The following is a 72,089-nucleotide window of genomic DNA, read 5'->3' as shown; positions in this document are numbered from 1 at the left end:
CCTTGTTTGACGTGGTTTGAGGCCTCAAATAAGTTCATATTGGAGTTTAAGACATGTTGGTATAGTTGGTTAAGGTCTCGAATGGCTCGGAAGAGTTTCGGACAGGGTTCGGATCGAATTTGGACTTGTTAAAGCTACTGGAAATTTGACTACTGGTGTGATCGCTTATGCGGAAACTTCATTGCAGAAGCGACCCGGAAAGGACTTGGGCTTGGCTGGACAGGCATCGCAGAAGTGGAAGACTCCACGCTTCTGCGGCTTCACAGAAGCGTCACAATGGTCGCAGAAGCGACTCCTTGCGCAGAAGTGGACACTGGCCTCACATCTGCGATTCCCACAGAAGCGCAAATGCTCCCATAGATGCGAGGGTCGACTGGGAAGTGCACTTCGCATATGCGCATTTACGGTCACAGAAGCGATCCTGCAGATGCGAAAAACATGTCCGCAAATGCGAGAAAACATGGACAGAACATATATTCGGGGGTTTGGTCATTTTCTTCATTTTTGGATTTTTGGATCACAGTTTTGGACGATTCTGGAGGGAGTTTTCAGAAGTTCCTCTTGGGTAAGTGTTCTATATCTGAAAGTGATTATATTTCATAAATCCATGGTTATATCCATCGTTAATTTCGTATTTAAATGGGAGAAATCAAGATTTTTGCAAAACTTTTCAAAAACGTAAATTCAAGATTTGGAGGACGAATTGTTATTGGAATTCGATAAAATTGGTATGGTTGAAATCGTATCGTAATGGGTGTTCAGATTTTGTGGAAATTCTGCCGGGTTCCAAGATGCGGGCCTCGCGTTCACTTTTGGTTGACTTTTTAATGTGAAATTTTAAGTCGAGATTTTATTATCTGAAATTATTTTTGATGGATTTTAATGAAGTTATACAATTAATTTGGATAGATTTGAGTTTTTCGGAGGTCAATTCAAGCAAGAAGGCTATTTTGGAATATCAGCATAACTTCAAAAAGGTAAGTATCTTGCCTAACTTTGAGTAGGGGAATTACCCCTTAGGCATTGTGTCATATGTGCCATTTGTAGAATGTGAAAGCCGTATACGCGAGGTGACGAGTATGTACTCGGGCTTATATGTGTATATTTTATTGGTTTAAAGTCGTAGGAATTTTTAAGTATAAAATTAGAAATTTCTGGCACTTATAAAATCCTTATTTGTCATGCAATGTTCTTTGTTTGTCTAATTTGTTTTATATGATAATTTGGTGTGATTACTACTTTGATTTTATGTGAATTGCATGTGCATGTTGAGTTGACATCTCATGAAAATAATTACATTATGGATTTTTCATCTGCTAAGAATTTATTAAATAAGTTTAAATTGAGACGTTAATATATTTATCAGACATTTGGATTTAAGAAGTGGTCACTTTTGCTGAGTTATTTTTTCCATCTTTGCAGTTGTATATTTACTTTTGGGACTACGATGCAATTCCTCGGGAGATCTCCATGTTTGTATATTTACTTTTGGAACTATGCGGCGATTCCTAGGGAGATCCCCCTGTTTGCATATTTACTTTTGGGACTATGAGGTGGTTCGTCAGGAGATCTCCCTGTTTGCATATTTAATTTTGGTACTACGAGGCGGTTCCTCGGGGAGATCCCCCTGTTGCGTATTTATTTTTGGGACTACGAGGCGGTACCTCGGGAGCGCCCCAGTTGTTTACCTCTATTTTTTGTGTTGTTATCTTTCTATAATTTCTCATTTGTTCGCTTCTTAGTCATTCCATTATATTATTTTGTCTTCTGCCACGTGAGTTGTCCGTGCGGTTCTGATAGAGTTATTGGCACGAGATGCCGTAAAAATATGAAAGTAGTCCATGACCCGTAATTTTTATGATTATGAAATGAGGTGTCACATGGTGACTTTTTTTTAAAGGAATATATTTGAAAGTTTTTATTTTTTAGAATTATATTCAAAAGCTTTTTCTTGACAGGAATTTGTATTCGAAAGATTTTGTTTGAAGGAATTTTATTCGAAATATTTTATTTGAAAGAATTATATTATAAAGATTTCTATTTGAAAACCTTATAGATGAAGGATGTATATTTTGAAGGACTTGATTAATTAATTGTGCTTGTGTCCATTATTCGTTTGGGCAATATTTATGGTGTTCTTGTTGCCTTGCTGTTTATATCACTAGTTGATTATTATTGCTATTACTGCTATTTTTCAGTACTATTGTGTACTGCCATATTGCAAATGTTATTTGACTAGTGAGTGTCTTGACTGTATCTCGTCACTACTCCACCGAGGTTAGTCTTGATACTTACTGGGTACCGACTATGGTTAATCATACTACACTTCTACATATTTTTACGTAGAGCCAGGTATTGGAGATATCGGACTCGGACAGAGTTAATGTGTTGATCGCAAGGATTCACGGTAGAGTTGCTTTGCCATCGCAGTCCCTTGGAGTCTTTCCATATTATTGTACTATAACTTCTTATTCTAACAGTATTGTATATTCAATATTGCATGTATTCAGTTAGAGTTCGTAACCCAGTATTACCAGTCTTGGGAGGTTGTTATAATTATTTTCGATGTTGGTTTCGACACTTGTATAAAATTATATACTTAAAAAAAGGCTCGAAATGTAATTGTAATAGGCTTACCTAGTCTTAGAGACTAGGTGCCATCATGACGCCTGTGGTGGGATTTTTGGGTCGTGACAATTGCAAGGTAAGCTATTCCCACCTTTTGTGAGTTAGATACTTTGATTATGTACGGATTTTTTAATGAGAATTAGTAGAAATTTGGAATTTTGGAAGAAAACCTAGAAATTGATATTTTTGAATTTTTACCACGAAATTGGACATGGAATTTGAAATAAGTTATATATTTTAGTTCGTGGGGTTATGGGTAGAGTTTATCTCACGACCCAAAATCACACATGTCGTGATGGTGCCTATCTCAGTACTAGGCAAGCCGACACCATCAATAACCCACATTTTTCTTTTAAGTTTGAAAGCATAATAATTAGAATTTAATAAAAGACCTCACAATTACAGATACAAATACACTCCCAAAACCCGGTGTCACTGAGTACACGACCATCTATACATTACAAGTATAGAAAGGAAAATACGGTCTATAATAGCCTGAGACCAAATACAATAAACAAGGAGATAGGGATGGAGAGACAAGGTCTGCAAAACACGGAAGATAACTCTAAATCTTCGAAAAATGAACTGTGCGAAAGAATCAACACCCACTGTGTCCGGGATCACCTGGATCTGCACACGAAGTGCAGGGTGTAGTATGAGTACAACCAACTCAGTAAGTAACAATAATAAATGAAGAACTGAAAGTGGTGACGAGCTTCACAACTAAGTCCAAATACAGTAATTTCCAACATAAAAGGGTAGGCATGCTTTCAAGTTCAACATTTAAAATTCCACAGTAACTTCATATCAAATTTGACTGAAACATAAATAATGTCTTTCCGAAATTTCCAAAAACAGTGATATATGACATCTGAAATGCAGCAATAATGAAATCAATGCATCCTCTCGGAGTAACAGTCACACAGTCCTCCCATTCACTCCAACCTCACAGTCACTCATTCCTCACAATCACTCATTCCTCACAATCACTAATTCCTCTCAATCACTCAACACTTGGCACTCGTACTCGCACTCGGCACTCGCACTCAGTAGGTACCTGCGCTCACTAGGGGTGTGTACAGACTCCTGAGGGGCTCCTTCAACCCAAGCGCTATAGCAAGCCAATCATGGCATAAATCAATGTAACATGTTGTGGCGTGCAGCCCGATCCCATAAATATCCTCAGAATTAGGCCCTCGGCCTTACTCAGTCATCAACCTCTCTAGTCTCTCGGGCTCTCAAAAATCATGATAAGCAGTCCAACAACAATGATATGATGCATCAATAATGAATAAGAGAGACTGAGATGTAATATGCGAGTAAAAATCGTGACTAAGTATGAAACAAAAATTTAGCAGATAATTCAACATGTACACGACCTCTATGGGTCCCAACACTGTCAGCACATAGTTTAAACATGATTTATAGATCAATTTCTCTAAATACATGGAAAAATGTACGTCTATCAACAAATTATTCAACTACGCAGTTCCATGAAATTGACCAAGTCACAATTCTTACGGTGCACGTCCACACGCCCGTCACCTCGCATGTGCATCACCTCAAAACCAGTCCAATAACACATAATCAGCAGTTTCATACCCTCAAGACCAAATTTAGAACTTTTACTTACCTCAAACCGTGTAATTCTTTATTCTAGAATGCCTTTGCCTCGCGAATCAGCCTCCAAGCGCCTCAAATCTAGCCACAAATAATATGATTCAGTCAATAAAAATTATAGAAATTAATTCCATATGAAAATATAAATTTTCTATTAAAATCCGAAATTTTACCCAAAAATCGTTCGTGGGGTCCACATCTCGAAACCCGACAAAATTTATAAAATCTGAAAGCCCATTCAACCACGAGTCTAACCATACCAATATTACCCAATTCCGACATCAACTCGACCCTCAAAACTTTAAATTAAACCAAGAGGGCTTTCTAAAATTTTCAACTTAATTCACCTATTAAATGATGGAATCGAAGGCATAATCATGGAAATTAACCAAAACTAAATAGGATCACTTACCCCAAACACTCACGCAAGAATCTCTCCAAAAATCTCCTTCTACCGAGCTTCAGATATGCCTGCATCGCGATCACGGAACATACCTCGCGATCGCGAAACACAACTATGCTGCCCCACAAATTAACCATATGCGAACACAAAATCCTCTACGCGAACGCGATGTTCTGACCCTCTGACTTACACGATCGCGAATGACTTCACGCGTTCGCAATGAACAAAATGTGTGATCTTAGCTCCTATCTCACTTCCTCATCGTGAACACGGCCTAGCCCACGCATTCGCGATGCTCTGCTCCTCTAAGCTACGCGATCGCAGCCCTCTACACACGAACGCGTAGAAAAAATTCCATCAGTGACCTATTTAGACTACGCAATCGCGGACTTGCCCACGCGATCGCGTATAAGGAAACCAGATCAGCCAAAAACAAAACCAGTAAACTCAACTTCAATAGTCTCCCAACTTCAATTCTTGATCCGTTTACTACCCGAAACTCGCCCGAGGCTCCCGGGACCTCAACCAAACATACCATCAAGTCCCAAAAACTTAGTCGAACCCTCAAATCACCTCAAACAATGCTAAAACCATGAATCATACCCCAATTCAAGCCTAATGAAACTAAGAACTTTCAATTTGTACTTTTAACGCTGAAACCTATCAAATCAAGTCTGATTGACCCCAAATTTTGCACACAAGTCATAAATTACATAACAGACCTATTTCAATTTTTAGAATCGGATTCCGACCCCGTTATCAAAACGTCAACCCCCCGGTCAAACTTTCGAAAAATACAACTTTCGCCATTGCAAGCATAATTCCACTGCAAACCTACAAATCACAATCCGGACACGCTCCTAAGTCCAAAATCACCCAAGGGAGCTAATGGAACCATCAAAATTCAAATCTGGGGTCATTTACACATAAGTCAATACGCGGCCAACTTTTCCAACTTAAGTTTTCAATTATGAGACTAAGTATTTCAATTCATTCCGAAATCCTTCCGGACCCGAACTGACTAACCCGGTAAGTCATAAAACAGATGTAAAACATAAATTAAACAGTAAATGGGGGACCATGATTATAATACTCAAAGAGATCGGCCGGGTCGTTACAATTTAACTTCAAAAATATTCAGAATCTGGGCATGTGGGCCCGAGGGTTGTCTTTGTGGCTTTTTGAGCGGAGTTGGAAATCATTATAAATTATTAAATTATATGTATTAGTGTATATTTTGATTGAGTTGCACATTATTTAACTAGTTTCAGATCGTTTGGCTTGAATTGAAGAGTTAGAGAGGCGTTGTAGTCGGTTTTGGAACTTCGGACGTAAGTCTCATGTTTAACCTTGTGAGTGGAAAACTACCCTAGGTGATATTCATTGTTATGTGCAACTAGTTGTGGGTGCTACGCAATCACGAGGTGATGAGAGTCTATACGTAGCTAAAGCATGTTTATGTTCGGGTAGACTTAGGACTTCATTATGTAATAATTGAATTATTTGAACTCGTTTTGCTGGCTTAATTAATTAAAGTTATAACTAAATTTGATTTAGAAATAAATATATGTATACTAGGTTGAGCCTTAACACTTTGAGTTGTGGGCGAGTTATTTGAGAAACGGTAAAGATTATATTCGTTCTATGCTCATGTAGTGTATTGTAAACATGTGTCTCGTAATTCAGTGACTTCCTTCCTTTATTGTGAAGCGGGCCGAACGCCTCAGTAGTATATATATGCATCTATAGTTCGTGCCGCACGACCCTCAGAAGTGTACACATTATTCTGGATCAGGCCGAACGACCTCGGCAGAATAGTGCGTTATATTGCTAGCAGTCCGAATATTCACGAGATAAACCTTCCACTGATACCCAACATTTAATGGTATTCCTTATTTATTTGGTAGTGACACTTGGCATTTTTTAAGCTATTAAGGTAGATGGAAAGATCGAGAAATTTATACTTTAAAAGAAATAATTAGAAAATTATGAAATTACATATTTACTCCACTATTGTTGTGCACTTCATATCTGTTATGAATTATCATGTTATTTATTTGGACCTATAGTAAGTGTCAACGTCAACCCCTCAATACTACTTCTCCGGGGTTAGGCTAGATACTTACTGGGTACGCATTGATTTACGTACCCATGCTGCACTTCTACAATAAATGTGCAGGATCTGACAGGTTTATTTGGTGATCATCTTGGCACATAGGCGCATCAATTAAGGAGACTTTGTGTGAGCTGCAATCCAGGCTGCGCATCGTAGTCCACCGAGTCTCCATCGTACTATTTATTTTATCCTGTCTTATTTACATTCTGGACAGATGTTGTATTGTTGTTGTACTTCTTATAAAATACTCATGCACTTGTGACTTTGGATTTTGGGGCTTCTTTCGGGTTGTTCATTATTGTAATTCATGTAAATATTATCATTTACCCTATAGATTCTATTTTATACTATTTAATTAAGGAAAATTATGATTTCAAAATACTAAAATGAGTAATTAAATTGGTAAATCACTATTGGCTTTTTTACGGCGGCGTTAGGCGCCATCACGACCTATAGTGGATTTTGGGTCGTGATAGCTTGATATCAGAGCGTTAGGTTCACTTAGGTCTCATGAGTCATGAGAAAGTCTAGTAGAGTCTTGCGGATTGGTACGGAGATATCTGTACTTATCTTCGAGAGGCTATAGGGTTGTTAGGAGTACTTCCCTTCTTGATTTTCTCATCGTACGGTTTGATTCCATCGAGGCTTATGCCTTTATTTCCTTCCTACTCAATCTCACGCGGCGTGGGGTGCTTGTTGTCAATTGGGCATCGAGGAGTTTTATTGGTACTGCAGACGTGCTGTAGGATGGTTTTCCTTGCGTGTTCGGGCGGGCTATTATTGTCACCTTGCGGAAGGATGTTCTATCATTTCGGCTCAGTATTTCTATTTCCTACGGTTTTGAGGCTTTGCACAGGTTGTTATGATGTACATGAATATTATTGCACCGTGTTTGTGTAATGGTAGAGTGTTTAATTATGGATAGGCATCAGTGAATAACTCGAAAGAAGGAGTTCTCAGTGCATGATTTAGAGGTTCAGCATTTAATTCCACCAAAGGAAAGGCAAATCAGACTATGGATGTTTAGGTTTTAGTTGATGGAGTAACGAGTCTTAGTATCTTTGAACGTGGTGGAATTTTCATTGTGATGCGGTGTTGTCATCCTTGTTTGAACGCATTATGGTTCACCAGTGTTATGATCTTCCTTGATTTTGCCTTCGGGGCAGGTATTGTGAAATGGTGCCTGAGGGGCGATTGTCATAGATAGCAGTGTGTAGCGGTTCAGAATTGAATTTATATTTCTAATGTTGATGGCTCGAGAAAGATGATCTTCTAGGAGGTTTAGAGTTGGTAGCAATTCACTAGTTCCAGTGCATATGGATTTGATTTGAGGCAACATTTGGGCAGCAAAGTATGAGGAAGGACATGGTGGGAGGTGTCTCGTGGAGGATGAATTACTAGCAGACCAAGTATGAAAAGCGGAGGTCGAGAAGTTGCTTAAAAGAGATGGTTTGACCGAAGTGGGAGTGGCATAGTAGCATATGAATTTTGGGGACTATAAGAAATCATAGCTACGACGACATTTATTTAGCGACATATATAATAAATGTTGCAAAAAAACTAATTCTTTTGAGATTTTTTAAGAAATGACATAAATAAGCGACATTTAATAATAAATGACAAAACTATTGAGACTTTTGTAGTGATTAAGCGTCACAATATTAGTCGATATTTAGTGACATTCTTTATAAGTAATGTTTAATCTAGAACTAAACACTATTACGAAGGTTGTCTTCTCTAAGAACCCTACCAATCTCTCCCCTTTCCTCAACCCCAATTAGGCGTCCCCCGTTTTATGTTCACTAAACCGCGGAGCTCGCCATGTGGTGCAGAGAATTGAAAGGGAAAACTACATGGGTGTTAGATTGTCCTAGAATTCTAAACATGACAGAAGGTCACCAAAATTTAGGCCGCCTTTTATACATAATCGACTGGCATATTTAATCTATTCTCTGTAATTCTCAAATATCTGGTCGAAGATATTAAGATTTTGGTAAGTATTTTTTTGTTCTAATCTGTTGTTCACTGGATTGAATTTTTGGTTAACTGCATTTAAAGGTTTTGCTACCTTTTCTTTTATTTCCGTCGTATTCTATTCATATCAATTGTTTGAGCAAATGCCTTAGAGGATTAAATAAAATTTAATGGACTAGCTTTGTGTTATTAACATGAGGTTAAAGTTTTTACTTCCTTTGATTCATCTTTTCATGTTGAACTGATTTTGTACTGGTAGTGATGAGATTATTAACATTATCTTGCTGTTCAATTATTCTTACTACTATAGAACCTTGAATCCATTTACTAGTACATACGACATTCATCAAACGACGCAAAAAGGTAATGAAGTAAATTATAGGAATATCTTTGCTTCAACTAGATAGTTTATTTGATTATTTGTTACTGACAAACTATTCTATATTGAGCCAATGAAATGGCACTCTGTATTGTTTTCCTATAAAAGAGAAAACAACTAAATATTAAATTGATTTGAAATGTCTGATAAGATATGGATTACTAGTTTAATCTTGATCTTGGTATTTTTGACATGTTAAAACTTTTTTAACGTGTTGAACCTTTTTCGCTGCTGAATCATGTGATGTTGGTTCCTACATACGAATATTATATAGTAACTTGTCTTGTGTTAGAATTATTGTGGTTGTGCTTGATGGCGACTCTAATCCAAACAACACGATAAATTAGATTGGAAAAGAATCTAGTCTGTGATGGTTGACTGGAAAAGAAGCTTGTAGATACTTGTTTATGAAGGGAAGGTAAATGACCATTATGATTATGTGTTTGATAATTTAGATTGTGGATGGTGTAGGGTATCTTGTGAATATCAGCTTTATTGACAATTTATGTTGGATAAGGAACATTGACATTGATGTTAGGACTGAAATTGATCAATCATTCTGTTGAATTCAAGAGTAGAGAAGGAATTAGTAAGCCTGTACAATGATACTAGAGATTGCTAGTTCCTTTTCTGCACTGTTACGAGTTTTGGGTTCAAAAATCTTGAGCTTTCTGCAAAATTATTATTATTTGCTTCAAGTTGATTAAAAATTCTATTTTGTCAAGGTGATCTTGATATCGTTTCTTTCTACATATGATATCTTAACACTGGAGAATAATATTTTTATGTTATTTCTCTTTGATTTTGCTTATAGAAAGTATTATCCACCATTCTCAGGACAATAAAATATGGCAATTAGGAAAAGATTGCAAAAGATATTCACCTAACGGCTGGTTGAGAAGGGTACATCATTTGTGAAACACTTCCTACAGTTGTATGTAACTCCATCTCTATTAGTGGAATGATATTTTCCATAAGCTAATGATGCCAAATTGATTTAGTTCTCTTAAGCTTCTACTATTGAATGTGGGTTTATGTTTTCTTGCAGATAGTAGTAGTCGCATGACCCCTGTATTTCTTTAAGATATTATATGAGGTAGAATCGCATTGTTCTTTTTGCTACTCAGTAGTTTTACTAAATCAGTTTAGTAATGGTTCTTTTCTTTTTCAATTTCAGTTCTTAGAAGAAGAGAGTAATGTGAGAGCAACTAATTCAGAGGAATCCTGGACATGAGAAAAACATGTACACTAAATCTAAAACTATGACCGACGATGATTGTTTTGGGACTTTCAAGGGAAAGTTTTTGTAATTGAATGTGTAAATATGTGTTTGATTCAAATTGTTTATACTGTACTGGGAATTAAAGTATTGGAATGAGCATTGATGTTACTTAGAATACATTATTGTTAATTAATTATTTTCTTTTAATATTTAGCCATGACTAGTAATTGTTTTCACATTCATATTAAAAGTCAAAAACTATGAAATAAATTCACGACATATATATATATATATATATATATATATATATATATATATATATATATATATATATATATATATATATATATATATATATATATATATATATGTCGCAAACACGATAGGTTAAGAACTCAAATTATTGACATTTTATAATGCCATAACTAAGTGTCACAAAATTTTTGACGATATTAATTTAAATATCGGAAAAGAAAAACGACATTGAAATTTTCGATATTTCATTTAAATGTAAAATAAATATCGGTAAGTGATTTTGTGACACTTATGTGACTTGCGCCGACAGTTATAAAATGTCATCATATGTCATATTTCTTGTAGTGGTAGGACAGTCATGTAGCTTGAGGAAGATTATAGCGAATTGGGAGGCATGGTAGAAAGTGACTAGGTCCATGGATTATAATTGGAAAGGTGGTTACTGTACGGAGAAAGATTGAATATGGCAGAAAGGATTTTTCTTGAAATAAAGAGGGGTGTGAAGATTTGATTATCATTTCGGATGCAACATGGCTTTGAGTTTGGAAGGTATTGTTAAACTGCCAGTTGATATCAATGGGGAAGGAACTGACTTGTACAACTGGTTGACGAGCATGGGCCCAGGAGGGTTTTACTAATTTCGTGGTAGTTGTACACAGTGCAGCGTCATTTGGAAGATGTGGGTATGGAATTCCATAGGTGGGCTTTTTCCTGTGGACAGGTCTGCGGTTGTATGATTTTGATGAAGTTTCTAGAAAGAGTTCTACTTACTATCCAGCGGGAGGTCGAATAGGCAATTGTGGCTGATAATTCAGGATATTTTATGAAAATTTTAACAGGAGGTTTCGAGAATTTGGCGGGTTAACGGTGCGAGATCATGGTAATTCAGAAGGAGGAATCCTTGTGAGTTCTACATTATGTGTTGGTAGCTTAAAGCTAAGTGGGGGATCCCCACCGTCTACGATTGAATCACGTGGTCGTCTGCTGGTGCGGTTTTTGGTTATCGGTGTATTGGTGGGTTATTATTACTAAGAAAATAAAAGCATCAAGTCGAGCAAGAAACTTGATGAATGTGTGCTATTACTTCACCTTATCGATTGAGGTGCGGGTTTTGGGAAGACTCAGAGATTATGCTTCTTGTGGATGTAATGTACAAGGAAAAGAATTCAATCGATTGCTTCTTTGAGAAGGTGTTCATGTACCAGCAACACACTAGAGTTTGGCTTATATTTGGGACCAAGTCAGAGTGGGTGGCCCTCAACAGTGGTTCTAATGGGTTTGTTATGTGGCTGGAGACCGGGGTTTTGCATCAAAGTGTGAGGAATACTTGGGGAGTTTTCTATGCTATCATCGGGTCTGCGGGGCAGTACTGGAAAAATGGGAGAATCAGTTTCGGATTCGCGGAAGGTCTTTCAGGATGGGTGTACCAGTTGGAGATGCTATTGTGCGCATGAGGAAGGTATGAGATAGTTCATGGGTATTGAGGCGATGTGGTCTCGTGAAGTGGATCACTCGGGAGGAGTATTGTTGAGTTTCGTTATGATTCCTGAATGGAGCTGCTATTATTTCTAAGGCAAGTCAAGAGTGAATTGGAAAAAGTTGGACGGTTATAATGGTTGAATCAGCATGATTGTGGAAATGATCAAATCCTTCAGCGTGTGGAGCTATACATATGGTTTGTGGTTGAACGTGCAGGCTTGACAGATACCACAACTTGATTGATTTGGGAGGTATTTTATTCTATTGGCATCGTTATGGTAGATGGATTTCCGGAAGATTCATGGCAGTTTAGACCACGACTTAGGGTTTGTATTTTCTGCGGTTCGGGAATTCAGTTGTGTATTGCATTGGTTCTTCTGAAGCGGGCTAAGTGAAAAGTCTTCTAACCAATGAAGTGTTTATTCTACTGGTAATTCAAGGATTATGATGAATTCTGGTATTCTCGCGTAGCGTCATGATAGGTGCAGTGAGTGGCAAGGGAATTTTAAAATTGAGGATCAAGGTTGTGGTTCGGTGTTTTCAAAAATGTCACGAGCTCGGATGGGCATAGGAGAATTCAGATGTTAAGAGTAAACGGGCATTTTCTTTAGTGTCACCTGAGGATGGTGTTTTGTGGAAGAGGCATTGCGTATTGAATTACGAATTATAGTTTGCCTTACAGAATTAGTACGGTTGGTGGTATGGAGGCGCAGAGTTTGCCACCTGGTGCGGAAGCAAGCCGTCTTAGTTGTGCTTGGGTTTTGAGGTCTCGAGATGCAGGTCATTTATTTCACCTTAGTTGTGCTTGGGTTTTGTAGCGTATGGCGCTATCCGTCTCCCTAGGATTGGTATTATGCACTTGGCGTGCTTGTGGTCGATATTCGGTTATTTCGTAAGTACAAACGTTACGACTTGATGTGTCTGTTTTCTTCTTGGTTGTTATGTGCAGATCGGGTGGCACACCGCCACGGGTATGTTGTTTGAATGTGGTGGCACACCTCCACGGGCATGTTATGTGGATCGGGTTGCACACCCCAACAATGTCATATTGGATCGGGTTGCATGCCTCAACAGCGAGATGTTAAGCATAGTTCCTTACAGTCATTTTGTCTGTCTTGTTTTTTTTCATCCTTGAGATAGGTTCACAACATCTATTTGCCAGTTTTATTCCTTACGCGGGCTAGATAACTCCCTATCAGAGTTCGTTCTTCCTTATGAGTCATATTCGAGTGGTGGCTTGTTGGCGTTTTGATGGTGTTGCATAAGGTCTTAGGAGGTACTTGAGATGGCTTATTACCTGAGCACATTGTACCGGGTGAGACGAGGTTATTGGACCTGAAATTAGTGCAATGAGATTTATATAAGGTATATTAAAAAAGAAAATTAGGTAATGCTTCTTGTCCGGAGGAGAGACTCCGTGATTTATTGATTCAGCAGGTGGTTATGGGTTTTTACACGCCTCTTTCATCGTGGCGGTATTGCGAGAAATGGAACAGGGCTCACATGTGTTATGAGGCATATTGCGGGCATCAGATTAGTGAAATTTCAGATGGTGTTGTCGGAGGGTGTATTATGGGCATGTGAATTATGCAGTGCATGGTGTGATTTCAGCAAAGTTGTACGATCAGGTTTTGGTACAGTGTGTAGTGATTGATACGGTGTTCGTATGTTAGAATCAGGTTTTGTCGAGAAATTCGGAAGTTGGAATTTGGTTTTAAAGCTTGTTAGTTAAGGTTATAGGGAGGATCTTTAGTCTTGCTCGAGCTAATATTCTAAATTGGGAAGTGGTGGCACGGGCAGGTGCACGAGGTGTTAAACAGTGATTTTGGACAACTCCGGATCAGTTAATGTAGGTTTAAGTAGGGGAGTATATAACGACCCGACTAATCGTTTTGACCTCTAGTGCGTCGTTTGGCGGTTTGAGGCCTTGAGTAGCTTCACTTAAGGTATTATGACTTGTACATGTGGTCAGAATTGAATTTCATGAAGTTCGAAGTTGATTTTGAAAGAAAATTCAAAATTCGGAAGCTTTAAGTTGGAAAAATTGACTAAGGTTTGACTTTTGAGTAAATGACCTCGGAATCACGATTTGAAGGTTCCAATAAGTTCGTATGATAATTGTAGACTTAGGCGTAAGTTTGGGTTGAGTATCGGATCACCTGAAAGTATTTCTTATTTTGGAAAGTTGGCATTTTGAAAGTTTAAGAATTTCTTAAGTTTGACTTGAAGTGGAGTTTAATGCAATCGATGTCCGTTTGGGATTCCGAGCTTTGGAATAGGTTCGTATCGTGATTTTTGAATTGCACTCAAAGTTTGGCCTCATTCCGGAATGTTTTGATATGATTCGGACGCATTCGTCGAAGTTTGGAAGTTTTGAAAGTTAAAGAAGGATTTCGATCGTCGATTCGGAGTTTTGATATTGTTTGGCATGATTTGAGACCTCGACTAAGTTCGTAATGTGTTTTGGGGTGCGTTGGTATATTTGGTCAAGGTCCGGGGGAGGGGAGGGTGGATTCCGAATGGTTAAGGGATCGGATTTTGGACTTAAGGAAAAGCTGAGGATTCTGATTGCTGGTGCAACCACTTCTGCAAAAGTTTCATCGCAAAAGCGAGGCAGTGGACCGCAGAAGCGGCTAGAACGGAGCTGGGTAGAGGCCGTAAGTGCGAAGGAATTCCCGCACCTGCGAGACCGTAGAAGCGAATCCCTAGCCGCAAGTGCTACTCCGCAAAAGCGGAGTCTGGTCCGCAGATGTGAAGGCAGGAGGGCTGAAGGAGGACCACATAAGCGATATTTTTTGCAGTACCTGCGGAACCGCAGAAGCGGTCCAGTGGCCGCAGGTGCGATGAACGTTGGGCAGAGGGCTTGGTTTTATACGGGATTTTGGCCCATCTTCTTTCATTTTCACTTGGTTTGGACGATTTTTGGAGAGTTTCGAGGGGAGAGTTTCATCATCTATTGTAAGGTAAGCTATTCCCACCTATTGTGAGTTAGATACTTGGATTATGTGCGGAGTTTTACATGAGAATTAGTAGAAATTTGGGATTTTAGTAGAAAACCTAGAAATTGGTATTTTTTTTTATTTTGACCACGAAATTAGACATGGAATTTGGAATACGTTATATATTTTTGTTCGTGGTGTTATGGATAGAGTTTATTTTCGAAAAGTTTTGGAATCCTGGCAAGTGGGCCTGATGGTTGTCTTTGTTGGCTTTTTGAGCGGAGTTGGGAATCATTATAAATTGTTAAATTATATGTATTAGGGTATACTTTGATTGAGTTGCACATTGTTTAACTAGTTTCGGATCATTTGGCTTGAATTGAAGAGTTAGAGAGGCGTTGGAGCCGGTTTTGGAACTTCGGAGCGAGGTAAGTCTCACGTCTAACGTTGTGAGGGGGAAACTACCCCTAGGTGATATTCATTGTTATGTGCAACTAGCTGTGGGTACTACGTATGCACGAGGTGATGAGAGTCCGTATGTAGCTAAAGCATATTTATGCCCGGGTAGACTTAAGACTTCATTATATAATATTAAAATTATTTGAACTCATTGTACTGGCTTAATTAATTAAAGTTATAATTGAATTTGAGTTAGAAATAAATATATGTATACTAGGACGAGCCTTAACACTTTGAGTTGTGGGCGAGTTATTTGAGAAACAGTAAAGATTATATTCGTTTTGTGTTCATGTACTGTATTGTAAACACGTGTCTCGTAATTCAGTGACTTCCTTCCTTTCTTGTGGAACGGGTCGAACGCCTCGGCAGTATATAGATGCATCTATGGTTCGTGTCGCACGACCCTCGACAGTGTGCGCATTATTCTGTATCGGGCCGAACGACCTCGGCGGAATCGTGTGCTATATCGCTAACAGTCCGAATGTTCACGAGATAAACCTTCCACGGATGCCTGTCATTTTATGGTATTTCTTATTTATTTGGTATTGACACTTGGCATTTTTTAAGCTATTAAGGTAGATTGCAAGATCGAGAAATTTATACTTTAAAAGAAATAATTGGAAAATTATGAAATTACAAATTTACTCCACTATTGTTGTGCACTTCATATCTGTTATGAATTATCATGTTATTTATTTGGACCTATAATAAGTGTCGATGTCGACCCCTCGTCACTACTTCTCTAGGGTTAGGCTAGATATTTACTGGGTACGCGTTGATTTACGTACTCATGTTGCACTTCTGCACTAAATGTGCACGATCTGACAGGTTCATTTGGTGATAATCTTGGCGCGTAGGTGCATCCGTTGATGAGACTTTATGTGAGCTGCAACTCAGGCTACGTATCGCAATCCACTGAGTCTCTATCGTACTATTTATTTTCTCTTGTCTTATTTACATTCTTGACCGATATTGTTCTTAGAAAATACTCATACACTTGTGACACCGAATTTTGGGGGTTCATTCGGGTCATTTATTATTGTGATTCATGTAAATATTATCATTTACCGTGTAAAATTTATTTTATACTGTTTAATTAAGGAAAATTATGATTTCAAAATACTAAAATGAGTAATTAAATTGGTAAATCACTGTTGGCTTGTGTGACGGGGGCGTTAGGCGCCATCACGACCTATAGTGGATTTTCGGTCATGATAAATATTTCCCCATCCCTTTATACTCTCTCTCTCTCTCTCTCTCTCTCTCTCTCTCTCTCTCACACACAAACACTCACTCACTCTCTCTCTCCGCTCTCTAAATCTCGTTCTTTGTTCTTTTTCCAATTTTTCTTCCTTTGATATTCTCTACTTTTTATCTTTCCTTGTTGTATATAGTTTTAATCGACTTCATCAATGGATTTCAATCTATTTACTATAGAGTTTTAACTTAGCAATTTCCTTTTATGTTGCGCAATTGATGTTCGAATTGAAATTGTCAATAAATTTTGAAGGTGTTTGACTCTCCACCATTGACAACTATTAAATATCTTTGAAGCTTTGAATTCGAATTTGGATTTTCAAAAACTATTATTTGTTTGGATTAGGTGTTGTTGCAAATAATTGAGAATATTTTTTGGAGTTTATATGTCAATTTTGAGGGTGTTTGGTGAAGATTAGACTTGATTTTGGCAGAATTTCATATTGAAACTTGAAGAAGCAGAAGAAGAACACATGACATACAATATACTAACGAAATTGTATTATAATTGTATGTAAATTGTAGTTATGTTGTATTCTATTGTAGTTATATATATTTTTTATTTGAATGTTGTATGAAAGTTGAAAAATAGTTGTATAATGTACGAATCGTTATATAAAATTTGTATTTAAGTTATAAATACTATATTTTTCCATAAAGTTGTAGATATGTATCAAAATTGTATTAAGAGAGAACGTTTTGATTGAAATTTCATAGAGGAAGAAGAACACACCACATACAAAATATATACAAATCATATACAAAATACATACAAAAAATATATTGTATAAAATCTGTATAAAAATTGTATTTAAGATGTATGATGTTATAATTATATTTAACTGGATAAACATAATGTATGAAAGTTATAAATAAGTTGTATACTATATAATTAGTTGTATAAAATTTATTTTAGTTATTTGTTCTTATAAATATATCAAATTGTACAAGTTCATGAATTGTACGGGTATGTTTAGAATCTCTTTTTCATGCCTACATTTTGTAGCTTTGGGGCTAGGATTGATAAAAAAATTGCATAAGTTTGACTAAACAGATGTATATAGATAATCAATAAAGATAAATAGGTGACATATGTATCAATATTCAAACGATTTTCATAATAATAAATCATTAGTCTTTTACTTTCCACCACCAAGCAAGAATTTTCAAGCTTTAAATATTAAAGAACTATAGCGTTCAAGTAAAAAATGAGGACATTTCACTAAGACCGTAAAAACGGGGACATTCCGCCAAAATCATTCTCGTTGGGGACATGCCGCGCAATATTTTGATTAACCCCTCATGCTGGGCCTAGGCAATGGCGGCCCATTTACAAATCTATATAATAGCCGATCCAGCCAATCAGAACCTGGTTTGGTTACCCATTCCCTCAAACCTCGCTGCCACTTTTTCCTCTTAACACTCTTTTTGATTGAAACTTTGTTGTACCGATTGTTTTGCTGTGCTGTTCTTTGCTATTTTTTTCTGGCATTTTTTGTTGAAATTAATAGTTTAAGAATTTGCGTTACTGTTTCGTAAGTGTAGGAATGAGCTAGCTATACTATTTTGGGCTTTTGGCACATGAGTTATTTTGGACTAACTTCTTGTTATTGTAGTTGCTTTTTCTTTGTTTTTTTAAGAATAAAGAATTTTCTTGTTCTCAATCAATACTTTAGATAATGAGTTTTCTTAACATGCACCAGCTAGTTGTTTATTGGTTAGCGTCTTAGGGGTCGTTGGTAGGATGTATTAGTGAAATACATGTATTAGCTTTGGTATTTTTAATTACTTGTTTGGTAGTGTTTTTCAGTATAACACACCTTATTCAGTATTATTTTTATACATAGTCAACTATGACATTAATAATGTTATGGTTTTTAATACATGGATGAGCATGTGTAAAGACAGAATTGCCATTTCAAAACTTTTAATACACCAAACCAAGCAGTCGATAAGAATTAATCCCATCATTACTAACTAATGCACCTTATTCAGTACTATTCTTATACACCCTACCAAACGACCTCTTAGGGACCCATGTCGTGAATAATTGCTTAATTAACTAAAGTGTGTATTGAGCAACGACAATTTGGTTTTATATTAATATTGTTGGATGTGTGAACAAAGTTCATATTGGTAGCTAAAAAGAAAAAGAAGCTACATATAATGTGTGTTTGGTATGAACAAAATTCATTGGTGCTTCACTTGTAGGTTTCATACATATAAGGTGCTAGCTATACTATTCTGCACGGTTTTTTTTGACTAGCGTCTTGTTGTTGTTGTTGCTCTGTGATTATCTTTTTTAGTAAATAAACTTTCTTACTCTCGATCAATTCTTTCAATAAAGATTCACTATCTTGTTGTTTACTGGTTAGCGACCCTCTGTGGTGAAGTATGCTTTAGTAAAGTGTGTATTTGGGTAAGTGATTGTGTAGTAGTCGTGACTGTGGAAGATTAAGTGATTGCATAGTAGTCGTGACTGTGTAAGGGTATAGAGAGATGTCAGCTTGAGGCAGAGGAGACGGGTTATCTCCTGCGAGGTGTCCTAAGGTTGTGTAGTCCTTATGATGTTTTGTAGAGAGTTCGCTTGTGGAAGTTGGCTTGACTATTACAAGGGTGAATGCGAGATTTGCAGATGATGTGATGTATTAGATGGTTTGCGTTACAGGAGCTCAGGAAGGGTTTGGTTGAATCTTACTATGGTACTATGGCAGTAATAGAGTATGGCCATTGTGAGTTGTGTGTTTTGATCTATGGCTTTGAATCAAGTAGGGGAGTCTGCTATCTACAAGTTGATTGCATGATTATGTGTTGTATTATTTTCGGTTTGAGGTACACTGGTGAATCATCTATGACTGCAGGGGTTGAGAGTGAGGATGGCTCGAGTAAGGGAATTTATGGATACGGATTGTATTACACTCTATGGGTATATGGGAATCATAAAATAATTTAGTGGTTATTCGCAAAGGATGTAGTATACATGAAGTAGGAATTTGCTCGGTTGCTTAGGAGTGTGGGTTACTCTTTATTCTCTTGGGTGTTGGTGTGCTAATGGGGCACATGGCATTCAGTCCGTTTGACCGGTTTAATTGAGATTTGAGTAGAGTGGATGACTCTCGAGAATGGTTCTAATGGATTCAAGATTTATATGTAGAGATTTGGAATTTTTAAGATTTATATATGGCTAGAAACTGGGAGTTGCATTGGATGGTATCGAGACTTGTGAAATTTTTATATCATTGTGGATTATGCATTTCAGTATCAAGAAGGTTAAGGAAACAATTTTAGGTTCACATAAGGTCTCTTTAGAGTGGGTATCTAGGTTGTGGTGCTTTGGGGTGCTTAAGAGAGAAGTCAGTGGCTTATGGGCCTTAGGGCGTGGTGGTTTTATACTATGGCTTCTTGTGTGGTGAATTTTGGTTAAGGATCGTGGTGCTCCAGCAAGGAGAAGTATCAATTTGAAGGCAATTTGGAAGGGACTTGGATAAATAGGACAGCTTGGTAGTAGGATGGGTTAGCACAGCAATGGGTATGATCGGTTCTTTAGGTACTTATTGTCACGCCCCAAAACCGAGGAGCACGACCGGCGCTCAACTGAGTGAACCCGACCTAGCAAGCCTGTTAGATTTCATTCTACCCAAACTCATCCACCAATGGAGATAATACATATTTTCATTAATTAGATAAAATGGTGTTCACGTCTACAATACCAATTTATTTCCAATAGCTTCATCATTTTTAATGTCTCAAATGGACAAGTAATACAACCACAACATAACATACTTTATCTTTCCTAGTACCAATACACAATCCACACTATGTCTACGGAGCCTCTATGGATAAAGAAGAGTATAATGATAATGCCGGCAACAAGGCCCCGGCTATATCTCAAACGGAATACACAAGGTGCAAAAGATACATGACCCCGGGATGAAGTGTGGCTCACCAAGTCAGCTGGGAAGAAGGTGCACTACTATCACTGATCAATATCTCCTGTTGTGGAACCACTTGCATCCATTTAAAGATGCAGCGCCCCCGGCAAAAGGGACGTTAGTACCGTTGAATAGTACTAGTATGTATAAATAAACACCCTCTCAATAGAATGACAAATAATACAACAAGATTATCATAATATCAATGAAAGCCTTAATCAACATCAAACCTCAATTTAGGATCAAGACAATATTCAAATTAATTTCCATATCTCACATTGGGAGATTTTTAGTATCGATATACCATTGTTCACAATACCAATGCCACCGTACTTTTAGCACAGAGTCCAGTCACGACCCGATCGGCTAGGCTATATCATTAGAGAATCAACCACAATTACTATCAATACCAATACCACCATAAATTTAGTACGGAGTCCGATCACGACCCGATCGGCTAGGCTATCTCATTAGAGAATCAACCACAATTACTATCAATATCTCAATACCACCGTAAATTTAGTACGGAGTCCGATCACGACCCGATCGGCTAGGCTATCTCATTAGAGAATCAACCACAATTACTGTCAATATCAATACCACCGTAAATTTAGTACGGAATCCGATCACGATCCCGATTGGCTAGGCCATCTCATTAGAGATATCAACCACAATTACTGTCAATATCAATACCACCATAAATTTAGTACGGAGTTCGATCACGACCCGATCGGTTAGGCCATCTCATTAGAGACATCAACCACAATTACTGTTAATATCAATACCACCGTAAATTTAGTACGGAGTCCGATCACGACCCGATCGTCTAGGCCATCTCATTAAAGACATCAACCACAATTACTATCAATATCAATTTCCAGCACAATCACCAATATGTGTGCGGTATGATGTCCGATCACGACCCGATCAGCTAGGCCATCTCATTCGAGACGTCAACCCTTTTATATCAATCAATCTTATCCCAATTAAGAGGAATAATTTTATCACATCAATCTCATCCCAAATAAGGGGAATAATTTACAAAAATAACATAGGTACAAATGTATTTACCTTATCATCTTCCACATTGTATAAATCTCCACTAGTATTTTCAACCAATAATAACAACAATATTTCCTTGGCTCTTTTTGCCATTCACAAGATTCTTTATTCAAGGCACGATGGCCATATTTGTTATTCCACACTTTTATTTCTTCCCTTTCATGTACATATAATATTCTGGAAATCACAACTTTAAGTTCATTTGAAATGACCAATTTAAGCACCATAGATTTCTTTCCGAAAGTGGAGTAAAATGATTGGCAATTGATGCGCAAGTTTAAATCATCACCAAATAACACACCATTTATTCTTGACATATTTTTCCCCACAAAGGGCAATACATAATCTTCACTCACGAATATGTAAGAACTCAAAACACATTGAAAATACTCACAAAGCATAGTATTTGTTAAAACAGCCAGTTATGGCATGACTTGAGTACGAAAGCTTTTAGGCAATTCTATTTTCGAAGTCATTTTAAAACATTTGAGTCAAGACTCATTTCGTAACCTTTCTCACATCATTTCATTTCATTGGCACCATTGGCCACAAGTATAACTTTCACTCTTGCACATTGGCCACATTTTATATTCCAATTCACTTATTTCATTTCCAACCCCTTTATAGGCTATCAACAATAATACATTTCCAATCCAGACTTTAGGTACACATATGAGCAATTTCAAGTCTTGAGAATATTGAGATTTTCTCACACAATTAGTATACTAGTTCTCATCTAAAACACAACTCCAAGCCACACCATTTTAATATGCAAACCATACTATGAACATCTATCTTTCGACATAAGGCTCATTCGGAATAAACAAGTTTATGGGGAATAACCCGAAATATAGAAGTTAGGAATCTTGAGCCAATCATACTTGCTCTTACGGAAACATTATGGATATCTATTCTAAGAGAGAAAGTTTAGCCAACATACCTTGCTTTGAGCTTTCCTTAAATTACTACAACGTTCTGGAAATTCTAGCAATCCCAATCTATTTTGAGACATAACAAAATTGAACCATTATTAGGAAGATAATCATGGTCTCAGCTCATTTGAGCATTTTATCTAACAATATATGTGCAAAATGGTTACAAGATTATTCCACAAGGTTTCTTTCACTTCACAACCCAATCTTTACCCATTTGAGCTCAACAATCTCCCCATAAAACTTTTTGGTACATGAATGTATAAATAATACTCTCACACCCAAGAATCATACTCCAAATCAACCATCTTTTACCCAAATTCGAAATTGAAAACTAGGGTATATAACCTCACCTCTTAGATGAAGAACTTGAGGGATTTCTTGTTGGATTTCAAGGCATGGATAAGAGCTTGATGAACAAAGAACTTGAGCTTCTTCCTCTCTCTAGAACACTCTCACTTCTCTCTAAAAAATCAGATTTTTGCTCCAAAATGAGCTTCAAGGGTTATTTATCGAAGTTGGGTCGGGTTATAACAATAGAAGAATGGATACTCAAACAATTCCGGACCAGGCTACAGACCTGGCCTCGCCAGGCTAAAGCCTGGTCTTAGTGCGCTACAGTCCTGGCCTTAGCACGCTACAGGCCTGGTCTTACACCTGGCCTCGCGAGCTCTTTAGGGAGCTACAGGCCAGCCTTTGGGTATTTGATCATAACTTCTTGTAGGAATGTCCGAATGATGAACTGTTTAAAGCGTTAGAAACTAGACTCAAAGAGCTTTAATTTGATATATATATTTCCTCATAAGTCATTATACTTTGGTAGTCGCATACGTTTGAAGTAGGATCTTGTGCGAATTGAGACATCCTTTCCACTTAATGTATCCTACTTATTCCACACGAATTCTTTCCATTCACAAAACTCCTTAGTATGTCTCAACACACCTTAAACATATACTTTTCATTTCTAAATAATATGGTTCTATCCCATGGGTCTCCTTTAATACTCTAACACGTTATTCCCAAATACCGTTTGCGTACTTTAAAATATTAAATCGTTAGAAAAATTTTCTGGGGCTTTACACTTATGACGTGGCTAGTCTCTACAGGTGTTTCGTGGCAATGCTCTTGGGTTTTGGCAACCTGCATGGCTGGGTAGAGTTAGATAGATTCGGTTCAGATAGCTTGGTTGTGTGCAAAAGGGTTTCGAAGAGTTCTCAATGGATTTTACCACAGTTCGAGGAGTATATTTTCTATCGGCGTGAGGAATATGTTGTGCATTGGGATTTTCTCCGGGATGATATCAAATGAAAGGCTTCTAACACATCGGGTATGTATTCTTCTTGTGAATTAGAGATGATTATGAGATTCTTATACTCTTCGCAAGATGGAATGGTAGACGCGGTGTATTGCTTGGGATTTAGATTTGCATGTGCAAGGTCACAATTCAGTTTTAAAAGGGAGGTCCTGAATTCTTAGGTAGCATAGACGGTTTCAGATGACTAGGTAAATGATATTATTATTTGGTATTGCTTGATGAGAGTGTACATTTCAGAAGGGGCACTATCCATTTGAATTATGGATACTTCATTGGTATTACGGCACTCTCCTGGTTGATCGATTGCTGATATTCAAGTTTTTCTATGTGGCACGCAAGAATTTTAGAAGTATTTCTCGTGGGATAAAAGTGTATGAGAGATGTGTTAGACATCTGGCGGTGGAGTTGGGATCAGATATGGTGATTTGTGTGTTCTATGGATTTGGAGACTAGGAGTTCTCAGAAACAGATTGTTTCATGGTTGTGGATGGTGAGGTTGTGGCCAAAGCTAGCCAGATGATAGAAAGTGTTATGATTCAGTCATTGTGGACTTTCAGAGGCTATTTATCTATCTGTGGGTTACTAGAGCTGATTTGGGAGTCCATTGGTAGGCTCAATTAGGATGTGTATTCTACATCGAGCCGGATTGGTTGGCTTCATGCTGCTATTGTTGAGGAATGTGTCATTCGATTGTTATTGAGCTTATTTATATTCTGAAATAATCTGTGAGTTACTCTTCTATGCTACGACGAGTTGTGATTAGTTGGTTATATGCGAGTTGTGATTAGTTGGTTATATGCACATATGGTGCGGTTATATTGTGGCCTTATAGCGGAATTTGAGCGAGAACAGTATTGGGTATTGCTTGGTTGATGATGTATTAGTTATGTTCTTTCGGGTTTTGTGTGGCATGGTGTTATTTGCTTCTCCGTAGTTATGGTAATGCACTTTGGGTACTTGATGTCGAATTTTGCGTGGCTATTGATTTTGAGCACGGTGGCTCGAGGTGTCTCATATGGGCCAGTGTTTGGATGGGGTCACACATTGCGGCAGAGTTATGTTGATACATGATCCTTCGTGTTAGATTCGTTTGTTTTGGTTCTACAGTGTGTGATAGGTTTTTGGCATTGTGTTGGGGTGGTACCCGTCGAGCTTGCAGGACGGTTCTCTTGTTTGAGTCATTTTCGTGATTGAGTACATCTGGAATGTTGCTTATTGGTGCACGGATTGCACCGGTTGTGTCTTTAGATAGTATTTGTCACGACCCAAAATCTCAACAGTCGTGATGGCGCCTATTTCAATACTAGGCAAGCCTAAAATCGTAATAAACCACCATATTTTTAAAATTTAAAAATAAAATAATTAAATTCAGCGGAAGAAATCTCACAAATACAAGTATAACACTCCCAAAACCCGGTGTCACTGAGTACACGATCATCTAATATGAATACAATGTCTAACTTATAAAAAACACAATATGAAAGTATAGAATAGTATAATAACTGAAGGAAAGAGAGACAAAGTCAGCGGACGCCAGGCAGCTACCATGATAGTCTCCAACTGGTAAAACACTGAGGTCTAACAACCGCCGTGTTCAGAAACACCTGGATCTGCACAGAAGGTGCAGAGTATAGTATGAGTACAACCAACTCAATAAGTAACAAGACTAACCTCTGGGCTGAAAGTAGTGACAAGCTCTGCAGGTACAGTCCAGTATAAATAATAGTACAAAATGTAGGCATGCTTTCACGTTCAATAGTGAAACTCAGTACAAGTGAAATAAATCAATTCTACATGATATAAAGAATATGACAACCCAGTAGAAAGATCACTCGGTACAGTTTATGGCCAATCCAGCCTTGGGGTGTTCCAACCCGTATATATATACATATCGACTGACAGTCAGTCACTCAGTACCGTATAAGGCCAATCCAGTCTTGGGGTAATTTATCCCCAAATATAAATGATACGGACAAGATCCATGTCCAGGTAAATTCATTACAATACAAATAAGTAAGGCAAGTTCATGCCTTGAGAAAATCCATTCTGAATATATATATAATCAGTAAGTAAGGCAAGTTCATGCCCTGGGAAGTCCATCCCGAATATATATATAATCATCTACGCTCGCTGGGGGTGTGTACAAATTTCATAGGGGCTCCTTCAGGCCAAGCGTGATATAAAGCCTTTATAGCCTACTACAGGCGGGCAGTCCCGATCCGTATAATAATAAAGCTTATAAGGTCTTCTGCATGCGGGCAACCTCGATCCATAAAATAGTAAAGCCAATAAGGCCTGCTACAGGCGGGCAACCCCGATCCAGAACAATAATAATGTATAAAGCCATACTAGTCTGCTGCAGGCGGGCAGGCCCGATCCATTTAATAATAACATATATAAAGCCAATATGGCCTGCTGCGACGCGCAACTCGATCCCATAAATATCCTCACAATGGACGTATATGATTGAGTGAGAAATGTACATTTTTAAAACAACTAATTCAACAGCAACATGCCCCCATGGGTCCCAACATATCGGTACGTAACCTACACATGATCTTTAATAAAAGTCTCATCTCAATTTCTCTAACATGTTCATATAATAACATGATTCTTTAATCTTTACAACTTCACGGGATTTATTCAAGTCGCAATTTCTTTGGTGCACGTCCACACGCTCGTCAACTATTGTGTGCGTCACCTACAAACAGTTTGTATAACATAAATTCAGGGGTTCATACCCTCAGAACCAAGTTTAGAAGTGTTACTTACCTCAATCCGAGTAAAACTCTACTCCAAAATGCCTTTGCCTCTCAAATCGGTCTCCAAACGTCCCGAATCTAGCCACAAGCAGTAAAATACAATCAATATAGGCTAAAAGAATAAATTCCACAAGAAAATATGAAATTATAGACAAAAATCCGAAATCGGCTCAAACCCGGCCCCCGAGCCCACGTCTTGAAATCCAACAAAAGTCACAAAACCCGAAAGCCCATTCACTCACGAGTCTAACCATACCAACAAGTCCTAAAACATCATACGAACTTAGTCGAAACTTCAAATCACGCCAAACAACACTAGTACCACGAATCATACATCAATTCAAGCCTAATGAACTTTGAAATTTCAAGTTTCCACAAACGATGCCAGAACCTATTAAATCAAGTCCGATTGACCTCAAATTTTGCACACAAGTCATTGGAATATTCTTTATTTGTTATTTACAGTAGGATAAATCTGTATATATAGGGATTTACATTATCAATACATGACAGAGAATTTTCCACAATTCCTTCTTATTTTCTTTCATGGTATCGGAGCAGCAGTAGCTCAATCCAAATCTCTTTTCTCTCAGAATATAGTATTCAACTATGGCAAAAGAAGAAGTTCTTCCAACTCCCTCTACTCTTATTTCCGTTGGCTCAACCAGTCAAACAATTTCACAGGATGTGAATCATCCTTATTTCCTTCACTCGTCTGATGCTCCTGGTTTGAGTCTTGTTACCACTCCTTTTGATGGTAGAGGCTTTGCCGGATGGAGGAGATCAATCCTCATAGCACTTTCAGCCAAAAACAAGATAGGCTTCATAAATGGGGTATGTGAGGAGCCAAAACCCAATGCACAAGATCACCCTCAATGGAGAAGATGCAACTTCATGGTGACTTCTTGGCTTCTGAATTCTTTATCCAAGGAGATAGGTGACAGTATCATCTATTCAAAATCTGCAAAAGTTTTGTGGAATAGCCTTGAACACAGATTTGGACAAACTAATTGAGCCAAGTTGTACCAACTGCAAAAGGAAATATCAATGTTAGTTCAAGGTAACAATAGTATTGCTGGATATTTTACCACACTTAAGAAATTATGGGATGAACTTGATTCTCTCAACTCTCATATAGTCTGCTCTTGTGACTGTATTTGTGATGGAAAAAAGAAAGTCACAAAGTTCTTAGAAGACCAAAGGATCATTCAGTTTCTAATGGGACTAAATGGTGTCTATTCCCAGGTAAGAGGAAACATTCTTATGATGAATCCATTGCCTGGAATAGATTTTGCTTATTCTCTCCTTCTTTAAGATGAAAATCAAAGGGAGATACATGCAAGACCACAGTTCAATGCTTATGCTTCCTCATTTATGGTAGGAGTTCAACGTAGGGCTCCACCGAGAAACAACAATCAATCAACAAAAGTCATGGACTAACTCACAAAAGGTTAATAACACACAACAGAAACCTAAGGGAAGGAGAGAAAAATTTAATTCTAATGTGAGCTGTACACATTGCATGAAAAATAAGCATGTCAGGGCTGACTGTTACAGGCTAAATGAGTTTCCAGATGATTTCCAATTCACCAGATCAACACAATTCAAGGCTAATGCTATAATTGAGGGACAAGACAATAACAATGGGAGCACTCAAAGCAATGATGCAACACCTCAAACTCAGTTTTTCAGTAAGGAACATGTGTCTAAGCTGATGAACCTAATCAAGAAGGCACAATTTGGAAATACAGCAAAACCAGGAACTACAATCAATGTAAATGCAGTAGCTGGTACTATACTTAAATATACTGGAACTTGTTAGGCAGTTTTTAACATAAAAACCTGGATCATTGATTCGGGGGCTTCTGAACACATGTTTTGATTCAAATTGTTTCTTAACTTTAGATCCACTTCCTGTTCCTGTACATATTAGCCTACCTAACTCATTTGAATTATATGTCAGACACATAGGTAGTGTTCATATTCAGTCTGATATGATTCTTGAAAGGGTTTTTTATGTTCCTTCCTTCAAATATAATTTACTCTCAGACCATAAGTTGTGTGTCCAGTTTCATTACTCACTCAATCTAACTTCTAGTGGATGCATCATTCAGGCCCCTTTAATGAGGAGGGGACAAGTTTTTGGTGAATCGAGAGGAGGATTGTACCTACTGGAGCCTAGCCCACCTAAGATAGATTCTGGTTCTAGTTTAAATACCAATGTATTTTCAATTCCACAAGGAAGTTTCCAGTGAAGTTTCTTGTTCTGTTTCTAATTCCAATAAAGAGGACTCTAATGTACTCCAATGGCATGTTAGATTGGGGCATCTGCCATTCTCAGTAATGAAAAATCTTTAGTTCATTTATTTTCCTTCCAATTTCAATTGTGTGTGTGATATTTGTCCAAAATCTAGACAAACTAGATTACCTTTTCCTTTGAGTCAAATCAGAACTCATGGAATTTTTGATCTTATTCATATTGATATATGGAGACCATTCGAAAATACCACTTACAATGGATATAAATATTTCTTGACTGTGGTTGATGATTTTAGAAGGGAAACTTGAACTTTTCTTTTAAGTTCCAAAAGCAATGCTTTCATTGTCTTACAATCTTTCTTAGTTATGGTGGAGAGACAATTTGCAAGGAAAGTTAAAAGAATCAAATCTGATAATGCAATGGAATTGGGGAAGGGATCTTTTCAGTCTGATTTCTTTCAGTCTCAAGGCATCTTACATGAGACTTCATGTGTAGGCCATCATTCTTAAGAAGAACAGTAATGAAGAAGCATTAAAAGACCTAGATTTATACATATGGGATAAGCAACAAGAGTAAGCTGGAATTTGGTAGCAGACATCAACAACGATAAATCGAAGTAAGAGTTATGGTATAGCATGATCTACCTAGATGCAGTAAAGTCATACGGATGGATAACATGGTCTATGAAATAAGATATAGAAATATTCGTAAATTCAACAAAGTACCGAGCGAAGAACTTCAGCATACCTATAGATGCCCAGAAGAACATCTTATCAAGCTCTGTATATGTTTACAAAGTGAGGGCTAGAGATTAGCTAAAAACTGGAGGAAAAAGAAGAGAAGAGTCGCATAGACGCACTTATAAAGTCAGAGAGGCTACATGATAAAAGGTAGCAATAGTCACAAGATTGGAAAGATTCCGACCACAAGTCATGGTATGAGAAAGAGTCTTTAAGGGGAGAATGCCCTAACCTTTAGATTTATTCACAGAACAGTTGTCTAGATGGCAAGGAGAGTACTAAAGTATTCAAAAGACATAAGTTACGAAAATGATAAGTGCATCAGTCAACATTCGAGGACGAATGTTCCAAAGGGGGAAATGATGTTACACCCCATATTTTCGTACGTAAAAATACGTCATAAGTAAATTGATGAAAGTTCAGAAATGAGATTTTACATCCCACATTTTCGTACGTTAAAATTTCGTCGTAAGTTAATCGACGTGAATTCGGGAATGAGGTTATTTTGAAATTATAAGCATTATGCTATTTCAAACACGTGATGAGTAAATTCGTGAAGGATAAAGGGTAAGCAAATCGAAGAAAATGAATTTCGTCAAAGTTTGACATTTTGGATAAAATACGACCCGAGCTAAAATACCCGGTATTTATGGACTAGTACCATACAAGGTACCACATGGCTATGATAGTAAGGTGTATAGAGTGTGTTAAAAGTGAGTGGTATTTTAAGTAATTTAAGATGATTCTTAATTATGTGGGTAATTAGTTAATTATTGGATTAGTGGGGAATAAAGTGTGCTACCGCCGACTTTAGTGATGGAAGAACGAATAGAAAAATACGGTAACCCTAATGAGTGGAGGGAGGACCAATTTATAGAAGTTCCCATTTAATCTGGTATGTTCATCAAGTAATCGATCAGACAGATAAAATTTGCTCATTAATTAAATATTAATTATTGGCCTTGAGCCACCAATATACGTATTAAAATCTTACACCCCATCCTGTCCCTTTCTATACTCTCAAGTGGTCTTCCTCTCTTGCCTCAATTATTCAATGAATAGTTAAGAAACATGACTCCATTATGAAATTTTTGTCTTTTTGTGGGTTAAGAGCAGGAGTAGCACTTTTTGAAAAGAGGAATAAAGGATAGTTTTTCTTACATTACCCGGTGTGTTTATAGTGTGAGGTCTTAGGTTCTATTTCTTGTTGGTTCATTTTTCCCTTTTTTTCCATTGTCTGGTTTGTGTTCTAGGAAGCTAGTTTATATTATCTTGCAATTCAATTAATAGGTAAAATAAAGCTCTTTGTAGAGACTATTTCAAGATAGATTAATGTCTATTTAAGATACTAGAGGCTCATTCCGTACTATAAAGGGATTAAATTTAAGATGAATTTATTTTACATTTGGTTAGATTAAAATACGGTATAACTAATCTCAAAATTAGTTATTCGCGGATCGTAGTGTTATTTTTATCTATATGGGAGGATAAAAATTGCGGGATAAATTATTTTCCAACCAAATAATATGGATACCAAAACTACTAAACCAACCAATAAAATTTCCTATCATTGTTTAGGTTTTCAACTTCAAAGAGGTATAGTGCAAGAAAATAACAAAACCTTAAACATAAAAAAAAAAAAAAATTAATCTCTTCGGTCCACTTTAGTTGATTTTTTGGTATTTTTCTTGTGGATATTAAGAAGAAATTAACTTTTCTTTTTTCAAAGTTGTCCTTAAAATAAAGGATTGTATAAACAAAATAAGGTTAAGATGATCATTTTTATTGTTAATTAATACTAGAATATGAATTCCATTAATACGTGTGAAAACAATTAAAAAAGAAACTAAATTCGGCAGAAAGTTTAAGGGTGTATTTGGCCTTTCAAGAATGTAGAGCGTAGGATATCATTCATACTTGAGCAATAATTCAGTAGAATCCAACTCTGCACAATTTCTAAAACAATATTCATGATATGGGAGGCCCAATATCAAGGGAGGCCTACAAAAAGATAAAGACTTCATGATATGGTAGGCCCAATTCGGTAGAAACAATATTCTCCAATATGAAGTCTTTCTAAAACAATATTCTCCATTATGAAGGAGAATTTTATTTTGTAAAAATATCACGGGCTAGCAGTTTTTGTACTGGTCATTTAAAAATAGCCAGCATTTATAAAGTTATTGAAAAATAGCCACTATTTTGCTGCAACACGGAAAGTTCCAGTATAATATACTGGAGATCGGTGCATCTGTATGTGAATTTCCAGCATAATATGCTGGAACTCCAACACGCGGAAAGTTCCAGCATAATATACTGGAGATTGGAGCACATGTGTATGAACTTCCAGCATATTATGCTGGACCGGTATATTATACTGGAACTCCAGTATGTTATGCTGGAATATTTTTCGGATTTTGAACAGTGTTTTCATTCAGATTTATCTTTACATGACAATATACTTATGCTGGAACTCCAGTATATTATACTGGAATTTCAGTATATTATGCTGGAGTATTTTCGTTTAAATTTATCTTTACATGAAAAATGGTTAAATTTTAATTATTTTTGAAACTCCGCTATTTTTCAATGACCGCTAGTAAATCGGCCTATTTTTGAATTTATTTTTTTTTATTTTGGGTGAGACTCACCCAATAATAGTTGTACGAGGCAACCCTTGCTTTTGACAAATGTGCTTGTGGGGTTCATTTGCTGACACTTAGTTATAATTATAATTAAACAAGAAAAAGTGAGTTTAGTGGAACGTGGGCCAACCGAAAGATTAGATAAAATAAAAATGAATGTAAAGTGAATTGTGGGTCCCGCGCAAAACCACAAACTTCTCCTCGTCGTTTTTTACCATACCCAAAATAAAAATTTCCCCAACTCAAACACCATTTAGTGTATTAAATTATTATTCACTCTAATTTCTTGTACTTAAACCAATTCTTGACCGTTTCATATCTACAATGTTTAACACACTTTATATTCTTTCACTTAACCAAACTTAGATATGGTATTGCTTTGAATGCAACTAGTAACTGGGAAATCAATTAATTGTTGATTGTGATTAACTTCAATGCAAAATTGTAGTTTGTACAGATCAAATTCTGTTAATTTAGCTCAATTCTAAATATCTTCTGCAATGGATTTAAGGTAAAATCTTTTCTCAGAAAAAAGGAAAGTTTTGCTTTTATTTTCAGCAAAAGCAAGAGGCAGATAGCACGGAAGCAGCTAGTTTTCTCTGAGCATTCTTCTTTGCATACTACTCTTAGCATTGAACAGGTAAACCTAAGGCTATTTTTAAGATCGAAATATTAATCCTCTCCAAATTGTTATATCATTTTGTGATTTGCTTTGCAACTTTCAGAAATGGATATTGGCTTTTAGCAGTTGGAGGTGCATTTCTATCTTCAGCTTAGAATGTTCTCTTTGATAGGCTTGCTCCTCAGGGTGAGTTGCTGAAGATGTTCCAAAAGGGCAAGCATGATATTGGACTGCTAAAGAGGTTGAAGATGACTTTACAAGCTGTGCTATGTGATGCAGAGAATAAGCAGACATCAAATCCATACGTCAACCAGTGGCTTAACGAGCTTCAAGATACCGTAGACAGCGCTGAAAACTTAATTGAAGAAATAAATTATGATGTTCTGAGAGTTAAAAGTGGAAGACCAGCATCAAAATCTTGCAGAAACAAGCAACAAGCAGGTAAGTGACCTCAACTTAGCAATTTTGTTGAGTTTATAGTAATTATGATGTTCTGAGAGTTTATAGTAATGCATTCTTGAGCTTTGATCTGTCTACTGGACGTCTAAAATCCATTTTTTTCCTACTCAAAGGTACATGAGACAGAATATTTGTTTTCTTATATATAAAAGACAAAAGACCATGTTAAGGTTATTATGTATGATCATCTGATCTCAACTTAGCAATTTTGTTTTTCTTTGTCAGGATATTGGTAACTTCTTGTATGCTATTACAACTCCTTAGTCAGTTGGTGAAAGGAAAGTTGTGCTGATATTCTCTATTGAATAGGCAATGACCTCAACTGTGATCTGTCATCAGAATGTAAGTGAAGAATCATACTTCACTTTTGTGTGTAATTTGCCGGCATTAGTTCTCTTTAATCAGTCAGTGAAAAGGGCTAGTCATTTCTCTTAAGTCATCCTGAAGGAGGATTGTCTATTAAAACAAGGTGCAGTAGCAGATGTGTCACGATCCAAAATCCAACTAGTCATGATGACACATAACTCAATCCTTTAGGTAAACCAATTACCAAATATCTCATTCCAATAATGATTATTAAAGCAATTTAAGTAAATAAATATCTTAATCTTATACCATCCCCAAGAACTGGTAGTACAAATCATGAGCTTCTAAGAAAAGAGTATAGAAAACGGAAATGAATTAATTACATAGTATGTTATAATAATACATAAACAGAGCATTTATAAATCTAAGGCTACCCTAAACAAGAGGCAGCTACAACAGGAACGCAGGTACATCTTCAAATCTCGTAACCATCGAGCACAACAACAACAACCAACATCTGCATGCAATGTGCAGAAGTGTAGTATCAGTACAACCGATCTCAGGTACTTAGTAAGTAACAAACCTAGCCGTAGGTTGAAAGTAGTGACGAGCTTCCACCAAGGTCGGGTCCAAAACCAATAGTCGACAATAGTCCATAACAACATAAAGCAAATAATACCAGAAGTAACTCAGAGATAACATTCTCAGCCAAATCATGATTTCAAAAAAATAATAGTTCTTCCTTTCAAATTTATCAGTGTAGACTCAAATCTTTTGACGAAGTTGCCAATAATATGACTAAGTTTGAAAACAGTAATTTTTCCAAAATCATTTTAATAATAAATAAAATGTCTCATTTTCTTTCCAGATAACCAGTGTAAAATAAATGCATCACTATGCTCATCTCTCAACATGTGTGAGAAATCACGAATAATATGATACCGTACAACATGAGTAAAACACATCTCTATAAATGTATGTCATTGTGCATGTCACCGCATGGAAAATGTCAAGATTATTTAACTACAAAATTCCACATAAATAATTATGTTACAATTTTTATAGTGCACGCCCACGCGCCCGTTACCTAGCATGTGCGTCACCTCCCAACAATACATGAAATACATATATTAAGGGTTCATACCCTCAATTCCAAGATTAGAAGAATTACTTACCTCGAACAAGATAAATAATGCTCCAGAAATCCCATTATGCGTGTATCAACTCCCGAACGGCTCGAATCTACCACAATTAATTTGATTCAGTCCACACAAATCAGTATTCAAACTTGAAAAAATCGTTTTGTGATATTATAGAAATTTTCTTCTATTTCTCTTCAAGATTCAATAATCTTACACCAGAAATGAAGATTAATTCATGGAATATAATCACAAGGGAGTTAATAACACTTACCCCAAGTTGTGTAAAAAAATTTTCTCTTCAAAATCGCCCAACCCGAGCTCCAAAATTCGAAAAATGGGTAACAATGTCGAACCCTCGAATTTAAGGTTCTGTCCCAGCGATTTTCGCATCTGCGGACAAGGGGTCGCATCTGCGATCTTTGCTTTTGCGGGAAAAATCTCGCTTCTGCGAGAACAGCTTGGCCAGCCATAATCGCTTCTGCGATGCCAAGGACTGCACCTGCGGTCGCGCTTCTGCGCTCAAAGGTTCGTACCTGCGGACCTGCCTCTTCCTCAACTCCACATCTGCGGAGCCTCGCTCGCACCTGCGGGCTCGCAGATGCGGTTAACTCCTTCGCACATGCGCCCTGCCCAGGCTAGACCAGCTCTGCCTCTGCGTAAAAAGGGTCGCATCTGCGGCACCGCACCTGCGGCCAATTCCTTGCAGGTGCGATCACACCAGAAAATAAAAATTTTCTAGATTTCTTCCAAGTTTGAATTTGATTCGTTAACCATACGAAACTCACCCGAGTCCCTCGGAACCTCGTCCGAACATACCAACAAGTTCCATAATACAATACGGACCTACTCGAGGCCTCAGATCATATCAACCAACATCATAACGACGAATCGTATCTCAAATCAAAATCTATGAACTTAGAACTTTTAAATTCTACGTCTTGTGCCGAAACACATCAAATCAATCCGGAATGACTTCAAATTTCGCACACAAGTCACATTTCACATTACAGACCTATTCCAATTTCCAAATTCAGATTTCGACACCGATATCAAAAAGTCAACCCCTCCGTGAAACTTCTAAAACTTTCGACATTTCAAGCTAAATTCCACTATGGACGTCCAAATAATTTTCCAGACACGCTCCTAAGTCCACCATACGGAGCTTTTGGAATTATCAAAACTCCATTCCGGGGTCGTTTACACTTAAGTCCACATTCGGTCACTATTTTAACTTAAGTTTTAAATCTTGTAACTAAGTGGTCCAATTCATTCCAAAACCTCACTGGACCCGAACCAATTACCCTGTCAATTCACACAACAACTGTAAAGTAAAATTTGAGTAGTAAATGAGAAAACGGGGTTGTAATACTCAAAATAACCGGCCATGTCGTTACATTCTCCCCCACTTAAACATACGTTCGTCCTTGAACGTGCCAAGAGTTGTTTCCAAGCCTTCAAATCACTGTTCCATCTTACCGCACACGTACCCGGGGGTGAACCCACGTCACCCTATTCTATATAAGCTTGACAACAGAATACAACTGAAATCATTGATTTAACTTTAGCCCATAAACCTTGGAATTTAATTTCCACCATTCAGAAATTTCTTTTCAAGACACGAATCTTACATTTACACACTGTATAAGTTTGAACAAGTTGTATCAAGCTATAACCATAACCACGGATATAATTAACTAATATATTACATAACTCGCATGCTCATAGCACTATTTCTGACCACAGTGACTACTCCAAAACCAACCAAATACCAATATTAAACCCATATCGAACTAAACCTCATCCCAAAACCTTCGTTCACTGTTAATAATAAAAGAAACATGTGAAATTTCATGACCTCTTACCATATCAACAAGTCACGGAGCTCTCTCGCCCCAACCGAAACCATAATCACTTTCTGAGCCGACTCTCAATATTATACTCCCGAATATACTAAAATCAAACCTGATACTAAAACAGATGCAGCACGGCTTCTAGCTGGTCCATAGACTGGTTCAACATGAGAAATGTGTTGAATATCAGGCAACAATCTATGATTGGTAAAGGAATGTCTATTATAATTAGAACTAATAGTAGGCAACAACCTATTATTGGAAAATGACTGTCTACTATAAGTGGAACTATTATCGTCAAACTGAATGCAAATCCTACCATCCGGATTTTGAGTAATATGAGAATACTCAGTATTACTGACAGCATTAGTTATCTGACTGGGGGATATAACCGAATCCAAAGTCTATGTAGTTGAAAAAATAATTTTCTCCCACTTAATAGGTCTCCTCGTGGTGACCTTAGACTTTGCAAAATTCGTTTCCACTAAAATAGTATGATCAGATATATCATATAATTTACATCTGGGATTTAACGTAGATAGCAATTTGAAATAAATCCTATACGATAAACATATAAGTTCAGAACCAGGCGCATAATTATAACCATGCGTTTTCACATTTAATGTTAATGCATCAAGTATATTAACATCAGATAAAGATAATTACAGATTGGGTTTGATATTCCTACAAAATCTCGACCTTGTCAGATGAACGCAGAATTAGTAGAATTTTGCAAAAAAGAGATTGATAGTTTGCTACAAAAGGGTTTGATAAAACCCTCAAAATCTCCTTGGTCTTGCACAACTTTTTATGTTAATAACGCAGCTGAAAAGGAACGTGGCGTTCCTAGATTAGTCATTAATTATAAATCCTTGAATAAATATTTGAAGTGGGTTAGGTATCTTATTCCTAATAAAAGAGATTTATTGTCTAGATTATATGATACCAATATATTTTCAAAATTCGATTTAAAATTTGGATATTGGCAGATTCAAATATTTAAAGAGCATACTTATAGAACTGCTTTTAATGTTCCATTTGGGCAATATGAATGGAATGTTATGCCTTTTGATTTGAAGAATGCCCCTTCAGAATTCCAAAAAATTATGAATGATATTTTCAACCCCTATCTAGACTTCATCATTGTTTATATCGATGACATTTTGGTATTTTTCAAAACATTTGAAATGCATATTAAGCATTTAGACATTTTCAAAAGAATTGTTATACAAAATGGTTTGGTTATCTCAAAACAAAAAATGAGTTTATTCCAAACTAACATTCGATTCTTAGGACATTATATTTGTCAAGGAAAAATTACTCCTATACAAAGATCGATAGATTTTCTTCAAAATTTCCCGATATTATTACTGATAGAACTCAGTTACAAAGATTTTTGGGAAGTTTAAATTATATTTCGCCTTTTTATAAAGATTTGTCGCGTGATTTAGCCCCCTTATATGATAGGCTAAAAAAGAATTATAAAAATCCTTGGACTGATAGTCATACTACTTTGGTTAAAAATATTAAGTAACGTGTTAAATCTTTACCTTGCTTAACCCTTGCTAATCCTGCATGGCAAAAGATTATAGAGACTGATGCGTCTAATATTGGTAACGGAGGGATTTTGAAAAAGATAAATCCCAATAATAAGCATGAATATCTGATTAGATTCTACTCTGGTAAATGGTCTGAAGCCCAGAGAAAATACGCTACTGTGGCATATGAAATGTTAACCATAGTAAAATGTGTTTTAAAATTTCAGGACGACTTATACAATCAAAAGTTTTTGATAAAAACTGACGCACAATCTGTTAAATATATGTTTAACAAAGACTTTAAACATGATGCCTCGAAAATGATATTTGTAAGATGGCAGGCTCAATTACGCCCCTTTTGATTTTAAAATACAATATAAAAAGGAAATTGATAATTCTCTGCCAGATTTCTTATCCCGTGAATATTTACAGGATGGAACCCCCCTGGGGTAGGGGAAGAGGTAGAGGTTGGGGAAGATCATCCCCACAGTCCAGAGCAAGATCATCACCTTCAGGATCGTCATACGGATCCTCATCAAACTCTCCAGTTATACAAATGGGAAGAAAGAGTTTAACCAATGAGAGGATATCTCTCAGAGAAGAATCATCAATCGGACCATCTGTCCATCTGAAAGATATTCCAGAAGATAGCCCGTTATATGCACATTTGCAGGCCTATTTGACTGCTCAAAAATAGAAAGATATTTCTGCCAAGCAAAGTGATACTTTTGCTTCCATCACAAAAGATGACAATGATGATATCAAGTCATATGAGAAAGTGTCAAAAAAGGAAATGATATTTCTTTTAGAAAACTCTGACATTCAGAGAAAAGAAGAGTCGTGGAAGATATTCCAAAGGTATTTAATAAATGATTTATATTATCCGGGTGAGCCATACAAAACCCGCTCCTATTATGAAACAATACTAACCAGTACGGGCAGTGCAGATTTTTAGCACTTTTCTGGGTATAGCACAGACGAGAACGTTTATAACTTCTCAAAAATTATAATTAAACAGATCATATCTGTTGAAGACTGGGGTATATCCACAATGAAAGAAAGGCAGATAAGCCTTAACAAATCTAGAATGAATTTTACCTATTGGGATTATATCCAGGCATTTGATAAAGTGTTATACTACAATAATGATCGACACAAACATACTTGGTTTATTAAAGTATGTGCAAAGATATTTGCAGAAGCTGTTCCTAATTGGTTTCTGAACTGGTGGTCATACCACGGTCCAACAGTAAAAATTTTACCAGATCCATTTCTCAGGTTATACAAAGAATGGATAAAAATTTCCCCTTTTATAAACAACTTATATCACTCAGATCATATATGTTACCCAGATAAAATTAACCAGATTTATTTCTTTCTGGAATTCTCTATTCCCTGGATACACAAATGGAATCCAGAAGTCGGATTCACCGAAGAACAAGTCCCATGCTTATACATAAATTTTTACAACAACTTTTGGGACAAGTTAATGAAGAAGGATCCCAAAACAAAGACTTTATATGGTCAAGAACTCTTGGATTCAATCGAAATAAAAATCCAAGAATATTCCAGCCAACCTCAGAAAGAGGTAATTGATGACATCTTAGTAAGGCATATTGCCAGAAGAATTTCCTTTCAAGAAGGAGATAAAGCAGAAATGATTAAAAACTACTTGGAAGAAGTCAAAAGAAATTTACTTCATTCCATTAATCAATATGAGAAATCAGACACTTATATGCAGAGTGAAACCAACAACGATGATATCGCTGAAGATTCTCAACCCTTTGAATCAGAAAAAATACTTTCTGATGAAGATTTGCGGAATGCGGAAGAATTCATCCGCAAAATGAAAGAAACAGATAAAAGACCAGCACAGTGAAACAACTGGACCCCACAAGAACAGTGAAGCCGCCGGACCCACAGCACAGTGAAGCCGCCGGACCCCACTTAAACAGTAGATACACTGTTTCAACAGTAAAAATACTATTTTGTATAGTAAAAATACTGTAACAGGGACCCACGGGACCCACTTTTTATTGTTCATAGATTCTTTTCTTTTCTATTTATACGTTTCATTCGTTCAGAAGAAAGGGAAGCAAAGTCGAGACCCTATCTCTCTAAAACTCTCTCTCTCTCTAAAGTTGTAAGTAAGAGTGTGTAGCTGGTAGCTTGTAATAGAAGAACAAAAGTAAATAAAGTTTTCAGTTCTTCATCTTCAGGGCCTTGCATCTTGGCCAAAAGGTAAATATTTCTTTCTTAGTTAGTATTTCTTCTAGTCTCTCCTCTCTGGCCGTGACGATGTCCGGCTAAGAGACATCATATCTATGTTGAGTATCTAACTTCTCTCCTATATAAACCATGAAAGAGATGTCATCTATTTAAATATAAATGAACTTTATATATAGAGTTTTGACTTGGTGTCAAGATGGTTGGTACAGTCTAATATAACACTGCTCTTATTGGCTTTGCCTTAGTGGCTTCGTCTAGCCAGCCGTGAACCTCAGCCCGATAAAGGAGTTTAAAAGGGCATCTTCTTTCACAGTTAGAACTGCTAGACACATGGGCTCAATAAAACTATGTATTATATTACGACAGACCCCTTGCTTGAGTAAAGGTTTTAACCTTCCATACAGTCATTAAACTATATATAAAATTCAAGTATATTTCAATTCTTATATCCTTACTGATTGTGCGGATTACCGCCAGTCTTTAAATATAAGGGTACTGAATTAGCTAGAATAAGAATTCTCAAGTATGTTAAAATAGAAATCTTTAACTGGTGGAAATCTTCCAGACATATAAATGTTAGATGTGAGGTTTGAAACAAGTCCAGTTCCTGGTCAAACGGTGATTTCTGTTTTAGTTTAATTGAGAAGGCATGGAGGATTACCGCCTGCCACTTGATTTCTAAGAGAGATCTAGCTGACATTAAGTGTTATAAGTGTGGTAAATTTGACCATATAGCTCCGAATTGTAAGCTTCAAAAGCTGAAAACCTTAGGACTAGACGATGAGTTACGTGATACGGTTTATGGTTTGTTATACACTTCTGGATCAGAATCGGATTATTATTCTGAGTCAGAATCCGAAGCTGAAATAGATTTACTAGATTTATCTGATAGTGATAAAAATATTGATAATACTTGTACAACTTGCAAAGGTGATACATGTGCTTATGATGATGAATTTTATAAATTACAATCACAATTTAAAAATTTGAATATAAAAACTATTACATCTGATAATGTAATAGAACTTTTAAAAGAAGTTACTGATGAAAAACTTCGTGAAAAAATTATTAATTTGGCTGCTAGTTCAAGTTCTAGTTTTGTAAAACCTTTTGAAAAAGAATTTGAATATTCTCCACCTTATTCATTACTTGAGGTTAATAACCGTCTGTTAAACAAAAATGCAACTCCAGCAAGAGATTCTTCTTTCGATGATTTAAAAATTAAACTTGAAAACTTGAAACGAGAGATCAAATCTCTTAAACAAAATCAAATGATTTGTGATCATATGATTACTCAGATTGAGAAAATCAATTCTCCAGCTGAGAAATCTAATGATAAAAATAAAAGTATTTTTGAAAATGATATTGAAGAAAAATCTATTAGTTTTAATCCTAAACATGATATGTTTTTAGGAATGATGCAAATTATTACTGGTCATAAATGGTATATCAAATGTACTATTCTCATTGATAATAGTTTTTCAATTACAAACATTGCCATGATTGATAGTGGAGCAGATGTTAGCTGCATTCAAGAAGGTTTAGTACCAATAGATGCCGTCTCTTTCATGGTTTATATAGGAGAGAAGTTAGATACTCAACATAGATATGATGTCTCTTAGCCGAACATCGTCACGGCCAGAGAGGAGAGACTAGAAGAAATACTAACTAAGAAAGAAATATTTACCTTTTGGCCAAGATGCAAGGCCCTGAAGATGAAGAACTGAAAACTTTATTTACTTTTGTTCTTCTATTACAAGCTACCAGCTACACACTCTTACTTACAACTTTAGAGAGAGAGAGAGTTTTAGAGAGATAGGGTCTCGACTTTGCTTCCCTTTCTTCTGAACAAATGAAACGTATAAATAGAAAAGAAAAGAATCTATGAACAGTAAAAAGTGGGTCCCGTGGGTCCCTGTTACAGTATTTTTACTATATAAAATAGTATTTTTACTGTTGAAACAGTGTATCTACTGTTTAAGTGGGGTTCGGCGGCTTCACTGTGCTGTGGGTTCAGTGGCTTCACTGTTCTTGTGGGGTCCAACTGTTTCACTGTGCTGGTCTTTTGTCTGTTTCTTTCATTTTGCGGATGAAATTCTTCCGCATTCCACAAATCTTCATCAGAAAGTATTTTTTCTGATTCAAAGGGTTGAGAATCTTCAGCGATATCATCGTTGCTGGTTTCACTCTGCATAGAAGTGTCTGATTTCTCATATTGATTAATGGAATGAAGCAAATTTCTTTTGACTTCTTCCAAGTAGTTGTTAATCATTTCTGCTTTATCTCCTTCTTGAAAGAAAATTCTTCTGGCAATATGCCTTACTGAGCTGTCATCAATTACCTCTTTCTGAGGTTGGCTGGAATACTCTTGGATTTTTATTTCGATTGAATCCAAGAGTTCTTGACCATATAAAGTCTTTGTTTTGGGATCCTTCTTCATTAACTTATCCCAGAAGTTGTTGTAAAAAGTCCTGTATAAGCATGGGACTTGTTCTTCGGTGAATCCGACTTCTGGATTCCATTTGTGTATCCAGGGAATAGAGAATTCCAGAAAGAAATAAATCTGGTTAATTTTATCTGGGTAACATATATGATCTGAGTGATATAAGTTGTTTATAAAAGGGGAAATTTTTATCCATTCTTTGTATAACCTGAGAAATGGATCTGGTAAAATTTTTACTGTTGGGCCGTGGTATGACCACCAGTTCAGAAACCAATTAGGAACAACTTCTGCAAATATCTTTGCACATTCTTTAATAAACCAAGTATGTTTGTGTCGATCATTATTATAGTATAACACTTTATCAAATGCCTGGATATAATCCCAATAGGTAAAATTCATTTTAGATTTGTTAAGGCTTATCTGCCTTTCTTTCATTGTGGATATACCCCAGTCTTCAATAGATATGATCTGTTTAATTATAATTTTTGAGAAGTTATAAACATTCTCGTCTGTGCTATACCCAGAAAAGTGCTGAAAATCTGCACTGCCCGTACTGGTTAGTATTATTTCATAATAGGAGCGGGTTTTGTATGGCTCACCTGGATAATATAAACTATTTATTAAATACCTTTGGAATATCTTCCACGGCTCTTCTTTTCTCTGAATGTCAGAGTTTTCTAAAAGAAATATCATTCCCTTTTTTTGATACTTTCTCATATGACTTGATATCATCATTGTCATCTTTTGTGATGGAAGCAAAAGTATCACTTTGCTTGGCAGAAATATCTTTCTGTTTTTGAGCAGTCAAATAGGCCTGCAAATGTGCGTATAACGGGCTATCTTCTGGAATATCTTCCAGATGGATAGATGGTCCGATCGATGATTCTTCTCTGAGAGATATCCTCTCATTGGTTAAACTCTTTCTTCCCATTTATATAACTGGGGAGTTTGATGAGGATCCGTATGACGATCCTGAAGGTGATGATCTTCCTCTGGACTGTGGGGATGATCTTCCCCAACCTCTACCTCTTCCTCTACCCCAGGAGGGTTCCATCCTGTAAATATTCACGGGATAAGAAATCTGGCAGAGAATTATCAATTTCCTTTTTATATTGTATTTCAAAATCAAAAGGGGCGTAATTGAGCCTGCCATCTTGCAAATATCATTTTCGAGGCATCATGTTTAAAGTCTTTGTTAAACATATATTTAACAGATTATGCGTCAGTTTTTATCAAAAACTTTTGATTGTATAAGTTGTCCTGAAATTTTAAAACACATTTTACTATGGTTAACATTTCATGTGCCACAGTAACGTATTTTCTCTGGGCTTCAGACCATTTACCAGAGTAGAATCTAATCAGATATTCATGCTTATTATTGGGATTTATCTGTTTCAAAATCCCTCCGTAACCAATATTAGACGCATCAGTCTCTATAATCTTTTGCCACGCAGGATTAGCAAGGGTTAAGCAAGGTAAAGATTTAACACGTTGCTTTATATTTTTAACCAAAGTAGTATGACTATCAGTCCAAGGATTTATATAATTTTTTTTTAGCCTATCATATAAGGGGGCTAAATCACGCGACAAATCTTTATAAAAAGGCGAAATATAATTTAAACTTCCTAAAAATCTTTGTAACTGAGTTCTATCAGTAATAATATCGGGAAATTTTGAAGCAAAATCTATCGATCTTTGAATAGGAGTAATTTTTCCTTGACAAATATAATGTCCTAAGAATCGAATGTTAGTTTGGAATAAACTCATTTTTTGTTTTGAGATAACCAAACCATTTTGTATAACAATTCTTTTGAAAATGTCTAAATGCTTAATATGCATTTCAAGTGTTTTGGAAAATACCAAAATGTCATCGATATAAACAATGATGAAATAACATTCCATTCATATTGCCCAAATGGAACATTAAAAGCAGTTCTATAAGTATGCTCTTTAAATATTTGAATCTGCCAATATCCAAATTTTAAATTGAATTTTGAAAATATATTGACATCATATAATCTAGACAATAAATCTCTTTTATTAGGAATAGGATACCTAACCCACTTCAAATATTTATTCAAGGGTTTATAATTAATGACTAATCTAGGAATACCACATTCCTTTTCAGTTGCGTTATTAACATAAAAAGCTGTGCAAGACCAAGGAGATTTTGAGAGTTTTATCAAACCCTTTTGTAGCAATCTATCAATCTCTTTTTTGCAAAATTCTACTAATTCTGCGTTCATCTGACAAGGTCGAGATTTAGTCTGAATATCATCCTCAGAAAAATTGTCTTCATATAAAAGAGTGACAATTTGCTTTTTTCGATTCCAAAAAGCACTAGGATGCTCAACACAAATATCAATAGCAATCTGCTCTGAAATCAATTTGATTTTTTCTTTTACTTTAGTAGTATTCAAAGTATCAAATATATTCATACTAAACAATTCTAATTGTAAAGAATCAACATGTTTTTGCTTCATATCAATTAAAGCATTAATATCTCTAGTTACTGGATCTGTAACAAAAGTATAACTTATTTCTTTATCCTTATAAGTAGCAGTAAAATCTTTCGAGTCTATGCTAGTAAAAGGATAAATGACGTTAATAAACGGTGTTCCAAGTATAATTGGAGGGTATAACTGGTTTTTTACCAAGAAAAAGAAGTGAGGAATACAGACTTTATTCTGACAGATACCCGTATTAGGAAGTTTATACTTTATATCTAAAGCATGTCCGGATGTAGATCTAACCATATGAGTAGTTTTTTGAAAATATTTCGTAGGTATTAAACCTTCTTGAATGCAGCTAAGATCTGCTCCACTATCAATCATGGCAATGTTTGTAATTGAAAAACTATTATCAATGAGAATAGTACATTTGATATACCATTTATAAGCAGTAATAATTTGCATCATTCCTAAAAACATATCATGTTTAGGATTAAAACTAATAGGTTTTTCTTCAATATCATTTTCAAAAATACCTTTGTTTTTATCATTAGATTTCTCAGCTGGAGAATTGATTTTCTCAATCTGAGTAATCCTATGATCACAAATTATTTGATTTTATTTAAGAGATTTGATCTCTCGTTTCAAGTTTTCAACTTTAATTTTTAAATCATCGAAAGAAGAATCTCTTGCTGGAGTTGCATTTTTGTTTAACAGACAGTTATTAACCTCAAGTAATGAATAAGGTGGAGAATATTCAAATTCTTTTTCAAAAGGTTTTACAAAACTAGAACTTGAACTAGCAGCCAAATTAATAATTTTTTCACGAAATCTTTCATCAGTAACTTCTTTTAAAAGTTCTATTACATTATCAGATGTAATAGTATTCATATTCAAATTTTCAAATTGTGATTGTAATTTATAAAATTCATCATCACAAGCACATGTATCACCTTTGCAAGTTGTACAAGTATTATCAACATTTTTATCACTATTAGATAAATCAAGTAAATCTATTTGAGCTTCGGATTCTGACTCAGAATAATAATCCGATTCTGATCCAGAAGTGTATAACAAACCATAAACCTTATCACGTAACTCATCGTCTAGTCCTAAGGTTTTCAGCTTTTGAAGCTTACAATTCGGAGCTATATGGCCAAATTTACCACACTTATAACACTTAATGTCAGCTAGATCTCTCTTACACCTATTTTTGGTAAATCTAGTAGCCTTACGATGGGCTTTCTTAGCTTCTCGTTCTTCTTTGGATCTATATCTAGATATCTTTCTCCTATAAGGACTGTCTTGGTTTGGGTATCTATGATACTTATTTTTCTTCTTCTTATGAGTAGAAGTCTTGGGTAGACCGAACTGAGTACAAAAATCTCCTAAGTGGGATTTTTCCCTAAGCTTATCCATTTTAAGCTGTCTGGACAATCTTAATTCATTGCACAAGTTTAATCTTTCCTGTGTGAAAATTCCTATCAACTTACCATAGGTATAGTCTCTGTATGGAATTTCACCATAACTACCTCTTAGAACCTTCTTAACTCTTTCAGCAGATAAGGAGCGAAGGCCATCTATAAACTTAGCTTTCCAATATTCAATCTTATTCTCTGGTAGTTCCATCACTCTACTCATAAAAGTGTCTTTATACCATCTAAACTCACCTAAGGTCTTACATCTAAGGCCATTAAGAAGAGTATGGACAGTCTCATTCTGATTGGTAAATCTACCATTAAAGTGTTCTAAAATAGTAAGAATACGGGTATAAACGACATCTTCTCTATTTGCCACTAGGGCCATGCCTAAGTTATCAACTCCTTCGTCAATGACTTTAGCGTTAATAATCATTGCCCTTTCTTCGACAGTCAAATAATTGTCCCACCAGCCACGAAGTTGGCCAGTAAAACCTGCAACAATCATTCTGCAAATATTCCTATCTGTATTCTTCACACTTTTACAGATAGTTGCATACATAAGCATTCTATGTACTAGAATAGTTAACTGCCTATCAGTCAAACCATCAAGATTCCATTCGTAAATTTCGGAACCACTGTAAGACGTATTAGTCTGATTTCAATCACGTTCCTCTATTAAAACATCTTGAGGAGTAGGACGATTATAATAATAAGTTTGCATTCTGGGTTTATCAGCATATCTGCTATCTGTAAACTTACTATTCTTTTTGGGATAACTTTTGAGTTTATTAAACTCTAATAAAACATCATTTTTATAATCAAAAGTAGCCTCCATTTTATCAGCAAAATCTTTCGATAAATCAATAGGTTTAATATTTAAATCGGATAACTTTTTATCAAGAAGTTCTTCTAAATCATCAAAAGATTTAAATTTAAAATCCTGAATCTCAGGGGGTCTTTGAATATGAGTAACAACAATTTGAGGTTCTGATTTGCTTCTTGAAGTAGAGGCAGTATCAGTTATTCTCTTGCTAGTACTCATATACTAATCTGTTCTCCCAAAACTTTAACATATAAGCTCAAATAAATTTTTTGAGAAATTAATTTATTAATTTCTGCGATGCTAACTGCAGCAACATTTTCATCAATAAATTTTTGAAATGCAGTAAAAGTAATACTTGTATTATTAGGTAAAACAAAAAGGTGCTTGAGGAGGGTAAATGGCTTTAGTAATTTTGCCACTCCCGTCTTTATAAGATCTTTCTAAAACTTTTATAAAAAGTGGTAAATATTTGGTTATAAACTAAGGAACAAAATACATAATTTGATTATGTAAAGCACAAGTTTCATAAAATTCTTGAGAAATATTGTTCAAATCCTCTTTACTATAAGTATCAAAAAACCAAGTTTTAAACTGGTTCCATTTATCACTGAACAATTCTTTTTGAATATAACCTCTAGCTTGTGACCCGGGACTAAAATCAATTTGGTGTGGAATCATTTAAACACCATTTGGGTCAAAATTCATCTCGGACGCCGAAGGAATATCCTTATCAGAAATATTATCACTATCCTGGAAAATATTTGTCTGGGGGTTAATCTTAACCTTTTCAACAGGTTTAACCCTTTCAACTGGTTTATCACCTACTTTTATAGAAATTGTGTACAAAGATGCATCACGACTTCTAGCTGGTCCATAGACTGATTCAACAGGAGAAATGTGTTGAATATCAGGCAACAGTCTATGATTGGTAAAGGAATGTCTATTATAATTAGAACTAATAGTAGGCAACAGTCTATTATTGGAAAATGACTGTCTACTATAAGTGGAACTATTATCGTCAAACTGAATGCAAATCCCACCATCCGGATTTTGAGTAATATGAGAATACTCAGTATTACTGATAGCATTAGTTATCTGACTGGGGGATATAACCGAATCCAAAGTCCATGTAGTTGGAAAATTAATTTTCTCCCATTTAATAGTTCTCCTCGTGGTGACCTTAGACTTTGCAAAATTCGTTTCCACTAAAATAGTTTGATCAGATGTATCATATAATTTACATCTGGGGTTTAACGTAGATAGCAATTTGAAATAAATCCTATACGATAAACATATAAGTTCAGAACCAGGCGCATAATTATAACCATGCGTTTTCACATTTAATGTTAATGCATCAAGTATATTAACATCAGATAAAGATAATTGCAGATTGGGTTGAGTATTAAAATATACTGGGCCGTAGGCAACAGTAGATTCAATAGAACCCATTATAGAGACTGTCTGAAATTCAGATTTCTAGCATCTCTAAGAGCGACTAAAAACGTCTCTGGTAACCCTTTAAGGGTTAATGGCTTAAAAGCAATTTGTACCATACCAATATGCAAATAATTATACTGGTGTTTATAAACATCTACATCATGCTTGTTTAACAAACGAATAGTCTGTTCAGACGAATTCAAAGCTAAAGATTACTCAGTTGTTTTAACAAGTTGTTTGGAAGAGAGTTTATCAAACCATCCATAATCATAGATTGTTCTAATAGGGACTTTAGGAATAGTCCATTTGTTTAACAAATCAAGGTTTTGAGGTATATCTACCTCTTCCAACCTAGTATTTTTCATACTAGTTTCTCCTAAATCCATATTTCAGAAACATATCTATGTCGAATATTTCATATCTATCTTATATATACCATGAAAGTACCTAGGATCCGTATGACGATCCCGAAGGTGATGACCTTCCTCTGGACTGTGGGGATGATCTTCCCCAACCTCTACCTCTTCCCCTACCCCAGGGGGGTTCCATCCTGTAAATATTCACGGGATAAGAAATCTGGCAGAGAATTATCAATTCCCTTTTTATATTGTATTTCAAAATCAAAAGGGGCCAATTGAGCCTGCCATCTTGCAAATATCATTTTCGAGGCATCATTTTTAAAGTCTTTGTTAAGCATATATTTAACAGATTGTGCGTCAGTTTTTATAAAAAACTTTTGATTGTATAAGTCGTCTTGAAATTTTAAAACATATTTTACTATGGTTAACATTTCATGTGCCACAGTAGCGTATTTTCTCTGGGCTTCAGACCATTTACCAGAGTAGAATCTAATCAGATATTCGTGCTTATTATTGGGATTTATCTGTTTCAAAATCCCTCCGTTACCAATATTAGACGCATCAGTCTCTATAATCTTTTGCCATGCAGGATTAGCAAGGGTTAAGCAAGGTAAAGATTTAACACGTTGCTTAATATTTTTAACCAAAGTAGTATGACTATCAGTTCAAGGATTTTTATAATTTTTTTTTAGCCTATCATATAAGGGGGCTAAATCACGCGACAAATCTTTATAAAAAGGCGAAATATAATTTAAACTTCCCAAAAATCTTTGTAACTGAGTTCTATCAGTAATAATATCGGGAAATTTTGAAGCAAAATCTATCGATCTTTGTATAGGAGTAATTTTTCCTTGACAAATATAATGTCCTAAGAATCGAATGTTAGTTTGGAATAAACTCATTTTTTGTTTTGAGATAACCAAATCATTTTGTATAGCAATTCTTTTGAAAATGTCTAAATGATTAATATTACTAAACACAACTGTTTCATAGACATGTCGCACCTATTTAACTCAAAGCCATATCCCGTGCCATCCGTGCACCAATACGCAACAATTCAAATGTACCCAGTCATGAAAAATTACTCAAATGAGAGAACTGCCTTGCCAGATTAACAAGTACCGCCATAACGAAACGTTAAAAATTCATCATACACCATAGAACCATCACCCGATTCTAACACAAGGTTCATACCTTAACATAACTCCGCTGCAATGCGTGACCACATCCAAACATTGGTCCATAATATATACCTCGAGCCACCCCGCTCAAAATCAATAACCACAGAGAGACAAATGACAAAAATAGTGTCACAAAACCTGAAAGAACATAACCATTACCCAATCGATCATGCAATACTCAAATACTCATCACGTTCAAATTCCGCTATAAAGCTCAAATAGAACCGCGCCATCTGTGCACATAACCAATGAATCACAACTCCTCATAGCATAAAGGAGTAACTCATAGATCATTTCAGAACACGAATAAATTCAACATCAACCGAATGACACATCCCTCAACAATAGCAGTATGAAGCCAACCATTCCGGCTTAGTGTAGAATACATATCTTAATTGGGCCTACCAATGGACCCCCAAATCAACTCGGGTTACCCACAAATATATAAAAATCCCTCCAAAAATCCATAATGACTGAATCACAATAAATTCTATCATCTGGCTAGCTCCGGCCACAACTTTACAATCCATAATCATGAAATAATTTGCTCATGAGAACTCCCAAATCTCCAAATTTATAGAACACGTAAATCACCATATTTGATTCCATCTCCACCGCCTGAATGCCTAACACCTCTCTCATACACTATCATCCCACGATAAATACTTTAAAAGTTCTTCCGTGACACTTGGAAAAATTTGAATATTAGCAGTCTATCAACCATGTGAGTACCACAATACTAATTAAACATCCGTAAGTCAAAATACAATGCGCCTTTTGAAATACGTACCCTTCTCATGCACATAGTAGTAATCGTATTCATCTAGTCATATGGAACTGCCCATGTTGTCTAATAATTCATGACCATTATGCCCAAACTTCGTTACCTTCTTTCAAGACTGAACTATCACCTTGTACATGTAAATCTAACTTTTGAACAATTTCTTTAACACATAAAATCACATGGAAAATGCCAAGATTATTTAACTATAAAATTTTACATAAACAATTATGTTACAATTTCTATAGTGAACGCCCGTCACCTAGCATGTGCGTCACCTCCCAATAATTCACGAAATACATATATTCAGCATTCATACCCTCAACTCCAAGGATAGAAGAGTTACTTACCTCGAACAAGCCGAATCCAATGTCGAGCAAGCTAAACAATGCTCCAGAAATTCCATTATGCGTGTATCAACTCCCGAATGGCTTGAATCTACCACAATTAATTTGATTCTGTCCACACAATTTATAAGAATTTATTTCATATCAAAATGCTAATATTTTTCACAAAATTCGAAATTTTGCCCCAAAAATACCCATGGGGCCCACGTTTCGAATCCGACGAAACTCATAAATTACGACAACCCATCCAATTACAAGTTCAATCATACTAATTTCACTCAAATTCGACCCCAAATCGGTATTCAAACTTGAAACATTTGTTTTGTGACATTATAGAAATTTCCTTCTATTTCTCTTTAAGTTTCAATAATCTTACACCAAAAATGAAGATTAATTCATGGAATATAATCACAAGGGAGTTAAGAGCACTTGCCCCAAGTTGTGTGGAAACTTTCCTCTCCAAAATCACCCAACCCGAGCTCCAAAATCCGAAAAATGGGTGAAAATGATGAACCCTCGAATAAAAGGTTTTGTCCCAGCGATTTACGCATCTGCGGACAAGGGGTCGCATCTGCGACCTTCGCTTATGCGGGAAAAATCTCGCTTCTGTGAGAACAGCTTGGCTAGCCAGAATCGCTTCTGCGATCCCAAGGACCGCACCTGTGGTCGCGCTTCTGCGCTCAAAGGTTCGCACCTGCGGACCTGCCTCTTTCTCAACTCCGCATCTGCGGAGCCTCGCTCGCAGATGCAGTTAACTCCTTCGCACCTGCACTCTTCCCAGGCTAGCCCAGCTCCGCTTTTGCGTAAAAAGGGTCACATCTGCGGCACCGCACCTGCGGCCAATTCCTCGCAGGGGTGATCACACTAGAAGACGAAAATTTTCCAGATTTCTTCCAAGTCCGAATTTGATTCTTTAACCATACGAAACTTACCTGACCCCCTCGGGACCCCGTCCGAACATACCAACAAGTTCCATAACATAACACGGACCTACTCGAGGCATCAAATCATATCAACCAACATCAAAACAACGAATCGTACCTCAAATCAAAATCTATGAACTTTGAATTTTCAAATTCTACATCTTGTGCCAAAACACATCAAATCAATCCGGAATGACTTTAAATTTTGCACACAAGTCACATTTCACATTACGGACCTATTCCGATTTTCAGAATCGGATTCTGACCCCTATATCAAAAAGTCAACCCCCGGTCAAACTTCAAAAAATTCGACTTTCGGCATTTCAAGCTTAATTCCACTACGGACCTCCAAATAATTTTTCCGAACACGTTCCTAAGTCCAAAATCACCATATGGAGCTATTGAAATCATCAAAACTCCATTTCGGGGTTGATTACACATAAGTCCACATCCTGTCACTATTTTAACTTAAGTTTTAAACCTTGGAACTAAGTGGTCCAATTCATTCCAAAACCTCACCGGACCCGAACCAATTACCCCGTTAATTCACACAATTGTAAAGTACAATTTGAGCAGTAAATGGGAAAATGGTTTTGTAATACTTAAAACGACGTACGCTATTCTTTCTCTTTTTTATCTCAGCAGCTTTTTATTTTTGGTTACTTTTATTGGCTTGTTTGTTAATTCTTTTCCTTTGTTAAATCTTGTTGAGCAGTGTGGAGCTTATAATGCCACTATGAAGCCGAGGAATCATCTTCAGGTCGGGTTAGATGAGAAAACTAGGTACTTCTCTTTTGCTTGGAATTTGACGGTACTTCCAAAAGACGCCATAAGCGTAAAGAAAAGAAAGAAGGAACCCCTAAAAAGAGAAGGTTCAAAAGACTTCTAAAATCGAACACGGTGATAAATGTTGGTCATGTGGAAAGATAGGGCATAGAGCTAATGAATGCCCAGTCACCAACAAGAAAAAGAAAAAGGTTAACACCTTAGAAATTGATGAAAATACTAAAGAAAAGCTATTCGCTATTCTTGAACAAAATGATAACATCACATCATCATCATCATCAGATGAAAGCTATTCTGACAGTGACGATGAGTTAATCAATATGGCATATAGCTCAGACAATAGTAGTAGCTCTAAATAAGACAATTGTAGTTGCACTGGTGCAATATGTGTGTGCGGTTAAAATTTTATTAAAGTCCTTACTAACGACTCTAAAGAAGTCCTATTTTTTATCATTAATCACATAAAGAAGTCCTATTTGATATCATTAATCACATAGATGATGAAGATATTAAAAGAAAATATTTAACAGAATTAATAAATATCATCATTAATCAGAAAGGAAATCATCATAAAATAGAACCTTTTAATATGAAAGAGGTTATGAATAGATTTTCGGTCAAAGATGATAATCGCACTATTCAACATCTACAGATAGTTTAAAATCTATAAAAGATGAAATAAAAAATAATTAAGTTAAGACTTGACAAAATAGAAATAAAAAATCTCACAAAAGAAATATTACAAGCTGCCAATAAGAAAGAACCAATTGGTGAATATTTCACAGAAGATGATAATTCAAAAAATGATGACGATTCAGTTAGTGATACAGTTATGGCCAAAATTACAAAAGTAGAAGCCCAAAGCTACCATATTCCCGTAACCTTAAAGGTAAAAGATATCACGCTAAATAAATTAGCTCTACTAGACTCAGGAGTAGATAGAAACTGCATAATGGAAGGAATAATACCAACTAAGTACCTTGAAAAAAGTACTATAAAATTATATTCCGCCACAGGAGAAAAATTAAAGATAAATTATAAGTTATCAAAAGCCCACATCTGTAATGAGGGAATCTGCTTTATAAACGATTTTGTAGTAACTAGGAATATAAATAAAGAAATTATCCTAGGAATACCGTTTATAACTCAGATTAAACCGTATCATGATAACTTTGATGCAATTTGCACCACAATATTAGGAAAGGAAATAAAATTCCCTTATCTAAATTCTATCTACATAGAGGAAAGTGACTTCCTCAAATCAAAGACTATATTTAAAATAAACCTGCTTTCAATTCAGGTAAATTATTTAAAAACGATATAAAAGTTCACATAATTGAACAAACTTTAAAAAAATGAGAATGGAGGAAAAGATTAAAATGTTTCAAGAAAAACTCGAACTTGAAGTTTGTTCAGAATTACGCAATGCCTTTTGGAGGACATGACACTTGATAGGAAGATGTGGAGGTCGAGTATTAGGGTTGTAAGTTAGGAGGTATTTGAGTTGTGCCTTACTTCGTACCATTGTGGGACTAGACATGTAGAGTTTTTGTCTAAGATAGCTAGTGGTAATGTTGTGTCTTACTATTTCGCTTTTCAGTACAAGTCCTATTTTCTTCTAGATTTCATGGTGTTCCTATTTTTCTTATGATTGTTTTGGTGATACTAATATTGTCTCCCTTCGCTTTGCATCTTTCTTCTGGATTTCATGGTGTTCCTATTTTTCCTATGATTGCTGTTGTGATACTAATATTGTCTCCTTTTTGTCCTTTTATCTTTTTATTTTTTTTTAGCCGAGGGTCTTTCGGAAACAGGCTCTCTACTCCTTCGGGGTAGGGGTAAGGTCTGCGTACACACTACCCTCCCCAGACCCTATTAGTGGAATTTTACTGGGTTGTTGTTGTTGTTGTACCCAATGCCTTTTGGAAAAGGAAAATGCATGTAATGAATTCACATAACAGGCCATACCCACAAAGGCTAGACCTATTCAAATGAATCATGAACTTATGGAAATTTGCAAAAGCAAAATAAATAATCTCCTTAAAAAGAAGATTATAAGACCATCAAAATCATCCTGGAGCTGTGCAACTTTCTACGTTAACAATAGTGCAGAAAAAGAAAGAGGAGATCCCAGGCTTGTCATTAATTATAATCCATTAAACAAAATTCTATAATGGATTAGGTACCCGATACCTAATAAAAGAGACTTGTTAAAAAAAACTTACAAAGCTAATATCTGTAGCAAATTTGACATGAAGTTAGGTTTCTCGCAAATTCAAATTAGCAAAAAGAATAAATATAAAACTGCTTTCAATGTCCCCTTTAGACAATATGAATGGAATTTTATGCCTTTCGGGTTAAAAAATGACCCATCAGAATTCCAAAATATTATGAATAATATATTCAACCCATATAGTAGTATGTCAATTGTTTATATTGACGATGTTCCAATTTTTTCAGAGAACATAGAATCTCATTTTAAACACTTAAATACAATCTTTAAGATTGTAAAACATAATTGTTTAGTAGTAATTGCTAAGAAGATTAAGTTGTTTCAAACAACCATTAGATTTTTAGGACACGACCTTTACCAAGGAACCTACAAACCAATCTGTACAGCCATTGAATTCTGCAACTTGCTCTGGCCCCGGGTCCTTCCTTGGGAGCATGGGGTGATATCTGCTTTTGACTGATAGAAAGTCATCCAAGTTCCCGGATGAAATAATAGATAAAACTCAATTATAAAGGTTCTTTGGAAGCCTTAACTATGTCACAGACTTTATCCCCAACATTAGGAAAATCTGCGAATCATTATACAAGCGTCTTAGGAAAAACCCAGTCCCATGGAGTATAGAAGAAACATACACCGTTAAAAGGGTCAAGACAATTGTTCAAAAACTTTCGTGTCTAGGTATTCCAAATCCAGATGCATTTATGATAGTAGAAACTGATGCTTCAGACGAAGGGTACGGTGGTATTCTTAAACAGAACATTTCTCCTAGTCTTCAGAACAATTAGTTCGTTTCACTTCCGGAATCTGGAATTTCGCTCAAAAGAATTATAGTATAGTTAAAAAAGAGATTTTATCTATAGTAGTATGTATTACAAATTTTCAAGATGATTTAATAAATAAAGAATTCGTGTTAAGAGTTGACTATAAATTCGCTAAAGAAATTTACAAAAGGATGTTAAAAACCTTATTTCAAAACAGATTTTTGCCAGATGGTAAGCATTATTATATAGTTTTGATTTTCAAATTGAATTTATTAAAGGTGAAGAAAACTCCTTACCCGATTTTCTAACTAGAGAATTCCTACAAGGAAAAAATGAGATCAAACCAGACGGGTCCCTTCAGGGCCTCACCAAAAAGAGAGAATAGGTATTCTGCACTTGCAGACTACTTCCCATCTTTACCTGTGAGACCGCCCTTAAATATAATGGTAACCCCTCCGAGTGTTCCCACTACAAACAAACCGTCAACAATGACTGTTCTTGGATCTATTCCAAAAATAGAAGGACTATTCCAACAAGCTTCCTCAAAATTTTCAACAAGCCAAACTAGTCAGTTATTGACCAGTTCAGACTATGTAATGAAGACCCGAGAGTGTTTTGCACAAGCTGCACAAGCAGTAAAGCCCGACACACCATCCAAAACGGAAGGTAAAAAACTAGTTTCTCAAGAAAAGGAAACATTCAAAATTATATTTAAAGCACCAATTAAAGTATTGGCATTAGACAAAGGTTATGGAAATTTTGATAAACAAGATTTAATCAGACCTTGCTATACCAATAGAAATTACGTTGAAACCAGTGACCTCCTGAAAACATGGAGGTATTACGAATTAATCCTTATAGATACGGGTTTAGTCACCTTTGAGCATACACTACGAGATGTCAAATATCCCGATAGTATTAGGTATTCAAGATTTACCATTAATAAAGTTATTAGTCCTTTTGAATGGGGAATGGATCACCTGCACACCTCGATTGTGCTCTCTGTACAATATAGGCTACAAACCTATAATTTCAAGGATTACATGGATGCCTGGTACAATTTTATTTACCTACACCCAGGCTCACACACATGGTTCGTAAAATATAGCGAACAAGCAGCAAAATCAGTCATACCAAGGTGATTCTATGACTGGTGGAAAATATTTGGTGGAACAGAGCAATCAATGCCCCGAAGTTTCCACACTCACTATGAGAGATTCCAAATGGAACAAGAAATCTCTACTCTACCTGATCATATTAAAATTTGCAAATATCACTTTGCAAAAAGAATTTTATATATAATCAGTTGGCCGTTCGAAATTGAACATATCGAACGACTTAAATATTTAGTCAAAATATCAAAAATTAAAGGATGGGTTCGTGAATCCAGAGAGACAAAGAAACCCAAGCCAACTAGAAAAATGGGATCAACCAGTTCCCAATCAGAATTAAAAAAGACACTCCTAGAAGTCTTAGCCAATATTGATACATCAAGTCCAATAGAAGTACATGCCATGCTAGATGCAACATCAGCATCTTCCTCAACGGAGAATCAAGACAATGGAGACATGGAAGACCCACAAGGTGTAGCCCAAGCTTACCATGCCTATGCAGACGAAGAACAACATACGACCCCTTCACAAGAAGATAGATGACTTATCCGACAAAAACAAAATAACTTTTTCAAAAGAGAAACAACTCTTCAAAAAGAAAGAGTCACTTTACAACGACAACTGCAAAAGGACAAAAATAGTACCTTCCCCTTTAGCAAAGCAGAAGACAAGCAATCTAAGATCGTCCATTTGTAAGGTTGTGATTAACTCAACACTATAAAAGGCTTTCAAATTGTAATCGTTAATCATCAGAAAAATTCCCAAGATTTTCTTTCTCTCCCTTCTTTCCCTCTCTGTAAAATGTTTACTTATCTTTGAATAAAGCTTTTATCAAGTAAGTGTTTCTTTCTTACTGTTTTAATCCTCACAAAATAAATATTACAAGTTGCCAATAAGAAATAACAATTTGGTGAATATTTCACAGAAGATGATAATTCAAACATAGAAGATGATAATTCAAAAAATGATGACGATTCAGTTAGTGGTACAATTGTGTCCAAAATTAACAGATTTTAGGTGGTATAAAGATATGTTTATAGAAAAGGTAATGATTAGAGAAGCCAGAGGTAGTGCTTTCTAGAATGAACGATTTAACAGCGGACTACCAAGATTATTTGTCGAAAAGGTAAGAACTAAAATCAAAGATAGATTTAATGGTCAAATCCCTTATGATAATATTATCTACGGAGATTTAATCAGTTTTATTAATGTAACCGGTGTTGACTTGTTAAATGTGGGGGTTGGGGATTAAACGTGTTAACTGTGTCCTGTCTCTGACGGCACTTCCTAGCCTATGGACGACGACAACTGACGGCAGTTTAATAAGGTTTAATCAATATCCTACGAGGATCTCTCACACTATGAACATATAACAATAACCTCACACTAGAGAATAAGATCTGAAACTTTAAAGAAGATGAACAGTAAACCTATGCAGAGATGAACAATATAGAATAATTAAGATCTATAACATGAACATGATAACTAGATTTCAACGAACCCTAAAGACAGTATGAAAGGTTTACCCTCTCATACTCAACATGGCTCTGATACCATATAGAGGATCATGGGTTTTATAATCCAGATTATAAAATAAATGCGGAATTAAAATAGTAAGAAAGAAACACATACTTGATAAAAGCTTTAATCAAAGATATGTAAACATTTTACAGAGAGGGAGAGAAGGGACAGAAAAAGAATCTTGTGAAATTTTCTGCTGATTAACTATTACAATTTGAAAGCCTTTTATAGACTTTTGATTTTTTTTGAGTTAATCTCAACCTTACAAATGGACGATCTTAGATTGCTTGTCTTCTGCTTTGCTGAAGGGTCGTCTACTGCTTTGCTGAAGGGAAAGGTACTATTTTTGTCCTTTTGCGGTTGTCGCTGTCAAGTGACTCTTTCGTTTTTGAAGAGTTGTTTGTCTTTTGAAAAAGCTATTTTATCTTTGTCGGACGAGTCATTTGTCTTCTTGTGAAGGGGTTAGATGCTATTCTTCATCTGCATAGGCATGGTAGGCTTGAGCTATACCTTGTGGGTGTTCCATGTCTCCATTGTCTTGATTCTCCATTGAGGAAGATACTGATGCTGCTTCTAGCATAGCCTGTACTTCTATTGGACTTGATGTATCAATATTGGCTAAGACTTTTAGGAGTCTGTTTCTTAATTCTGATTGGGAACTGGTTGATCCCATTTTGCTAGTTGGCTTAGGTTTCTTAGTCTCTCTGGATTTAGGAACCCATCCTTTAATTTTGGTATTTTGACTAAATTATTAATTAGTTCGATTTGTTCAATTTCAAATGACCAACTGATTATATATGAAATTATTTTTGCAAAGTAATATTTGCAGATTTTAATATGATCAGGTAAAGTAGAGATTTCCTGTACCTTTTGGAATCTCTCATAGTGAGTGTGGAAGCTTCAGGGCATTGATTGCTCTGTTCCACCAAATATTTTCACCAGTCGTAGAACCACCTTAGTATGACTGATTTTGCTGCTTGTTCGCTGTAATTTACGAACCATGTGTGTGAGCCTGGGTGTAGGTAAACAAAATTATACCAGGCGTCCATGTAATCCTTGAAATTATAGGTTTGTGGCCTATATTGTACAGAGAGAATAATCGGGGTGTGCAGGTGATCCATTCCCCATTCAAAAGGGCTAATAACTTTATATGGTAAATCTTGAATACCTAATATTGTCGGGATCTTTGACATCTCGTAGTGTATGCTCAAAGGTGACTGAACCCGTATATGTAAGGATTAATTTGTAATACCTCTTTGTTTTTTCTGGGGGTCACTGGTTTTAACATAATTTCTATTGGTATAGCACGGTCTGATTTAATCTTGTTTATCAAAATTTTCATAATCTTTGTCTAATGCAAATACTTTAATTGGTGCTTTAGATATTATTTCAAATGTTTCCTTTTCTTGAGAAACTGGTTTTTCACCTTCCGTTTTGGATGGTGTGTCGGGCTTTACTGCTTGTGCGAAAGGCTCTGGGATCTGTATTGCATAGTCTGAACTGGTCAATATCTAACCAGTTTGGCTTGTTGAAGCTTTTGAGGAAGCTTGTTGGAATGGTCCTTCTATTTTTGGGATTGATCTAAGAACTGTCATTGTTGACGGTTTGTTTGTAGTGAGAACTCTCGGAGGGGTTACCATTATATTTAAGGGCGGTCTCACAGGTAAAGATGGGAAGTAGTCTGCAAGTGCAGAATACCTATTCTCTCTTTTTGGTGAGGCCCTGAAGGGACCCGTCTGGTTTGGTCTCATTGTATCCTGTAGGAATTCTCTAGTTAGAAAACCAGGTAAGAAGTTTTCTTCAACTTTAATACATTCAATTTGAAAGTCAAAACTAGATAATAATGCTTTCCATCTGGCAAAAATCTATTTTGAAATAAGGTTTTTAACATCATTTTGTAAAATTTCTTTAGCTGATTTATAGTCAACTCTTAACAAGAATTCTTTATTTATTAAATCATCTTGAAACTTTGTAATACATAGTAATATAGATAAAATCTCCTTTTTAACTGTACTATAATTCTATTGAGCGGAATTCTAGATTCCAGAAGTGAAACGAACTAATTGTTCTGAAGACAGGGGAGAAACATTTTATGTAAGAATACCACCGTACCCTTCATTTGAAGCATAGGTTTCTACTATTATAAATGCATCTGGATTTGGAATACCTAGACACGAAAGTTTTTGAACAATTGTCTTACCCTATTAACGGTGGCTGTTTGTTCTATACTCCATGGGACTGGGTTTTTCCTATGATACTTGTATAATGGTTCGCAAATTTTCGTAATGTTGGGGAAAAAGTCTGTGACATAGTTAAGGCTTCCTAAAAACTTTTGTAATTGAGTTTTGTCTGTTATTTCATTAGGGAACTTGGATGATAACTCAATAGCTCTACAGATTAGTTTGTAGGTTCCTTGGTAAAGGTCGTATCCTAAGAATCTAATGGTTGTTTGAAACAACTTAATCTTCTTAGAACTTATTACTAAACCATTATGTTTTACAATCTTAAAGAATGTATTCTATATCCTTTGAAAATATTGAAACATCGTCAATATAAACAATTGATATACTACTATATGGGTTGAATATATTATTCATAATGTATTAAAATTCTGATGGGGCATATTTTACCCGAAAGGTTTAAAATTTCATTCATATTGTCCAAAGGGGACATTGAAAGTAGTTTTATATTTATCCTTTTTGCTAATTTGAATTTGCCAGAAACCTGACTTCATGTCAAATTTTCTATAGATATTAGCTTTTATTAGGTATAAGGTACCTAATCCATTGTAGGATTTTGTTTAATGGCTTATAATTAATGACAAGCCTGGGAGCTCTTCTTTATTTTTCTGCGCTATTGTTAATGTAGAAAGCTGCACATCTCCAAGTTATTTTGATGGTCTTATTGTCACCACCCAAAACTAGCCCCTATCGTGATGGCGCCTATCGTGGAACTAGGCAAGCCGAATCATTTCCAAAACAAACCGATATTTTTATTTTAATGAAAATTTCAAGGTTATTTAACATAAACCTTCATTTAAAGAGTTCAAATCAAAGAAAAATAGAAGTGCGGAAAAGAAAAGCCCGACATCGGGGTGTCACTAGTCATGAACATATACTACAATCTCTCTAACAATATCAAGGCTAACTCAGCCCGAAAAATAGCTAAATACAACTAGAGGAAGATAAGAGCGAGAAGAGCAGGGGCTGCGATCGCCAAACAACTACCTTGCTATCTCCAAGAAAATCTGCAACCAGAACACTCAATAACCGCTACCGTGTCCAGCTACACCTGGATCTACACACAAGGTGCAGGGAGTAGCGTGAGTATGCCAACTCAGTAAGTAACAACAATAAATAAAGACTGAGCAGTAGTGACGAGCAATAAAGAATATAAGTTCATATTAGGAAATCTCAGTAAAATACCACATGCTCTTAAAAATCAAGATTTGAATTAAACATCTCGTTTAAACCCTGTTCTAGTAAAAATCATTTTAAAGACATTTTTCCAACAGTTTTTCAAGCAAAGGCTCAATGCAAAGGTGAGCAAAAATGATGAAATCATAAACAACCCCTCGGGCAAAACTCACAATCACTCGTGCCACTCGGGCATACCTCACAATCACTCTTGCCACTCGGGCATACCTCACAATCACTCTTGCCACTCGGGCATACCTCACAATCACTCTTGCCTCCCAGTCACTCAGCACTCGGCACCCGGCACTCGCACTTAGTAGATACCTGCGCTCACTGGGGTGTGTACAGACTTTGGAGGGGCTCCTTCAGCCCAAGCGCTATAATCTACACGGACTACTCACGTGCGATAATAATGAAGTATGTTGCAGGCGAGCAGCCCCTATCCACACTCATCCTCACAAATCAGGCCCTCGGCCTCACTCAGTCATAAAGTATGCTGCAGGCGGGCAGCCCCGATCCACACTTATCCTCACAAATCAAGCCACTCGGGGATTTTAGTAAAACAGGGCATTCGGCCCAAAATATTTATATGCATTAAAATAGAGTCATAAAACTGCGTTATGCGGCAAACAAGTATAAGCATGACTGAGTATAGATATTCAATCGAAAACAGTGAGATGGTGGTAAGAAACAGCCCCTAAGGGTCCAAACAGCTTTGGCGCAAGGCCCAAACATGGCATTCAGCCCAATTTACAGAAAATCTTTCTAAAACATATAAGTATCAATGGTTTCAACAAAGTATGCAACTTTACAGTTGCTACGGGGTGGACCAAGTCATAAATTATAAACAGTCCTCGCCCACACGCCCGTCACCTAGCATGTGCATCACTAAAGATAGTAGAATGATACAAAATCTGGAGTTTCATACCCTGAGGACTAGATTTACAATCGTTGCTGACCTCAAAATGTGAAACTTTTTACTCTTCTATGCCTTTGCCTCGTAAATCGGCCTCCGAATGCTGCCCAGACTTTTTACTCCCTGTTTGTATAATTCTGCCAAGACATCCTCAGTTCTGCCTCGATCTTGGCCTTTGATCTTGTCCTTCGATCTTGGACTTCGATCGAGGTCCTCGATCCTGGTCCTCGGTCTTTGCCCTTGATCTTGGTTCTCGATCCTGGCCCTCGACCGTAACCCTCGACCCTGGGCTCGATCATGGCTTCGATTGTGGCCCTTAACTCTAGGCTCGATCATGGCTTCGATCATGTTCGATCATGGCTTCGATTGTGGCCCTCGACCCTGAGCTCGATCATGCCTTCGATCGTGGCCCTCGACTCTGGGCTCGATCATGGCTTCGATCGTGCCCTCGACCCTGAGCTCGATCTGGGCTCGATTTCGGGGCAGAAGCAATTTCCTTGCAGCAGCTATTCTAGTTCAATTTGTTTTTATCCGTTAACCATCCGAAACTCACTCGAGGCCCTCGGGACCTCAACCAAATATACCAACAAGTCTTAAAACATCATACGAACTTAGTCGAATCCTCAAATCACCTCAGACAATGCTAAAACCATGAATTACACCCCAATTCAAGCCTAATGAACTTTGAAAATTTTAATTTCTACAAACAACTCCGGAACCTATCAAATCATGTCCGATTGACCTCAAATTTTGCACACAAGTCCTAAATGACATAATAGAGGTTTTACAATTTTCAGATCGGATTCCGACCCCGATATCAAAAAGTCAGCTCCCCGGTCAAACTTCTCAAAAATAAAACTTTTGGCATTTCAAGCCTAATTCCTCTACGAACTTTCAAATAATATTCCGGACATGCTCCTAAGCCCAAAATCACCATACGGAGCTATTGGAATCATCAAAATTTAAATCCGAGATCGTTTACTCATAGGTCCATATCTGGTCCACGTTTCTAACTCTTTTTTTCAATTATGAGACTAAGTGTCTCATTTCACTCCGAGTTCCTTCCGGACTCGAACCCACTAACCCGATATAACATAATATAGCTGAATAACACAAAAAGAAGTAGGAATGGGGAAAATGGGGTTATAACTCTCGAAACGACCGGCCGGGTCGTTACATCTTCCCCCTCTTAAACATCCGTTCGTCCTCGAACGTGTCTAGAAACATACCTGGAGTCTCGAATAGGCATGGATATTTGCTCCGCATCTCCCGCTCGGTATCCCAGGTGGACTCCTCCACAGGTTGACCTATCCATTGCATCTTCAATGAAGCTATATCCTTTGACCTCAACCTTCAAACCTGCTAATACAAAATAGCCACTGGCTCCACATCATAAGTCATATCACCCTCCAACTGAACCGTGCTAAAATCCAAAACATGGGACAGATCTCCAATGATGTTTAATGATCCCACACCAAATAGATTTTAGTCTAATGTCACAAGCTAGAAATTATATTCAAAAAGAATTTTTCAGTGATAAATGGAACCGGTTTAAAACTTGGTTTTTGGATACTTATAGTAAAAATGATTTGAATAATATTTCTCAAGAGTTTTATGAAACTTGTGCTTTACATAATCAAATTATGTATTTTGTTCCTTGGTTTATAACCACGTATTTACCACTTTTTATAAAATTTTTGGAAAGATCTTATAAAGACGGGAGTGACAATATTACTAAAGCCATTTACCCTCCTCAAGCACCTTTTGTTTTACCAAATAATACAGGTATTACTTTTACTGCATTTCAAAATTTTATTGATGAAGATGTTGCTGCATTCAGCATCGCAGAAATTAATAAATTAATTTCTCAAAATAATTATTTGAGTTTATACGTTAAAGTTTTGGGGTGAACAAATCAGTTTTCTTGATAAAAAACTTGACGATTTAACAGTCTTGATAAAAGATATGAGTACTAATAAGATTTCAACTGATATTGCCTCTACGTCAGGAAGCAAATCAGAACCTCAAATTGCTCTCACTCATATTCAAAGACCTCCTCAGATTCAGGATTTTAAATTTAAATCATTAAATGATTTAGAAGAACTTCTTGATAAAAAGTTATTCGGTTTGAATATCAAACCTATTGATTTATCAAAAGATTTTGCTAATAAATTAGATACTACTTTTGATTATAAAAATAAAGTTTGGTCAGAGTTTAATAAACTCAGAGATTATCCCAAAAAGAATAGTAGGCACACTGATAAGCCTAGAATGCAAACCTATTATAACAATCGTCCTACTCCTCAAGATATTTTAATAGAGGAACGTGATTGGAATCAGACTAATACGTCTTATAGTAGTTTCGAAATTTATGAGTGAAATCTTGATGGTTTGACTGATAGACAATTGACTATTCTTGTACATAGGATGATTATGTATGCAACTATTTGTAAGAGTGTGAATAATACAGATAGAACTATTTGTAAAATGATTGTTGCAGGTTTTACTGGCCAACTTCGTGGCTGGTGGGATAATTATTTGACTGCTAATGAAAAGTTGATGGTTATTGATGCTATAGCCACTAAAGAAGGAGTTGATAACTTAGGCATGGCTCTTGTGAAAAGTAGTGAAGATGCTATTTATACCCTCGTTCTTACGATGTTAGAACATTTCAATGGTAGTTTTACCAATCAACATGAGACAATTCGTACCCTACTTAATGGCCTTAGATGTAAGACCTTAGGGGAATTCAGATGGTCTAAAGATACTTTTATGAGCAGGGTTATGGAATTACCCGAAAATAAGTACGACCATTGGAAAGCTAAGTTTATAGATGGCCTTCCCTCCTTATTTGCTGAAAGAGTTAGAAAGACTCTAAGAGGTAGCTATGGTGAAATTCCTTACAAAGATTATAACTATGGTAAGTTGATAGGAATTTGCACACAGGAAGGGTTAAATCTGTGCAATGAGTTAAAATTATCCAGACAGCTTAAGATGGATAAGCTTAAGGAGAGAAACCAACTAGGAGACTTTTGCACCCAGTTCGGTTCACCCGAGACTTCTACTTAGAACTAGACGATGAGTTACGTGATAAAGTTTATGGTTTGTTATACATTTCTGGATCCGAATCTGATTATTATTCTGAGTCAAAATCCGAAGCTGAAATTGATTTGCTCGATTTATCTAATAGTGATAAAAATATTGATAATGCTTGTACAACTTGCAGAGGTAATACATGTACCTGTGATGATGATGAATTTTATAAATTGTAATCTCAGTTCCAAGATTTGAACATGAAAACTATTACATCTGATAATGTGATAGAACTTTTAAAAGAAGTTACTGATGAAAAACTTCGTGAAAAGATTATTAATTTGGCTGCAAGTACTAGTTCAAGTTCTTCAAAACCTTTTGAAAATTCAAAAAAGGAATTTGAATATACTGCTCCTTATTCTTTGATAGAGGTTAATAACCGTCTTTTAAATAAAAGTACTACTCCAGCAAGAGATTCTTCTTTAGACCTTGCTAGGTGATCCCGTCGCCAAGATGACTTTAGAGAAAAGGATGTAAAACCAAGAGGACGTTACTAAGAAACTTTCAGATCTAAGAGATTAAGGTACTGTATCTTGTTATACATATTTACTGTTTACTTATACGTATTGAATAGTTATTTTAGCCTTATAAGCCCCTAGACTGTATTTTCAAAATATGAATCAAAACCAACATATTTTAAATAGTGTTAATTTATCTTCTGCAGCAACTAATATTGCTAAATTAGAAACTGATTTACAAAATTGGAACATCCCCAATGAACCTTTTAAAAAGATTTATGAATTAGGAAATTTCAGTTTCGTTAAGAAGCATAACATTAAGACCTGTGAGTCCACTATTGCTATTAATAATTTTCTAGAAATTATTAGACTACTTTCTAAGCAAGATTTGAATAGATATAGAAGTCGATTCAATTATTTGCATATTGGTTTAGTTCAGATTGCTGTCAAACCTCTATTTAGGAAAGGTTTAGACGTACCCATCTGCGTCCTTCTAAGAGATGCTCGTCTCCTGAACTTTGACGATTCTCTCTTAGGAGTTCTTCAAAGTAACCTAGCCAATGACCCGGTATACTTTAACTGCTATCCCAATTTCTCGGTAGATATCAATGACCCTAACGTCATGGATACTTTGACCTTAAACGTCAAAACCAATAACATGAATAGCAAAATCAATACTCGTGAAGTAGCTATCATTCACAGAGTCTATTACAGACTCATGGACACTACTCTTGCACCTAGAGCTCGAGTTGAAAGTGTCAAAGGAGTCACTATGCTTATGGTAGAAAATACTGAACATAGCACGGTATTTGTTCCTAGACTCCTTAATTGGAATGATATACTCACCAGTGATGAATTGCACTTCGATGCCATAACTCAACCTTCCACTTCGAATTTTGAGAAATCTCAAATTGATCAGGTAATTCAATTTCCTGATGGATCAATTGATCTCAAATTCTTAGGGACAAGTTCTAATATTCCAAGTAGAACTAGTTCCTTTAGAAGAAGAACTATTGTTCCTTCCATATCTTCTTCTTTTAAACCCCCAGAGGAAGAAGTAACTGAAAACATTGCAACTTCTATACCAACTTCTGGTAACAACAAAGGGAAAGTTACGGGAGTAGATTTCTCCCATACAGTCCCAAAGGTTTATTACCAGAATCATCCTGCTAGTCCAACCCCTAGCGATATGTATCCTCCTCAGGAAGAAGTCCCTGAATATATCAAAATGATCAGATCTAGTGATCCATATATCCTAAATCAGAAAACGATCAACCAACAATGGTCTCATCCTGATAACGTACCTAAAAGAAAATGGTATGTTGCTACTTATTCTCTTGAACAGAGAAAAGACTTCAGAAACTGCTGGATATCAGACATGAAAAGAATGAGATGTGAAATTGATTTCTTTAAGTGGTTTGAAATATCTGGCAAATACGAACATCAGAAGGACTGCTTGCAAGTCCTTATTAACAAATGGTACACAGCCAACAACAAAGTTGTTGAATCTGTCACTCCTCCTCTAGAAGGAATAAAAATCCCAATTTCTAATGTTGTCATCTCTGCTTCTCCTTTTAAAATCAAAAGCGAGAAACCAGCAAACATAGTTACTTGTTCTGATATCGATCGAGTTGTTGAACAAAATAATTACTCGAATCAACTCCTTCATGTCATTTCTAGACAAATAGAAGACTCCAACGAAAAGTCTTTATTCAGTGGAAAGCCAACCTTTTTCACAACCCAGTTCTAGCCAGAGCATTGAGACAAATCCAGGCTTCAAAATCGCTGAGTTTTCTAAGGACAAATATCAACTCAAAGATACCTTTGAAATCAGTAGAAATGTGCTTGACAAAATCAACAAGCAATTGGCTGATCTCAACATTTCCAAGGAAAAACATGATAATAGCAAAATATCCACCATCCAAGAAAAGGATGATCTCCTTCATAAGCTTACCAATGAACGCTTTCATAATTACAAAAATTATCATAAGCGTCCCTCATTTCCAGATATCCAATATGAGGAAAATCACTTTCTTGCCTCTACTTCTCACAAAGGAAGAAGCATTATCGAATGGAACATTGATGCTCTAGCAGAACATCAAATATACCATAAACTCCATGAAATGGGAGTTTGCATCACAGCTTACAAGATAAGAGGATCTTCTGATAAAGAAGCCGCCTCTATGATTGTAGCTGGATTTACGGGAATGCTGAAATATTGGTGGGATAATTATTTCTCTGATGATGTCAAACATGCTATCTATTCTGCTACGGCTATTGAAACCGTAGTCAAAACAGAAGGAAGATCTGCTATGGTTATAGGTGGAACAGTTACCCCCATGGAAACTGCCTCACAAATAACTAGAGAAGATGCATGTGCTACTCTTCTCTACCACATAGCAAAACACTTCATTGGAGAGCCAAAACTCTTCCAAGACAGGAGTTTACAAATTCTGAATAATCTATCCTGTCCATCTTTAGATGACTTTATCTGGTACAAAAACCAATTTATCAGCAAGGTTATGATTGGACCTGACTGTCATCTAGATTTTTGGAAAGAACGCTTTATTAGCGGTCTTCCTCCTTTATTCGCTAGCAAAGCCGAACCAAAATCCAAGATCGTTGTGAAGGTAAAATTCCTTACCATCAAATGACCTATGGTGACATTGTTAGCATAATCAATGTTGTAGGGTTAGAACTCTGCACTGACATTAAACTCAAAAATCAGCTCAAAAAAGAGCAGCACTCATCTAGAAGAGAATTAGGAAGTTTCTGTCAAGACTTCGGTTATACAAATATTGTTGCTCCTTCTACTCATTCTTCCAGGAAGGACAAAACCTACAGATCTTCAAGAAAGACCAGTCACCACAAATCTAGAAACAATCGTGATGATCCTCCCAGGAGAAAATCCAAATTCCGAAGATCTTCAAAATCTTCAAAAATCAAAGATGTTTGTTGGAATTGTGGTAAAACCGGTCATAGGGCCGACCAATGCAATTCAGATAGGAAGAAGAAGAAGATTAATATTCTTGAAATTAACGAAGATACCAAAAAGGAACTCTTCTCTATTCTTGAAAAACCTAATTTAGATTCTTCCCCTGATTACTCCTAAGATGAGTATAGCGATGAAGATGATATCAATATCGCCTATATCTCTGACTCGAGCCAATCTGGCAGTGAATGCCATTGTTCTGGAGCCTTCTGTACCTGTGATAAAGCCCATGCTTCTATCAAGGTACTTTCAGATAGCTCCAAAGAAGCTCTGTTTGATGTTGTTCAACACATCGCAGATGATGAGTATAGGAAGAAGTACTTGATTGAACTCAAGAACCTCATCCTCACTCAGCAGAATGACAGACCTAAGTCTAGGTCAGTTGTTGAACCATTCAGCATGAAGCAAGTCATGGCTCGCTTCGACAAACCAGCTGAAACTTCTATTTCAGAACTGAGACATGAAGTCTCAGAACTCAAAAACGAAATCAGAGATATTAAATCTAGACTTGGAAAAGTTGAGGTTGATGTCTTGACAGAACAGGTTCTTAAACAAGCAAAGACTTAAGAATATAAGTCGGAAAATGAAGAACCCAGTCCCCATCAAAGCGAGTGTCATTCCGAGAATGAAAACTCTATTGATCTCCGTCTTACCAAAGATAAGACTTCATCCTCTCAAGATCTCGGTCTAACGGTCATTACGAGTATCAAACCTCAAAGTCACCATATTCCAATCAAGATTGTTATTAGCAAACATTTTGCTATTAACAAAATAGCTTTACTTGACAGTGATTCCAAATTCCCTAACGAGATTACTGATAAAACTCAACTACAGAGATTCTTAGGAAGCCTCAATTATGTTGCTGATTTTATCCCCAACATTAGACAGGCCTGTGAACCTCTTTACAAAAGACTTAGGAAGAATCCTATCCCTTGGAGTCAAGAACAAACACAGTCTGTCATCCAGGTCAAAAAACTTGTGCAAAACCTTCCCTGTTTAGGAATCCCGAACCCAGAAGCTTCTATGATAGTTGAAACAGACGCTTCTGACATAGGTTACGGAGGTGTCCTTAAGCAAAAGATTTCCATTGAGTCTTCTGAACAATTGGTTCGCTTTACTTCAGGAATCTGGAATTCCGCTCAAAAAAATTATTCTACTGTTAAGAAAGAAGTCTTGTCTATAGTGCTAGTATCACTAAATTTCAAGATGACCTTATTAACAAAGAATTTTTGGTCAGAGTAAATTTTAAATATGCTAAAGAAATTCTTCAAAAAGATGTCAAAAATCTCGTTTCAAAACAGATATTTGCTAGATGGCAAGCTCTACTGTTTAGCTTTGATTTCAAAATTGAATTTATCAAAGGAGAAGAAAATTCTTTACCTGATTTTCTAACAAGGGAATTTATACACGGAAAAAATGAGGCCCTTCAGACCTAATGCTCCTTCCAAAGGAAAGGAGACCAATAAACCTCAAATGGCCAGACCATTTGTCCCTCTTCCTATTACTCCTACCAAAACAACAGCCCCTCAAAGGCCACAACATTCTTTTCAGAACCGGTATAAAGCTCTAGCTGAATACCCAAAAATGCCAGCACCAATCCCAGTTCCCTCAGAGAAACTAACCAACCTCCAGCCAAAGCCTTTAGAAAAAGGATCAGCATCTAGCTCTACTGTTCAGACAAAAGAGAGCTACACCATGAAAGTTCCAGAAACTTTCGCAGAAGCAGTCAATCCTTCAGCTAAGAGAACACCACAAGATCTTCCTAAAGAAGAAAAGTCCGAGTACATTACCAGCCAGGTATTACCTATATTAGCTCTAGTTAAGGAGTATGAATGTCTCAGAATAGAAGACCTAATCAAACCTTGTTACACGGATTCTAATTATGTGGATACTGAAACTCCATACAAAACGAGGAGATTTTACGAAGCCATCCTCATTGATACTGACTCCATTGAAGTAGAACATACTTTATGTCAAAATAGACCAGGATTTATTAATTATTCTAGGTTTACTATTAAGAAAATTTTATCATCTTTTGAGTGGTATGTAGATCATTTGCACACGCCAGTGGCACTTACCATGATGCATCGTCCCCAAACTTATTGTTGGCA

The 72,089-nt window shown here is 36.2% G+C and overlaps 1 long non-coding RNA gene and 1 other non-coding gene across 4 annotated transcripts; both read left to right on the top strand.

The window, feature by feature from the left end:
• The first annotated feature begins 8,462 nt into the window (after nt 1–8,462).
• Nucleotides 8,463–10,555, top strand: LOC107798465 (uncharacterized). Its single transcript, XR_001650894.2, has 4 exons — nt 8,463–8,760; nt 9,958–10,054; nt 10,169–10,216; nt 10,298–10,555. It is a non-coding gene; the product is annotated as an uncharacterized LOC107798465 (long non-coding RNA).
• Nucleotides 10,556–32,621: 22,066 nt separating this feature from the next.
• On the top strand, nt 32,622–55,265 carry LOC107798464 (uncharacterized). Of its 3 annotated transcripts, none has more exons than XR_012703188.1 (4): nt 32,622–33,019; nt 33,105–33,442; nt 33,686–33,802; nt 53,406–55,265. It is a non-coding gene; the product is annotated as an uncharacterized LOC107798464 (transcript). The 3 variants fall into 3 exon arrangements; XR_012703187.1 differs by lacking the exon at nt 53,406–55,265 and adding an exon at nt 38,729–40,422; XR_012703186.1 differs by lacking the exon at nt 53,406–55,265 and having other exon boundaries at nt 32,623–33,019; nt 33,686–36,772.
• The last annotated feature ends 16,824 nt before the right edge of the window (nt 55,266–72,089 follow it).

The sequence above is a fragment of the Nicotiana tabacum genome, chromosome 19 (assembly GCF_000715075.1).
Source record: "Nicotiana tabacum cultivar K326 chromosome 19, ASM71507v2, whole genome shotgun sequence".
Lineage (NCBI taxonomy): Eukaryota > Viridiplantae > Streptophyta > Magnoliopsida > Solanales > Solanaceae > Nicotiana > Nicotiana tabacum.
Note: the sequence above shows the minus strand (reverse complement) of the source record. Positions and strands in the feature narration are given on the sequence as shown.